Source organism: Phocoena phocoena, chromosome 21, assembly GCF_963924675.1.
Source record: "Phocoena phocoena chromosome 21, mPhoPho1.1, whole genome shotgun sequence".
Taxonomy (NCBI): Eukaryota; Metazoa; Chordata; class Mammalia; order Artiodactyla; family Phocoenidae; genus Phocoena; species Phocoena phocoena.
The window spans coordinates 3,267,443-3,339,531 of NC_089239.1; the positions used below are offsets into that span (position 1 = coordinate 3,267,443).

Here is a 72,089-nt window from a genome sequence, read left to right on the forward strand (position 1 = left end):
ATATCCTTTCACACTCATTGAATTTTGAATCATCTGAATTGACCTATTTTTAAATGAATTAAATTTAAGAAACAAACGGAAACAATCAAAAGGGTGTGTATAGAAGTGAGAGAGTGGCATGGACATATATACACTACCAAATGTAAAATAGATAGCTAGTCGGAAGCAGCCGCATAGCACAGGGAGATCAGCTCAGTGCTTTGTGACCACCTAGAGGGGTGGGATAGGGAGGGTGGGAGGGGGATGCAAGAGGGAGGGGATATGGGGATATATGTATATGTATAGCTGATTCACCTTGCTATACAGCAGAAACTAACACACAATTGTAAAGCAATCATACTCCAATAAAGATGTTTTTTTAAAAAAGGGTGTGTATAGAATATCCAATATGTACCTGGCACGGTGCTAGGTAATATCAGGGCCACAAGGATAACTCAGACCTGGAGCATCTCCTGCCCTGAAGGACCTAAGAATCCTCCTGGGTTTTAAATGTCAGTGTCCTGCCAGGTTCTGGGGACCACTTCTTTTCTCACTCTGGGGTAATCCCAGCCACTCTAGTAGATTTAACTATCATCTGTATGCTGAATTGTCCCAAACACATGTCTCTAACCTTGGGGTCACCCTCAGTTTTAGACACGTGTGTCTATTTCTAGTTCATTTTGACAGAGCGGTTCCCGCAAATACCAACACTCCCCAAATCAAATCAATCATCTTCCCCACTCCCAAAGACGGCCTCTGGAAGCCATAAACCTGATCTTCCTCCCAAATTCCCTATCTTAATTGATTTTTCATTCTGTGCTTTATTGTTATTAAAACAGAAGAGTTAGGCTTCCCTGGTGGTGCAGTGGTTGAGAGTCCGCCTGCCAATGCAGGGGACACAGGTTCGTGCCCCGGTCCGGGAAGATCCCACCTGCCGCGGAGCGGCTGGGCCTGTGAGCCATGGCCGCTGAGCCTGCGCATCTGGAGCCTGTGCTCCGCAACGGGAGAGGCCACAACAGTGAGAGGCCCGCGTACCGCAAAAACGAAAGGCGTTTCCTATTCCCAAATCAGATAAAAATGCATCCATATTTTCTTCTATTTCTTTTATGGCTTAATTACACCTTTTTTCTTTCTGAAATGTATTTTGGTGTGAAGTAGGGATCTAACATCCCAACACCACTCATTGAATTAAAAACTTCATCCTTACTATTATTTGCTTGAATAAGTTTTCAGCTGATTCTCTGGGGGTAGTTAATGTAACTAGTGAAAATTTTTCTCTCCTTTCTAATATTTACACCACCTGTATTAGTCAGAATGTTTTGGTTACCCACAAGAGAAATCCTCCTGAAACTTTCTTAAGCAAGAAATGAAAGTACCAGGATGGACAGAAGTTGCTTCCATCATGGTTCAATCTGGGGATACGCATGATGTCTTAATTTGTCTCTCTGGCCCTCCGCTCTTCTTTCTGTGTGGTTCTCATCTTCAGATGGGTGCACTAGAGCAGAGACAGGGTGCTCAGTCACCCATGGGCCCTCACTTAACAGACTTTTCTTGGCCTGGTGACATAACTACACGGAGTCTTAGTAGGCTGCCTGACAATGTTATTTTTAATTGCTTGACTTGCCAAAACCCAATACAGAGGTTAGCATCTTGTCGTGTTGGGCCAGGCAGTTCTATGAATAACACCAGTCAGCTAAACAGCTGGAGCTGGACCACACCTTCTTGTCTCATTTTAAATGTCTTAGTCTCGGCTAATGGAGAGGAAAAATGAACTGGGGAGGTTTCCATGGCATCAGCATCCACTGATGCTGCATTTCAAGCCTGTCATCCAGAATGGCTGCTAAGGGAGACCTGTCCACCCTGGCGCAGCGGCGGTGCCTGGAGGGAAGCGCCCAGCGCAGCCCAGGAGTTTGGGTTTCCTCCCAGTTCAGGATCCTCCCACACACCCCACTGCAATCACCTGACTCCAACTCAATGGGCTTAACCCTCAGCACTAGAGGTGAGAACAAAGTACAGAACTCAGTTGTTGCAATTCAGCGTGATTATTAGACTGGATTTCAGTATTTTCAAATGTTTGGCTTTGTTTGTTTTGTTTCCAGCCAAGCCACATTGGTCTGGAATTTGTCACTTTTCTGGTACATTTTACGCAAGACTTTGAGTCTGATTTAAGCCTTGACTTCAGGGAGCCTGAGACCCAAGGGCCTCCTTCCCTGACTACGTAGATGACCAGCTTCCCTGCCTGGGATGGGGTAACCCTCAGGATCTCCAACTCCACATTTTCCCTGAGGGTCTTTTACTTACAGACCAGCTCTCTAAACCAATTTCTACCCTGATAAAGCCTTTTTGTATTTGAAAACCTACTGTTCCAGGACTTCTCTGGTGGTCCAGTTGTTACAATTCGGAACTTCCACTGCAGGGGACACGGGTTCGATCCCTGGTCAGGGGAACTAAGATCCTGCATGCCGTGCAGCCAAAACATAAGTATAAGTATAAGTATAAATGTAAATAAACTTTAAAAGCACTTTAAAAAAAGAAAACCTACTTTTCCTCCCCCAAATTCCCCTCGGGCTTAGCCCTCTGCCCCTTGCCCATCCCACTCCCCTGCCCTCCTTGGGAGGGGTCCCCACCCTCACTGCCTCACAGGGCTTCCAAGTCACCTTTGGTTTTATGGTTGCTGGGAGGCGGGTGAGGGAATATTCCAGAAGCTGTCACAGTGGAGCCAGGGGGCAGCAGAGCACACCTGTGGCAGGGGCAGGGCACCTCTACCCCTGTGGTCGCAGGTGAGAGCGTCTGTGGCAGAGTCAGGTTTCCACTGGTGTGAACTGGTGTGAACTGGTGTGGATGCTCAGCACTTCACTGGCACTGGCTCTGGGTGTAGGTGGCTTGGATTTTCTAACCACATGGAAAATGAGAGACCGTGGGGAAAAAACTAACAGCAGGATCAGATTGGGAGAAGATATTTGCAGAATATAAGCCAAACATGGTCTCTTATCTAGAGGATACAGGGAAAGAAAGAAAACAAAAAATGGAAGTCCAATTGGAGAAAAAGAGAGAAGCAAATCCAAACAACAGTAACAACAAAAAACAGGCAATTCAAGCAGAAGAACCCAGAAGGCTAACCAGCATATGAAGATACATACAATGTCAGTGGTATTGAGAAGTGAGGCAAAACGAGAATATATCCCTTTATACTGGCTCGAAGAGCAGAAAGCAGAAAGTTGATGATGCTGGGAGCCCGTGGGGATATGGGAACAGCAATGGAAGTGTGGATTGCTGCAGTGATTCTAGAGAACCATCTGGTGGTACTTGGTGGAGTCAGGTGGTCGCTCAGCCTGTACCCAGTCCCCTCCAGAAGAGCAGTTCTCACGCCCGCCCACAAGCGGGCAGGTACAAAGATGTTCACTGAAGCACTGGTTGGAGGGGGGATTTGGAGATAACCTAGGTGTCCATAGCAGAGGAAGTGGATAAGAAAAATGTGGTAGATTGCACTAGGGGCTTCTCTGCAGCAGGGAGAAGCAATGAACCAGGTGTGCATGCAGCAGCATGGATGCCTTACAAAAATGGTAAGAAACAGAATACCCTTATGTAAATTAATTGATGTATACATGCACAGTAGTGGTGATGCTTACACAACACAGTGACTGCCAAAAACCACTGAACTGTACATGCTAAAATGGTGAATTATATGACATGTGAATTATATCTCAAAATACACATGCACATAAAACAACAGCAAATGTTTTTATACGAGCAAATAAAAAAATACTTAGCATCTCCAACACATTAGGATGCTTGCCTATGCAGGTTAGGAAAGAGGGAGTAAAAACGGGGGCAAAAGTGAATAAAAGAGTAAAGCTCGGGGCTTCCCTGTGGTCCAGTGGTGAAGAATCCGCCTGCCAATGCAGGGGACCCAGGTTCCAGCCCTGGTCGGGGAATTGAGACCCCACATGCCGCGGGGCAACTAAGCCCGCGCGCCACAACTATTGAACTCGCGTGCCTCAATGAGAAAGCCCGTACGCCACAACTAGAGAGAGAAAACCCGAATGCCGAAACTAGAGAGAAGCCCAAGCTCCACAATAAAAAGATGCCGCGCGCCTCCACGAAGATCCCACGTGCCACAACTAAGATCCGACGCAGCCAAAAGAATAAGGAAAATTAAAAATAAAATGAATATATGTTTTTAAATCCTATGTACAGCCTAGTTTGCTTTTTTTTAAAAAAAAATAATTTATTTATTTATTTATTTATTTATTTTTGTCTGTGTTGGGTCTTCGTTTCTGTGCGAGGGCTTTCTCCAGTTGCGGCGAGTGGGGGCCACTCTTCATCGCGGTGCGCGGGCCTCTCACTGTCGCGGCCTCTCCCGTTGCAGAGCACAGGCTCCAGACACGCAGGCTCAGTAGTTGTGGCTCACGGGCTTAGTTGCTCCGTGGTATGTGGGGTCTTCCCAGACCAGGACTCGAACCCGTGTCCCCTGCATCGGCAGGCAGATTCCCAACCACTGCGCCACCAGGGAAGCCCCAAAATGAATATTTTTTAAAAATTTTTTTAAAAGAATAAAGCTTTGTGCAGTCAATGGTTAAAAAGCCGGGTGAGGACTCTGGCCCAGCACAGCTGGGGAACTCCAAGGCCAGCCTCCACAGAGGGCCTCCTCTTGCCCACTCACCTGGCACCTCCTGGAAAACAGCCCGTTTTCAGAATGCACATCCACTTCTTTCCCAGCCTCCTCTAGTGTTGAGGCCAAGCTCCTTTCCACACCAAAAAAGCCCGGTCTCTCCTTTTCTTTCATAAGAGCTCTTGATTCTAGATTAGGAAAAGCCCTGATTGTCAAGAAAGGTTGAGCAGTTTTCCTTCCTCGTGGACAAAGAAGAGTGACTCAGCATTGAGATATCACAATTCCCTGGTCTCCCTTGCCTGGAAGGGAAGCGAATGTTTACTTCTTTGTGGGACAAAACGTTTCCAAGGGAACAGAGACACTGAACTCAGTTCTCCATCCAAGCATCCTTCATACCTGCTTACGCAGGGAATAGAGATCCACTCAAACTGCCCTAGGCCAAGAAAAGGAGTTTACTCTAGTGTACGGGAGCATCTCTTGGAATTCAGAGGTTGAAATGTAGTCACACTTCAAGAAGAAAATACAACAGGAAGCTGGAGAGTTGCCGGGAGCCAAGGATTCAGTCTTCTGCCCCTCCCCCATACCTCTCCCTCCCCCCTCCTTCCCTCTCTTTCTCCCCACTTTACTTTTTCATGCACAAGTTAGCATATAGGTATCCCCACAGTTGGAACAACCAGCGGAGAGCAGAGCTCCATATGTCACTGAGCCTCAGTACCCAGTTCCTGGGAGAAAAAACTTGTTTGGCCCAACTTGGATCGTGTTCATTTAGCTCTTGGGGAGGTGGGAGCAGGTGTGGCATGGGAGTGGAAAGCAAAGTCACATACTACGAAAACCCACCCAGAGGGGGAGATGACAATTCTCAAAGAAGGGGTTTAAGGTGGCCAGACAGCTCCAGAAGGAGTCTACTGAAATGTTTACAAAAACCTATCATGTATTAATCAGAAATAAAAACTCCATTTAATTTAAAAAATTTTATTGGAGTCTAATTGATTTTCAATATTGTGTTAGTTTCAGGTGTACAGAAAAGTGATTCAGTTATGCATATACATATACTCAGTCCTTTTCAGATTATTTTCCCATATAGGTTGTTACAGAATATGGAGTAGGGTTCACTGTGCTATACAGTAGGTCCTTGTCAGTTATCTATTTTACATATAGTAGTGTGTATATGTCAATCCCAAACTCCTAATTTATCCCTCCCCCTCACATTTTCCCCTTGGTAACCATAAGTTTGTTTCTGAAATCTGTGAGTCTATTTCTGTTTTGTAAATAAGTTCATTTATATATATATATTTTTTTTAATATAAATTTATTTATTTATTTTTGGCTGTGTTGGGTCTTCATTGCTGTGTGCGGGCTTTCTCTAGTTGTGGCGAGCAGGGGCTACTCTTCATTGCGGTGTGTGGGCTTCTCATCACCACGGCTTCTTTTGTTGTGGAGCATGGGCTCTAGGCGCGTGGGCTTCAGTAGTTGTAGCACGTGGGCTCAGTAGTTGTAGCTCGTGGGCTCTAGGGTGCAGGCTCAGTAGTTACAGCGTACGGGCTTAGTTGCTCCCCACAAGCGGGATCTTCCCGGACCAGGGCTCGAACCTGTGGCTCCTCCATTGGCACCGGATTCTTAACCACTGCGCCACCAGGGAAGCCCTCACTTATATTAATTTTTTTATTAGATTCCACATATGAAAACTCCATTAATTTTCAAAAGCCAAAATCATATAGGCCACTTTCTGTTGTCACAATACAATAATTTTAAAAATTAAAATAGAAGTTTCAATGAAAAACAGTCAAAAATCATTTAAAACACTCCAATTATGGAATCAGGCCAAAAACAGTATTTAAGAAAATTCATTACTTGAAATGACTTTGTTATTAATTAGGAAAAAGTTAAAATAAATACATCAAGAATTCTCCTCAAGAAATTAGTAAAGAAATAGCAAAAAATATATATGTCTTTTTTAAATCTAAGGAAAGCAGAAGGAAGAAATTGAGAAAGATAAGAACTAAAATAATGAATTTTAAAATGCAAAAATGATAGAATTAAATTCAAGAGCCATTTCTCTGAAAACAACAAACAACAATAAAATAGACATACCTCTAGCAAGTACAGTTCTGAAAAATAAACATATAACATTAAATATTAGAAATAAGACATGTAGAAGAGATTTGATAAGAGAAGGCCTTCTACAAATTAATATTAATATATTTGAAAAGTTGAAGAAAATAAATGATTTTTACATAAATGACCAAAATTAATGCAAAAAGGAGTAGCAGAACTGAACAGAGCAGTAACTTTGAAAGAGATGAAATTGTCATTTAAGAAAACTGCCAGGGATTAAGAATCCACCTGCCAATGCAGGGGACATGGGTTCGAGCCCTGGTCTGGGAATATCCCACATGCCGCGGAGCAACAGAGCCCATGCACCACAACTACTGAGCCCGTGCACCACAATTACTGAAGTCCGCATGTCTAGAGCCCGTGCTCCACAACAAGAGAAGCCTCTGCAATGAGAAGCCCGCACACCGCAACGAAGAGTAACCCCCGCTCGCTGCAACTAGAGAGAGCCCACATGCAGCAACGTAGACCCAACACAGTCAAAAGTAAAATCAATAAAATAAATAACTATTTTAAAAACTGCCAGGGACTTCACTGGGGGCGCAGTGGATAAGACTCCATGCTCCCAACGCAGGAGGCCCAGGTTCGACCTCTGGTCAGGGAACTAGATCCCACATGCATGCCGCAACTAAGACCCGGTGAAGCCAAATAAATAAAAAAACAAGTAAAAATTTAAAAACTGTCAGTAAAACAGGTACATACTCCAGCCAGCCCAACAGCTGAGTCTCTTCAAACTTTCTAGGAGTAGATAGAGTAAATATTACTTAAAATCATGGAGAACACAGAAAAAGATTAATGACCTCCCATTCACTGGGACCATGTTCAACTTCATACAGTTAGAAAATGAAGCCCAGTGTGAGTGTTTCACACTTCGAGACAGCCCCCTTTTTTGGCATGTGTGCTGGGAGGTGGGTAAGTCGAGAATTTAGTCCACATGGGGTTGGTTCCCTCCTTCAGGATGGGGGCTGACTACAGTTGTGGTTGTACCAAGAATTTAGTGTTCTGTAAACTTTTTAGACAAGTATATTTTTTTATATAAAACAGAAGCTGAAAATCTCAAAACAACACCTAACCTTTCAGGTAAAGATATACTGATATTTTCTGTTATTCTATTTCATTTTTTCAAGTGCCAAACAACACACTAAATTAATCTTCTACCATTAATAGGTGAAAACCCACAATTTGAAAAACACCTGAGAAACTGGGATCCCCTTAGGAAGTGCCATCCTTGGAAGAATGAGCATTTGCATACGTGCATGTCTGTGTTTGTGTGTGTGACACACACTTGTTCTCCAAAGGCTGTCGTGTCACAGATATGTTTTGAGTATCTGCTCAACTCACAATCCCCTCTCGGATAATGCCTTTTTCCATCATGGGGGTGAGACCTGTTCCCTTGGTCATGGCCACTTGGACTAGGGCTGGAACCTGAAGCCAGCTGGATTATGGCTCCTTAGATGCTCATCATGGCTCCTTCACCACGTTAAGCTAATTCGAGAGAGTTTCTGAACTTGCAACCAAAGCAGCTCTCATTGTACAAGTGTAGAAAACATCTCTAAGGTACAAAGTTTGATGTATACTTTAAAAATTCATTATGAATTGCCTTATTAAATATATTATTTGAATTTTCCATTTCAGGGGTTGGCCCACTATGGTCTACAAGTTAAATCCAGCCTGTGGCTTGTTTTTGAATAGCCTACAAACTAAGAAGGATTTTTACATTTTTAAAGGGTTGTAAAAAAAAAAAAAAGAGTAGAATCTGTGACAGAGACAGTATGTGACCCACAATACCTAAAATATTTATTATGTGGCCCTTTGCAGAAAAAGTTTGCCATCCCCTGCTCCCTACCCTTCATATTTCTCATCTATTTGGTCTGTCAAATATTCAGAGGTTTATTAAACAGTCACACTTCTATTAAGCTTTCGTCAGTTCACACATTGTGCTGCTCTACTGGTCAACACATAAAAGTTTATGATGAGCATATTTTCTCAGTCCCATTAAATGCTTGGATTCAATTTTGTAAAATAACTTACTGTAATCCTTGCTATATTTTTGTTTGTATTAGCCTGCTATGTTTGCCTATCCTTTATCTGAAAAATTCTTTGGTCACATTGTTTTAAGCTGTCTCTAATTTAAAATATTTATTTATTTATTTATTATTTTTGGCTGTGTTGGCTCTTCGTTTCTGTGCGAGGGCTTTCTCTAGTTGCGGTGAGTGGGGGCCACTTTTCATCGCGGTGCGCTTGCCTCTCACTGTCGCGGCCTCTCTTGTTGCGGAGCACAAGCTCCAGACACACAGGCTCAGGAGTTGTGGCTCACGGGCCTAGTTGCTCCGTGGCATGTGGGATCTTCCCAGACCAGGGCTCGAACCCGTGTCCCCTGCATTGGCAGGCAGATTCTCAACCACTGCGCCACAAGGGAAGCCCTGTCTCTAATTTTTAAAAATATAGACTGACCTTATTTTTTGTTCAATCTGGAAATCTTTCACTTACAAGAAAGAATATAATGACAGCTTAAAGTATATGCATTTCTTGTTGTAATTTGTTTGGGGCCACTTCTCACACCTTATTTTTGCTTTTAGTCAGTTAAGAGTGAAATGGTATCTCAGACACGTTGCTTTTACCTGCAAGTAATAACCTATTCTTTCTTTTTAAAATATTTTTTATAACCTATTCTTTCTTAAACAACCTTATCTTATCAATATATACCATATTCTGGCCATAAAACAAATTTTAGCACATTTTTAAAATTTGAAATCATATTAAACATGTTCCTTGACCATAACAAAATAAAACAAAAGTCAATAATAGGTACCTGAAAAATCTCAAAATGTTAAACAACACATATATGGGTCAAACCATGGGTCAAAGAAGAAGTCTAAAAGGTAATTAGAAAATATTTTGAAATGCATGAAAATAAAAAGTTAACATACAAAAATCTGTAGAATGCACCTAAAACAGCTTGGGAAATTTATAGCACTAAATGCTTATATTAGGGGGAAAAAAAAAGGTTTCCCACAGTCTCAGTCAGGTGGCCTATAACAAATACCCATAGACTGGATGGCTTCAACAACATTTATTTCTCACAGTTCTGGAGGCAGGAAGTCTGAGATCAGGGGGCCAGCATGGTCAGGTTCTTGGCAATGGCTCTCAGAAAGGGATCCCATGTCTCCCTTTCTTTTTATAAGGGCCTCACCCTCATGATCTCATCTAACCCTACTCACTAACTGCAAATCCCATCACACTGGGGCTTAGCGTTTCAACACACGAATTTGGTGTGGAGACATGTTCAGTCCATGGCACACAATAATCTAAGCTTCCACCCTATGAAACTAGAAAAAGAAGATCAAATTAAACCCAAAGCAATCAGGAAGACGGGAATAACAAAGAAAGTCCTGAGTGCAATAAAATCAGAAACAAAAACAATCGAGAAATCAATGAAACCAAAAGCTGGTTCTTTGATATGATTAAAAAAAGAAAGAAAGAAAGAAAGAGAAAGAAAAAACTTGAAAAACCTTTAGCCACACTGACCAAGGGTGGGGGGGGAAAGAAGTCACAAATTACCATTATCACTGCAGAACCTACAGATATTAAAAGGATAATAAGGAAACACTATGAAAACTTCTAAGATCATATATATGACAATTTAGATAAAATCAACCAATTCCTTGAAAGATAAAAACAAAAAATCACTCAAGAAGAAAATAGATGACCTGAAATAGTCCTATATCTATTGAATACATTGTAAAATAAAATAAAATAAAAACTTTCTCATAAATACAACTTCAGACCCAAATGATTTCACTGGCAAATTCTACCAAATGCTTGAGAAAGAAATAATACAAACTCTACACATTCTCTTCCAGAAAACAGAAGAGGAATACTTCCCAACTTGTTTTATGAGGCCAGCATTACTCTAATACCAAAACTAGACAAAGATATTACAAGAAAACTACAGACCCGTATCTCTCATGAACAAAAATTCTGGGCAAAATATTAGCAAATTGAGCTTGGAAATATATAAAAATGGTAACACATCACAACCAAATGGGGTTTATCCAGGAATGCAAAGGTATTTTAACATTTGAAAATCAATCAATGTAATTTATCATATTAATAGACTACAGAAGAAAATGTTCATGTAATTCAGAATGTGCTAGATGATGTCTTGGTATAAGCCTTTAAAAATAAATTTTGTCTTAAACTTGATGAACACTTTTAATCTGACTACATAGGATTTCTTCAGCCCAGGAAATTTTTTTTTTTTTTTTTTTTACTTTGCTTTTGATAATTCCTTCTGTTTGACTTATTCGGATGTCTTTTGCAGGAATACCAGTTATCCATGTATTGGATGTCCTCTATTGTCTAAACACACATTCTCTGTTTCTTTGTTATTTCCCCTAAATTCTGGGATACCTTCTCAAGCTTGTGTTATTTACTGCTATATGACAAACCACCTCAAAACAAAATGGCTTAAAACAATAACCATGTATTATTATTTCTCAAGAATCTATAGGTCAGTTGGGTGGTTCTGCCCATCTGAGCTGGACTCTGCTAATAGCTTGGTTTGCTCATGTGTCTGTGGTCGGCGGGAGGGATGATAGCCATTGGGTGAGGCTATCTTTAGTGGGAATGGCTTGGTTCTGCCCCATGTGGTCACTCATCCTCCAACAGGCTAGCCTAGGCACACACTCAGGGCAAAGGCAGAGGACAGGGTGAGGATCCAGAATGCTCAAGCACTTTTCTAACTTCTATATGGGTCAAGTTTGCTGCTGTCTCTTTGTCAAGTCACGCGGCTGAGCCCAAAGTCAAAGTGGAAGGAACTCCAAAGTTTTAGGGTAAAGGGCACAGGCAGAGGGAGACTCTAACTTAGGGTCATTAACGTGATCAGTCTACCATATGCTGCGTTCATATTACCTATTCAATTTTCTACACAATCAATTCTGGTCTATAGATTATATTTTGTTTTTAGTTTCCATGTTTTCCCTTTTTATCTCATCCCTGACCCTTTTAATTCATTCTGATGCCTTTTCATCTTCCTCTATTTACTCTTTATGATTTTTCTGTTGTATTTCATATTGACCATATCTTCCTGTATTCTGTTAAGGACAGCACAGTTTCTGAAAGTTTCTTCTGGTGTTTGGAATTCTTGAAGTCTTCAGTATGCTGCTCCCTTCTCTTTGTTGTGATATATGTTTATAGGCCTCATTTGATATCTTTGGAATGAATTCCAGGGCAACATTTATCAATATTTAGAGTATATGGGTTGCCTCTGGCCTCACTCTGTCTATTTGAGTGATGATAAAAAAATCCCATCACATGGACCTAGAGATGATCATACTAAATGAAGTAAGCCAGACAGACAAAGACAAATATCACATGATATCACTTATATGTGGAATCTAAAAAAAATAATGATACAAATGAACTTACTTACAAAACAAAAACAGACACACAGACATAGAAAATAAACTTATGGTTACCAAAGTGGAAAGGGGGTAGGGATAAATCAGGAGTTTGGAATTAACATATACACACTACTATATATAACATAGATAAAGGACAAGGACCTACTGTATGGCACAGGGAATTATATTCAATATCTTGTAATAACCTATAATGGATAAGAATCTGAAAAAGAATAGATATATAGGTATGTATAACTGAATCACTTTGCTGTACACCTGAAACTAACACAACATTGTAAATCAACTATATTCTAATAAAAAAATCGTAGGAGCAAAAAAACCCCAAAACAAACAAAAAAGTCCCATCACAGATCCACCTCTGGAGACGAGGTGGTGAGTCCAGCTCTCAGTCCAAATCTAAGTTTGAGGCCAGTACTCACAAGTGTACTTAGTCTCCCTCTGCCTGATTCTGTAATATTCTAAACAAAGGAAATACAACTGGGGCTGCCCAGCTACCAGGATTCTTCCCAGCTACCCATGACAGAAATTCTGTACTTGTGAGGAATATTCTGCACCCCTTCCAGCTGCCACCCGAGAGTTCCTGTCTCTTAATGTGTGTAGACAGATGACAAAGGGGTGTGGGTGGGCTGGAGGGGGGCAAGGTGATGGCAGCTGTGCTCTGGTGGTCTCAACCCCCCCCCAAAAAAAACAAAAACAGTCCCAGCGTTATGGAGACAGCTTTCCCAGTTTTCTGGCCAGGTTACAAATGTAGCACGGCCATGCCCGTGACTGTCTTGCCTTTGGGTTTAGCCCCAGTACAAGGACAGCATGTCACACAATACTTAGGGACTTAGTCTGTAATGTTTGTCATAAGGATGAACCAATAAATGGACCCAAACCTCTGAGCTGTGAGTGGGGTGTAGGTTTTAAAGCATTTCCCACTGTTTTAAGGTAGTGTCTTTTGTAAATTAAGAGTGGCATGCCATGAGAGAGTTTGGGTACATGTTTTCAACTCGCCTTTATTTGACTTATAATTAATTAGGAGTAAGTCCTTTGAGAATTCATTGATATCCATCAGTCTTAGTTTCTGGTGAGGGTATGAACTTTTACCTTTATGGATATTTTAAAAAAAGCTTGGGAGGTGATGCTTTCAAGAGGTACTTGTCAAATGTTACTTTAAACCAGATTTGGATGAGTAGAATTTTATTTTCAATAAGTAAAAAAAAGAAAAAAAATGCACATAATACAAAATTCAAGAAATAAAAAGGGTATACATACCATGAAACATATTAATCATATCCCAGACCTCCAACTACCTGGTTTCCCTTCCCAGAGTCAGGGAACTGACTTCTGTGAAATTATTTTACGTGTTTCCACAGATATTCTATACATATGTGAGCATTGTATATACATATTTATACACACACATAGCCACGTACTAACCACTTTTTTCCTTTGTGATTTTCGTCTCTTAACAAATCCTAGAGATATTTCCATATATCAGTACATGTATAGATTTATTTATCTTTCAGCCTTTCTACTGAGATTTTTAAAGTAGATTTAAAATTTTCATCAAATAAATAGTTATACTTCATTTAAAAAGTCAAGTACCACAAAGGGGTTATTACAGATTACAATAGCTCTCCTTGTCACTAATTCCTAATCTTCCTAGAGAAAACCACGTTCAACTCTTTTCGTTATTTCTTCATGGATCTATTTCTCATATTTCTAAATATTATATAAAATATTCAAAATCTTGGATTGTGTTTTCCATTTTAAACATTATCTATTATCTTTTCACCACTCCCACATTTAGATGAGATAAAAGGAGCTAGCGAATGAGTTGGAGGTCAGACCAGTAGAAGGAAGGAGAATCAAGAAAGTAATATTAGAAAAGCCGAGAGAAGTGTGGATTTCAGGACCAGAGGGCTCAATGGTGTCAAGGGCCCTAAAGCTGATAAGGAGGTGAGGACCAAGTAATGTCCACTCTATTTGGCTATCAAGTTGTTGACTTACACTTCCAGCTGTAACAGCTTCAAGAGGGCTAGTGATTGTTGTGAAATGAACAGAACTGTTTGAAAGTGGCAAAGGGAACTCATTCTGGGTTGTCTGGACAATGACCTGGGATGCGGAGAGAGGAGGGCACAGGTGAGGACTGAGAGCTCAAATCCCTGAACCCAAGCTCAGCTTCTCACCGGATGTGTAGCTTCCTGGATATTTTATGAACCCCAGTCTCCCCAGGCTGGGCGTCCGGAGTTCCCAGATAACTCCTTAAACAGCAGGCACCCATACTGTCCTTAAGCAACACAATTTTCCCTCACTTGTCCTCAAAAGAAAGACAGATGGAGGGAGAGTGCCTCACCTCTCTATGAGATGACGGAAGGATCAGGAAATCCATGTCTAACCTTCTCTTAATTATCCGTGGCCTACGTAAGTTTTCCCAACAACGTGTATTTTTTAAATTTCTGCCATGTGATGTAACAGACGTCATCCTTAGCTCTGGTGCATGACCGAAAGAGACCCCGCGAGGACCCTGCCCAGCAGGACAGGACTTCTGGGGAAAGGACAGGAAGTCGGATTTCAGGAGGTTGAGCAGGAATAGGAAAGTAAGAATGTAGAGACAGGAAGTGAAGACTAATCATTCAGGAAGTCGGTGGATAATAGGATGGAGAGAATGGGAAAAACGGAAAGAGTAAGGATCTGAAGGATTCAGGAGAAAGTGAAATAAAAACCACGGGTTCCTTTATCAAATTGCCTGTATGTCTGTTGAAGAAAATGCTTTGTGCGCTTGCTTTACAGTTCAGACCATCAGAACTCAAACCCGTTCAGATTTAAGAATGGACTCTAGGGCCAGCATCAGGAGTGAGGACCTGGACCACCCGGATCCCAAATATGATTTGAAAAATCAGTTATTTAAGTGAGAGATAATGGGACTTCCCTGGTGGCGCAGTGGTTAAGAATCTGCCTGCCAATGCAGGGGACACGGGTTCGAACCCTGGTCCGGGAAGATCCCACATGCCGCAGAGCAACCCGTGTGCCATAGCTACTGAAGCCTGCGCACCTAGAACCCGTGCTCCGCAGCAAAGAGAAGCCACCGCAACAAAGAGTAGTCCCCGCTTGCTGCAACTAGAAAAGCCCGCGTGCAGCAACAAAGACCCAACGCAGCCAAAAATAAATAAATTAAATAAATAAATTTTTTTTAAAAGAGAGAATAAGAGCTCCTGTCACCTGGGCTGGCATTTGGGTGCTGCTCTTAGGAGCTGTGCATCAAGGGATGTATTCAGCATCTCTAAGCCTCAGTGTCCCTTCTGTAAAATGGGACAGAAGTATGTAAAAAGTGTCAACATAATATGAAATGCGTACTAGACTTTAATTAAGCTGAAAAAAAAATTAGAACTTTTATCAGACTAAAAAAACATACTGTAGGGACTTCCCTGGCGGTCCAGTGGTTAAGACCCCGGGCTTCCACTGCAGGGGGCACGGGTTCGATCCCTGGTCGGGGAACTAAGATCTCACATGCTCCGCGGTGTGGGCAAAAAAAAAAAAAAACAACTAAAAATCACGTTGTAAAGGGGCTACAAGGAAAGCAAACTGCCCCCCGCCCTCACTCCTCTGTACTTCCTGTCCTCCTACCACAGCCGTCACTTTTAGCCTCGTTCTATTGTTATTTATTCTAGGAGTTTACTCCCTATCAGTAAATTACACATATACACCATTGTGTATCTATACCGCTACTGATTCATCAGCTTTAAATGTTATCTGTTCAATTCCTGCTATAACAGTTAAGGATTTGGTGCCCTGACACCTTTGCAGCTCTCACAGGACACTTCAACCTCCATTTCTGGCTCCATCGAGATGGACTCTTTCTCCCCAACTCCCCATGTTGTGTTATGAATGTTAGTGACCAAGCTTTTCCTCTCCATCTCAACTTTGGGGGCTGAACCTTTATTTTAAAATATCAAAGGTGGTTACAAGCATAGCCTGCATTGTAATCCTAACGCTCTTTTCTGCTGTTTGTCTATAAATCGATTCTAAATGTTAAAGATAATTAGCAGCACTGACATTATCATGACTGTCAAATAGTGTCTTTAAACAAAATGCTTTCTCCCAAGCACCTGTGTCTCTCGGATACGAAGGTTCTAACATGGGATTCAAACAGGCCACATTGCAGTTTGCCTTGTATTTGGAAAATGTCTTTCTTATACTTTTTCTTATGAGTTTCTAATTACTCTTTCATTGTAAGAAGGAACAGATGCGTTAACATGATATGTCTTCTTGACCAGATCCCCACTCTTCCAGGTTCTTACATGTTATCCATTGCTTGGAAACTATTCCATTTTTCTTTTTGAAACTCCAGTTTTTTTGTGTGTAGACTGTGGTTTTCTCATACAGCTTTTTGCTTTTCCTGGTGTCTCTGGTTACTTTCTTGAATCCAATGCTTTTATTATATTGGGTTAGCCAAAAAGTTCGTTCGGGTTTTCCGTAAGATGTTACAGAAAAACCCGAACGAACTTTTGGCCAACCCAATATCTTCGTTTATATTTTCTGAGTGAGTCATTCTATTTGGTCTAAATAAATGGTTGCACCATCTTTCTCCCTGGGTCCTCCCCTCCAGGACCCCCATGCTCTGATCTGGACCTGGTCGATTTCTGGGCCCACTACATGGCAACCATCAGTACTCCCCTGGCTCATAGGCACCGTAGCCTAGACCCTACTCCTCGTTTTACAAAAAAACTGGGTGGGAAGTAAATTTTCTCCAGCCTTGCCCATCTGAAAGGGCCATTATCCTGCCATCACTCTGGTGGGACGAGTGTCTTATAAACCTCTTCCTTCCTGTTTGCTGTTTGGAGGCTTTTCGAATTTTTTAAATCTCTGGAGTTCTCAAACTTCACAGTGAGATTTCTAGGTATGGCTCTTTTTCCACTTATCCTTCTGGACATCCTGTAGTCTCCTTCCCTACAACCTCTAGAACTTATGATAGTTTTTCGGATAAACTCATTCCTTCTGTTTTCTTTGTTCTCTGCTTCTGGAAAACTTACTAGTTATAAGTCAGGCCTCCCAGATTAAGGCTCTATGCCTCTTAGTTTTTGGTTACATTTTCTGTATGTTTGTCATTTTGGTTTACTTTCTGAGGGATTTTGGTTGAATTTGTAATTTCACAAATCTTTTTCTTTCTAAGAGCTCTTTCTAATTTTCTGCTTATTTTGCACAGATTCCTTTCCTTGTTTCATGAATATATTGTTTTACTCATATCTCTGTTGGTACTAATTACAGTATTTAAAGTGTTATCTTCTGTTTCATTAATGAGTTCTATGCCTTCTAGGGTAATGAGTTCTATGTCTTCTAGGGACAGTTTTTCTTTTTGTGTACTTGTTCTTTCTCTTCCACTTTGCAGGTCTGACTCAAATGTCTGATTAGCTTTGGGTATCTGCTTATATTTGGCAATGTGGAAATTCAAAGACTGACTGCGAGTACTGGGTACAGAGGTGGGAGTTTTACTCTGGACACACTTTGCTTTAGACTTAGGCAGACAGGCGGGTGGAGGCCGTGCTCTGCAGAGAACCGGGAAGAGGGGAGTTTTACTTGGGTCACCATCAGTGTAGCCTCTTTAGTTCTCCCCAGAGAATTCTTCTGGTGTTTTTAGAAAAGCTGTTTTTTCTTTGCTTGGGGTTTAAACGCCTGGCTATAAGGCATCATGCATAGAGAAATAGGGGAGAATTATGGGGGAGGAGTGATTGTCATGTGTAAGTCTCTAACCAGTCCCTGTGTTCACCCTCACTTCGTGCCCACCATGGGATCTGAAGGCTCTTCAGGGCTGTCTACAGGTCCACTGTCACCCCAGTGCCTGAAACGCAATCCCATAATCTGGGCTCCAGAGGGTCTGCTTCATCACTCAGCACGATACACACTTTTTGTTTTACAGAAGTTTGTTAAACTCCCTTGTTTGTTGATGACACGCCTTCCTAGCCTCTTTATTGTTAAAGTTTTCAAGATATTATTTATTAGCATCTTAATACAGAGTTTATAATTTTATGTACTTAGTCTACCATCTGAGACTGAAAACCTTCCATTTCCTTTAGTAATCAAGAAATAATTCCATTGTTAATACTACTCAGCCATAAAAAAGAACAAAATAATGCCACTTGCAGCAACATGGATGCAACTAGAGATTATCACACTAAGAGAAGTAAGTCAGAAAGAGAAGGACAAATATCATATGATATCGCTTGTATGTGGAATCTAAAATATGACACAAATGAACCTATCTAAGAAACGGAATCACAGACATAGAGAACAGACTGGTGGTTGCCAAGGGGGAGGGGGCTGGGGGAGGGATGGAGGGGGAGGTTGGGCTTAGCAGATGTAATCTATAATAGAGAGAATGGATAAACAACAAGGTCCGACTGTTATAGCACAGAGAGCTATATTCAATGTTCTGTGATAAACCATAATGGAAAAGAATATTAAAAAAAGAATGTAGACATGTGTGTAACTGAATCACTTTGCTGTACAGCAGTAATTAACACAACATTGTAAATCAACTATACTTCTATAAAAAAAAAAAAGTAAAAGAATTCCATTGTTGCTTCTCAGGATATTCTGAATTGCAGGCAATTTCAATGGCTAGAATGACTGCATGGAGGAAATTCATGGAAGATGAGAATGTTTCTCTTCTCCCGGTCCCCAAGCAGCCCTGTAGGAGAGCAGGGCAGGCAGAACTACTGCCTTTCCACATGCCATTTTAGGCATACTGGGTTTCTTTTCTCCCATACCTTTGTGGGACTGAATTTGGTACTAATATGTGCCTTAACGAATGCTTTTTATGTACTGTGTGTAAGATGTACATCATTTTATTTAATCTTAGCCACCTTACAAATTATATATTATTATCTTTATTTTATAGTTGACTAAAGGGAGACTCAGTGAGATTACCTATTATATCCAGGTTGACACAGCTAATAAGAGGTAGACCTAGAATTTCAGCCACTACTGGTTCCCATACCTGCCCACCCTCCACTGTAGCAGGGAAAGCATATCAATGTGTAACAACTCATCTCCCCTTTCCCTCCACTTCCCCTCCCTACTCCTAAAGTCTGAGGCAGTGTAGTATAGTGCAAAGTCCTGACTCAGGAGCCAAAAAAGTTGGATTTGGGTTCTTGCCTCTGCCACCTTTGAAGAGATGTTACCTTAGGTCAATCCCTAGACTTTCCTGACCCTTACTTTCCTCATCTGTATAGAAAAGTATAATAAAATCCGCTCTGTCACCACCACCAGATGCAGGAGGATCACACAAGAACCTGTATATTAAAAGGCTGTGCGGTAATCATAGCAACAGCTCACACCTGTATAGTCCTTTATAATTTGCGAAGTGCAACAATATTGTGAAATAATCCCTACCTGTTTCACAGAGGAAAACTGTGGCTGAGAGCATTTGGGTATCATACAGCTCATACTCTGCAGAATCAGAACTGAAACCCAGGTTTTATTACTCCAGATTCTATTATTTTCCCACACTCTAATGCTGCCACCTTATTTGCAAGAAGATTCTTTAATTATTGGGCAATTAACAACAGAATTTCTTCACAGAGCTCAGTCATTTCAAATTCTATTCTTTCTATTCTTAATTTTATTTATATACTACTTTTCAGGAGCTCGCCTATTGCATTAAGTAGATAATAATAAGTAAATCATGTCAATTATTTATTATTCATTTATTACTTTAATATAGTAAATCATACCACAAAGGCCAAAAAATATGAAGCAATTCTTTTTTAAAAAATAAATTTATTTATTTATTTTTGGCTGCGTTGGGTCTTCGTTGCTCTGAGCGGGCTTTCTCTAGTTGCGGTGAGAGGGGGCTACTCTTTGTTGTGGTGTGCGGGCTTCTCATTGCGGTGGCTTCTCTTGTGCACAGGCTCTAGGTGCACAGGCGTCAGTAGTTGTGGCACACGGGCTCAGTAGTTGTGGCTCGCAGGCTCTAGAGTGCAGGCTTAGTAGTTGTGGTGCGCGGGCTTAGTTGCTCCGCGGCATGTGGGATCTTCCCAGACCAGGGTCTGAACCCGTGTCCCCTGCATTGGCAGGAAGATTCTTTACCACTGCGCCAGCAGGGAAACCCTGAAGCAATTCTTTAAAGGTGTTTAAGTTAAAACCAATAAGGAAATTGGGCCTGACATATCATAATCCCTGGTGCCACTGAATATCATTTCTAGTAGTTGGATGATATTTTCAATAAAATGAAGAGCTTGCCTGCATCCTAAGTATTTACTTTTTAAAAAAACATTCCAGCAGGTAACATAATGTTTACATGGCTCTTTGGCCTTAGAATATATCACTGCAGAAGGGGCATAAATCCTCCAACCAGCTCTCTGTGCAGTCCTGTTGCAGAAGACCACACAGACATTCTACCCAGAGGGCCCACTGGTCTAGATCGTGTCCAGGCCTCAATGCAGTCTCCTTGTGGATTAATAAGGAAAACAGCCAGCAAGCCTAGGACACAGGGTACAAAAGGAAAGACAGCAGATTGGGGCTGAGAGAAAGCAGGGAGAGAGGCAGAGGGAGAAAGCAAAGTCAGAAAACTAGACGCAAAGAAGAAAAAAGACTTTGGGTATCCTCGACATTTGCATTGCCCTGAGATGGTTAGGTGCACAGAAAGAGAAAAGGGTGCTAATTAATATTCAGGTAGCAGAAGCCAAAATGGACAGTTTCTAAGAGTAGAGGCAATTAACTGTCTGCACACACAAAAAAGAAGCTAACCAGCCCTTCCTGACCGCCTACAGGTTGCACTGGTGAGTGGCATGGACTCTGTAGGTCTCATCACTGAAGAGAACCTGCTGGTGGCCAGGCCTGACTTTCCCACATGCCCTGGGGCCTGGGTTGCTTCGCCCACTGGCTGAGGCCACAGTGACATCAGTGACGAGCTGGACCACTCAGCTCATTTCACAAGAGGAACTAGGTTCAGCGTCAAGGTTTACGATTCCACTGCACCTCTATATAAAACAAATCCCACATTCATCTACCTTAAAAATCAGAATTTAGTTTGGAAAAATAGTAGATTAAGGAGGTACAACCTCATTGTAAAAAATGGTAAAAAATGTAAAACATATTTTGAAAAAAATTCACAATCCCATAAATTCAGAGTAGTTACATTCTTTAAAGAGTAATTTATATATAACTAGGTTCTAAATTTTCATGATAGACTTATAAAAAGTAACTGTCTGAAACTGCCCCAAGGCTGCCAAGACCTCACCTTCCAGACAGGATTGGAGGATAATGACTGTTCTTAAATCTCTATGTACTTTTTTTTAAAGTAATGCTTTTAATTTAGACTACAGAATTCTAAACAATATTCTGTACAATTAAAAAAATCATAGGGCTTCCCTGGTGGCGCAGTGGTTGAGAGTCCGCCTGCTGATGCAGGGGACGAGGGTTCGTGCCCCGGTCCAGGAAGATCCCACATGCCACGGACCGGCTGGGCCCGTGAGCCATCGCCGCTGAGCCTGCGCGTCTGGAGCCTGTGCTCCGCAACGGGAGAGGCCACAACAGTGAGAGGCCCGCGTTCGGCAAAAAAAAAAAAAAAAATTTAGAAAAAATCATAAACAAGCTGTTGCATGGGAAAAGAGAAACCTACGAATGTTAAATATGACACGCTCGATTCCAGATTCACTCCTGATTTTTAGTAAATGTACTCTGCATTCTTATGTAGTACTATTTCGTATTCTGCTTTACACACTGTGTCATTTTACGTATCCATGCCCCTAACTCATTTTCTAAGCTGCCATTCCCCCACCCCACTCCGTTTTTAACTTCACACTCCATCAGGTTTGTCTGGCCATGTCCCTGGACTGCTTAGAATCTTCTTTTGGTTCTCCATTGTCTTTAAAATCAAAGCCAAACTCACAGAACACCTTCTGAGCTGGCCTCTCTGCTTTGTCCCCCTCCCCCTGCACTGGATGCGGAGTATTAATGCAGACTTGACAAGCACTGCTGAGTTCTCTCCAGGATGGATACCCTGATTAGTACTCCCACGCCAGAGCTGACAGCCCACAGCCCCTGCCCACACCAGGCACTATCCAGCTTGCTGATTTTGCTGGTCTAACTGGTATAAAATGTTTAGGGATGAGTGATGCTTAATGCTTATGGTTTCCTCCTCTGGTCATTGCTGGCTTACAAACGTTACCATCTTCACTTGGAGCACCCATCATTTTCTTCCTGAGTTGCCTTAGATCCTTTCAGTTTTAGATCTTTCAAAAATCTTCTCAAGGGATTAATCTCCAAAAGATATAAACAGCTCATGCAGCTCAATATCAAAAACACAAACAAGCCAATCAAAAAATGGGCAGAAGAACTAAATAGATGTTTATCCAAAGAAGACATACAGATGGCCAACAAACACATGAAAAAATGCTCAACATCACTATTTATTAGAGAGATGCAAATCAAAACCACAATGAGGTATCACCTCACACCAGTCAGAATGGCCATCATCAAAAAGTCTACAAATAAATGCCGGAGAGGATGTGGAGAAAAGGGAACCCACACTGTTGGTGGGAATGTAAATCAATACAGCCACTATGGAGAACAGTATGGAGGTTCCTTAGAAGACTAAAAATAGAACTACCATGTGACCCAAAAATCCCACTCCTGGGCATATACCCAGAGAAAACCATAATTCAAAAAGATACAAGCACCCCAATGTTCATTGCAACACTATTTACAATAACCAGGACATGGAAGCAACCTAAATGTCCATTGACAGATGAATGGATAAAGGAGATGTGGTACATATATACAATGGAATATTACTCAGCCATATAAAAGAACGAAGTTGTGCCATTTGCAGACACATAGATGACCTAGAGACTGTTATACAGAGTGAAGTGTAAGTCAGAAAGAGAAAAACATATATTAATGCACATATGTGGAATCTAGGAAAATGGTATAGATGAACTTATTTGCAAAGCAGAAATAGAGAACAAACGTATGGATACCAAGTGGGGGAAGGGGGGGTGGGATGGATTGGGAGATTGGGATTGACATATATACACTACTATGTATAAAATAGATAACTAATGAGAATAGACTGTATAGCACAGGGAACGCTACCCAATGCTCTGTGGTGACTTAAATGGGAAGGAAATCCAAGGAAGAGGGGATATACGTATACGTGTGGCTGATTCACTTTGCTGTACAGCAGAAACTAACATTGTAAAGCAAGTATACACCAATTTTTTTAAAAAAAATCTCCTCTTGGACCCAAAAAGACTTAATCCATAGTGTCCTTCACTGAAGAGATATTCCCAATTTTGATGAAAGTAAATTAACATTATCTTTTGCTGGAGTCTGTTGTGAGTTTTAATACTCATTCTTCAAGATTATTCTACTATAATCTGCTCCATGAAATTAGTCATCACCTCCTCTAGGATCTTGAAAGACTTTAGTTATACTTCCTTTATTTTATCTGCTTTAAGGAATTTCTCGTGATGTTCTGTTTTGCTTTCTGAAGTCTGACCTCCTCAAGGGTAAGGACTGAGTGTTGCTCATCTCTGAATTCCCAGTGCATTCTGACTCATGGTAGTTCCATGTTGGTGGAATGAATAAATGACTCATGGTAGTGGCCGTGTCGTTATCTATGTGGAATTCCAGTAAGTCATTTCCTCTCGCCCCTACAATGCATTAGCAGAGAACCTTCCGCTCCCATGGTCTCTTTTGTCCACAGTTACTTGGAATTGGAACTCAGACAGAGTGAGTAAAAGACAGCATCAGATGCTGGCCCCAAGAGATCTTGAAGAAGGGCAGCCCCTCGGGGCATGTGTGCTGCTCTTCAAGGAGGGGAGGTTGTCTGCAGGGAGAAGAGAGCAAAAGTCCAAGGGGCCAAGGGAGGGAGATCAGGTTTTCCTTATTTTTTGCCAGGTTTTCTGCTTCTGATCCCTCATGAAGCTTTGGTCATAAGGTACCTCTCTATCCCTTTACTTCCAGAAAGTTCCAGTAAGTATCCCAAAGATACCTAGTCACATGTTTTCTACTTAGTAACAGAATAATTGCAACTTTCACATTGTCATTAGAGGTAATAGTAACTTACTCACTATTATGGCTAAGACATCTTTTTTATTTCAGTATCTTTATTGGAGTATAATTGCTTTACAATGGTTAGTTTCTGCCGTATAACAAAGTGAATCAGCTATACGTATACATATATCCCCATATCTCCTCCCTCTTGCGTCTCCCTCCCACCGTCCCTATCCACCCGAAGTGAGAGAGTGGTAAGGCATCTTTTTATTCTTTTAATAGCCATACAAAAGTGAACTCACATTCAACCTGTCTTCCACTGATCTCTTTTTAACTGGTTACACTTTTTGGTCTTTAGTTGGGCACACCATGCTTATTGCATCCAAAATTTTTCACATGAAAGTGGAAAACTCAGATAGCAATTTGGTGTGTTGGTGGAAGGACCCAGTAAAAAGGTAGGAATCAATATCACTCATTTATTTGTGTGTTAATTCTATTTTATATGTTTTTAAAACATAATTAAACCTGAATCAGTCTTCTATGAGTTCACGTTTGTAATAGTTCATACAGTAACCAGGTTGAGTGATTTTTTTTTTTTTTTTGGCCACGACTTGTGGCTTGTGGGGTCTTAGTTCCCCAACCAGGGGTTGAACCTGCACCCTCAGAAGTGAAAGCGCAGAGTCTTAACCATTGGACCGCCAGGGATTTCCCAGGCTGAGTGAATTAAAAAAAATTTTTTTAATTGAAATATAGTTGATTTACAATGTTTCTTGGTTTTTGTTTTTTTATAAATGTATTTAGTTTATTTATTTTTGGCTGCATTGGGTCTTCGTTGCTGCGCGGGCTTTCTGTAGTCGCGGCGAGTGGGGGCTACTCTTTGTTGCGGTGCGCGGTATCTCATTGCAGTGGCTGTTACTCCTTGTTGCAGAGCACAGGCTTTAGGCGCACGGGCTTCAGTAGCTGTGGCTCACGGGCTCTAGAGCACAGGCTCAGTAGCTGTGGCACATGGGCTTAGTTGCTCCGCGGCATGTGGGATCTTCCCGGACGAGGGATTGAACCCGTGTCCCCCTGCACTGGCAGGCAGATTCTTAACCACTGCATCACCAGGGAAGCCCCATTTACAATGTTTTGTTAGTTTCAGGTGTACAGCAAAGTGATATATATGTATATATGTATATTCTCTTCCATTATAGGTTATTACAAGGTATTGAATTTAGTTCCCTGTGCTATACAGTCAGTCCTTGTTGTCTATCTTATATATAGTAGTGTGTATATGTTGATCCCCAACTCCTAATTTAGCTCTCCCCCCTGCCCCCTTTGGTGACATAAGATTGTTTTCTATGTCTTTGAGTCTGTTTCTGTTTTGTAAATACATTCATTTGGATCATCTTTTTAGATTCCACAAATAAGTGATATCATATGATACTTGTCTTTCTCTGTCACTTGTCTTTGTACTTCTCTTAGTATGATCATCTCTAGGTCCATTGATGTTGCTAAAAATGGCATTTTTTCATTCTTTTTTATGGCTGAGTAATATTCCATTGGGGGAATGAAAAAATATATATATATACACATATACATATATATATATCTTCTTTATTCCTCTGTTGATGGACACTTAGTTTGCTTACATGTCTTGGCTATTGTACTGAGTGAATTTTTTATTTAAAAAAAATGTTATTGTATAATACAACACAGACACCAAAACCCACACTAAACAAATGTATAGCTTAATTAGTAATGATAAGGCAGATACACCCTTGTTATTACCACTCAGTTCAAGAAATAGAAACTCGCTCCCCCCACCCCATGTGCCCATCACAGTCACAACTCCCTTCAGGTTAAGTTTTAATTATAAAAATGACAAAAGGATTAGGTAAGCAATTATGCAAATAATTTTGCAAAGAGAATGTTTACATATATCATATTAATTTTTAGTACTTAATTTAAAAATCTTACTTGCAGTAAAAAAATTTATCATAATATTGGAATAATCACTACTCTATATAGTTTATTGTGTGGTCTCTCTCCCTCTCTAGATAGGTAGGCAGATAGATAGATGGATAGATATGTATATAGCTTTAATACATTATCTTAGACCGAAGGACAGACATATATTTTGTTTTAATATCTTATCCTCACTACACCCCTTCCAGGGGTTTATTTAACAAACAATGAAGCTAAAGATCAAAGATAAAGAAATTTGCTCAAAGAATAAAGGTAGAATTGAAATCAAGCAGATCTAACCCCCTTTCCATGATATCCTGCTATGATAATTCTAAGTGGTTCTTATTTGTTCATTAAACAGGTTTGCCATAATCTATGCATGTTCTGTTACTGTATGTTACTGAAAGTAAGAAACTCCATTATTTTAAAAATTATATCATACAAATATTTCACTCCTGAGAATGGTCTTTTTTCTTGATTCATCCTAGCAACGCTTTGCTTTATTTTTAGCATAAAATAAATAGGCTGGCTCAAAGCGAGTATACAACAATTCTTACGGAACACATATTGTCGGACACGACGCTGAGCAGTTAACATTGGGAATTTCATTTAACCCTGAAAATAGTTCTTTGAGGTGGGAGTTATTATCCCCATTTTATAGGTAAGGACACAGAGCGAAGCCAGGAGAAAAAGAGCTGGGATGGAAATCAGGTCTTTCTCAGGCCACAGCTCTCGCTGCTAGCCCCTCGGATGCACTTCCGCCACACACACCTACTGACTTTGTGTCCACTGGGTCACTGATGGTACCTGCGCTGTAGGAGTCTTCTTCTTTGTTTAACTTGCATATTCTTGAGTAACTGAACCGAAACTGTAGCAGAAAGAGGTATTAGAAAGAAGCAAATGAACCAACCCCACATCCTATATGTGCCCCTAAGCCTATGTCTCTTGGTTGTTTTCCTGATTTACAGCGTGTCAGGACAAGTGCTTTGGAGGAAAAGCAAGACTTCATCCAGTCATCAGTAGAAAGCCTTGGTGGCTGCAGTTTCTGTGACTTACAAAAAGGATACATAGGAGAAGAGGTAGGGAAAGCTTTGTGTCATACTGATTAATTACTGTGGATATTTTAAAAAATATCGAAGAGTGTTATGACAGAGTGGCAATGAAAGAATAACTTTTTCAATATGAACTAGAGTTATTTTGAATTTAGTTTGTGCAGCAGCTTATGTAAACCTGCCTGTCACTGTGAAAGCCCTTGTCTTCTTTTGTTTTCAAAGTCATAACTTAAATGACAAACAAATATGTTAAGTGGCTTTTGTGAACTGGCTACAAGCTTTGCATGCCCGGACTTGTCTGGTACAAAGTGTACAAAACAGACGTGTGATTTATAAACTATGGGGTAATCAAATGAATACAAAGAAAAGGAAAGAATCCTCTATATTTGAGTATTTGGGAATGATACTCTAAAAATACTGTAAGGAAAACTTGCTGCAATTTGCATGACTTTTCTTTGATCTCCAACGGAGTTGAATAAGGTTGATAAATTAGGTGTGCTAATTCATTCCCCAGCAGTAACATCTGCATTATTTTCTACTGGAAACAATGCTTGAACCTCCAAACCATTCTGTTTCTATGAGAATCATAAGAAGCACAGAGTGACAAGGATCTCGAGACAACATAATTCTGGGGGGGGGTTTTTGGGTTTTATTTTGCGGTACACGGGCCTCTCACTGTTGTGGCCTCTCCCGTTGCGGAGCACAGGCTCCCGACGCGCAGGCTCAGCGGCCATGGCTCACGGGCCTAGACGCTCCGCAGCATGTGGGATCTTCCTGGACCGGGGCACGAACCCATGTCCCCTGCATCGGCAGGCGGACTCTCAACCACTGCGCCACCAGGGAAGCCCTGGTTTTTAACATTGGGCCTCTCCCCTGATTTCTCTGTGCCCATATTTCCATCTGGAAAAAATGAAGATATTTTCATTACTTGAAGGATGACACAGAGACCAAAGGGTTTTAGATGTCGTGAGATACCTAGCTGCGTGTTCACACGTGGCAGTTTTGTTTGATGCTTGATTCCTGTGCTTTATACATTTTCATGAGCTGCCTGCTTTTCCTGGGACTGCAGAGAAAGCTGAGGAATACACGCTGTAGTGGCCACAGGAGGCTTTAGGGACTCCATCCTTGTCTGATTCTGCTCTTTCAAGCTCTTAAATATAGACATTGATTACACAGTAAAAAAATATTTAACATCACCAAGGATCATTCCATTGCCTTCCCAGGGGATCAGGTGGTATATCATTTAGGATGTGAACATCCCTGGGCTAAAGGCAGTCTTATTTCCATCTAACAGGTGAACAAATTGAGGCCTGGTGAAGTTAGTGAGCTACGCTCAAATTCAAATACATACCACACAGATAGAAATAGGCTGGAACTCAGGTTTCAAATTCTGTGTTCTATTAACGAAACCATTACCTAGTTCATTTTGTATCTCTATTGGTGCTTTCAAAATTGTCCTGAAACATACAGAAATGAAGAATTGTCTTTGATTGTATTAAATGTGGCTTGATACAAACTAAATCAAAATCAAATTATATTTTAAATTCTTAGGAGAAAGGGCTTCCCTGGTGGCGCAGTGGTTAAGAGTCCGCCTGCCGATGCAGGGGACACGGGTTCGTGCCCCGGTCCGGGAAGATCCCACATGCCACAGAGTGGCTAAGACCGTGAGCCATGGCCACTGAGCCTGCGCGTCCGGAGACTGTGCTCCGCAACGGGAGAGGCCACAACAGTGAGAGGCCCGCGTACCGCAAAAAAAAAAAAAAAAAAAAATTCTTAGGAGAAAGATGAACTAGATCCTTCTGATTGGCCAAAAACCACAAGTTATAATAGAGTTCAAAAGGAAATGGATTGTTTGGACCATGAAGTGGCTTCCCTGTATTCAGAACTGTTTCAAGCTAAATTTACCCTCAAATAGCTTGAAAAAGCAAACGTCAAGCGTCAGTCAAAGCTGTCAGCTAGCAGAACAGTAAGTGTATGGTTAATACTTCAGCTCGAAGTTCTCCACAACAGTAATTAAGGACTCGTGTTTTTAAAAATCTTGTAACTCTTTTGCAGCATACTTGATTTGCCGGCGTCTTTTTTCCTTTTAATAAACAAACAAAGCATATATTCCACATATAAGTGACATCATATATTTGTCTTTGCCTGACTTACTTCACTTAGTATGATAATCTCTAGATCCATTAGATTTTGCTTAAGAATTATAAATTGTGGGAGATGGTGACTTAAGTAAATTCAAAATGTGATGCTGTGGTAATCTACTAAACCTGAATGTAACAACAGAGAAATTAATTTGTAAAAACCTGCACCTGACTACTCTTTCAAAAGATGGAATTGGTCCACTGAAGATTGTCTGAAACCAACTGGCGCCTCTGTAGATTCCCTGCAATCCCTTCACAGCCCCAGGCCAGCTTTGTTCCCTTTGGAATTCAAAGAGCTTTGCATTTGCTGGCCTTTACCTATAGGGTGAAGGAGTTTAAGAAATCACAAACCAATTAAAATACTGGTGTAGCAAAAGGAATTTGGAAAGGCAAATGTGTAACTACACACACAAAAAAGGTTAATGTTTTGGGATTGTTTGCTTTTTTTGAGTTTCCATGCGACCATTTTCATTGGTATGATGAAATGAAATTTAACTACCAATGTTTTTTGAAGAATAATTATATATATATTTAAAATTGTAACACCTTAAAAATATATAGTATATTTACTGTGCTCTGGGATATTTTAAGGAAAATAAATCCATCCTTTTTTTTTTTTTGCTTTTGGGAGGGTATTAACATGATACAGCTCACATGGTGAAGAAGTGAGGAAGAAGTGAGGTCTCCTGCCGTCAGCATGTGAGGGAGCCACCTTGGAAGCAGCCCTTCCAGCCCTCGGCTGGAGGTGACCCCACCTGAAGGCTGACATACTCACTGCTGCCTCGAGAGACCCTGAGCCACCCAGAGACCCTGTTCTCAAATTCTTCAACTGTGACAAAATAAATGTTTGTTATTGTAAGGCACTAAAAAAATAAAATAAAATAAACTATATGTTGTTGGAGTTTAATCACTGTCACAAAGTGTACAGGACTTCTAGCAAGGGCTGCAAGGATGGTAGAAACACTATTACCCTCTTGCACTGGGAAAAAATAGAAAACTATTAAGACAGCTTTATTCCATAGGCCTGGCTGCCTTCTTGGATGATTTAATTAAGTGATTATTTGTTAAACACCTAGAATTTTTAAAGTATCCACTGTAGTGGATAAAGAAAAAACTTGACAGCAAGCTATATGTTTGTCAGAAACTGCCTTTTTATACACCTGCCTTCGTACCTCTCTCTGTTTGCCCCTGGAGACATTTCTTCCCATTTAATCTTATATTTCTCAGTATTGCAGAAGTTCAGGACTGGAAGAGTCAATCCCGTTGTTCTCTTCTCCTCACTTGTAAAATGGTAACCAAAAGCTCATCTCTCTTCCTACCTCACTGGGATGAGACACAGCTGACTGTTTTAACAGATACAAAACTGTAGAATCACTCTCTTTATCTAGGGATTCCAATGCATTTAATCATTTTGGTGGGGAAGAGGTGACATTCTCATTGCTAGAGTTTGAACTAAGATGATGGAGAAGGGCAGAATTGGATGTGGTAGCCAAATGAATAGGTGGAGTTTAGTTAATTGCTTACATAATGATTTCAGAGGCCCTAAAGGCTCTCTTATGCCTAAAAATTAAACTTCTCTGTAATGTCTGAAAACTTCATTCCTTTCCAGCTGAAGGCTCTCTCTGTTAAAATGCAGAACAAACACCCTGTTTTATCAGTCATTTATACTTTGGTGGAAGTGTGTTTTAGATTCTTTCTTGGAATAGATTTTGATAGACAGAAGGATATTGGAAACGGTGTGAAGAAGTAAAGAAGAAAGAAGTATAATGTCGTCCAAGACACCTTCAGACACACTGCCTGTTTTTCAGTTTTGCCAATGATTGGTGTGATACAAAAAATAGATTCTGGTCGACTAAGAAATTGACTGACAAATACTTTTTCTATAACTTAAAAAAGGAATTTCAAGCTTATAGAAGGTTAAAATAGTACAAAAAGTCCTATATACTCTTTATTCCCACTTGATAAGAGCCCCTACTTGCTCATCATTGTCCTTCCCCAACTGGTCATTCATTATGCCTAGACTTTGCTTAGATTTGAGTTTCCAGCTGCTATCACTTCTCTTTTTTTTTTTTTCCCCCAAAGAACTTCCTTTAGTATTTATTTTACAGCAGATCTGCTGATGATAGAGCCTTTCAATTATCATTTACCTGAAAGTATTTCATTTATCTAAACATATTTGTAACAGCTACTTTGAAGTCCTTGTCTGATAATTCAACATCTGGGTCATCTTGGAGTCAGTTTACATTGACTGTTCTTTCTCTTGATGCACCACGTTGTCCCATTTCTTCTCTTGACTGTGGATCACATTTTCCTGCTCTTCTCATTCCTGTAATTTTTGATTGTATGTTGGGCATTGTGGATGATACAGTGTTAGAGACTCTAGATTCTTTTATCTTCCTCTGAAAAGTGTTGAGTTTTGTTCTAGCAGGTAATTAATTTGGCAGGATTCAAATTGTATCTCCAATGGTAGGCAACAGCTGAATACCCTGCTTAGTTCTTTCAGCCTTTCAGCTGTTTGTTTTCTGCCAGTCTCCTTAGGGTCTCTCATGTAGATTCGTAATTCAGGGATCAGCCAAGGACTTGGCAGAATTTACATATATATTTTGGGGTGCCCCCTTCTGGGGTTCACTTCTTTCTGTGATGTCCCCCTTCACTTTTCAGTCTAGAAGCTCTGAATACTGCCCTGTTCCTCAAACCAATTTCACTGTAGCTTTCTCCTTGAGTTCTAGCTATTCTCAACTGGTGGACCAAGAAACACCTTCAGGCAAGAAACCCATATAAACACAAATCTCAGCCAGTGCCATTCCTTCTTTCAAGCGTCATCTTCTTCCTGGTTTGTCTGCTTATGGTTTCCTTCAGATAGTTGTTTTTATGTTTTGTTCTGAACTCATTATCTGTAAGAGAGTTAGTCTGACACAATTATTCCTCCATTACCAGAGACAGAACCTACAAACACTTTTTTAAAATATAAAAAATAAACATCAATTCTGTAAATTGTTGCCAATAAATTAATTATTTCAGCAACTACCTACAAGTATTTACTTTGGGCTAGTTACTGTTCTAGTACTGGGCGCTAGAAGGCATTTCAGATATAAGATTTATGTTAGCTTGTAGTCAACTTAAATGGGCCATTTTTTAAAACCTCAAGATAAAGTGTTATTCAGAGACACTTGCAATCCCTTCCCCCAAAATGAATAAAATAAACATACACTAACTTGTAATGTCATAAATACTTTACATTTATGTGGTGCATTTTTTTTTTCAGATTTCTGAGGCCAAAGGCATTTGCAGTTGAGTTTAATAACATCAGTATTGGTTGCAGTTAAAAAGCCCCAACTTTCTTCAGCTAGCTTGCAATTTGTCAAAATATTTTTTTCATACAAATCCCTGGGATGGAGCCACTCTCTTGCAACAGTGACACCTCTGTCATTTCTTGATTTGGAAAAGAAGAAACTTTGGAACTAGAGACATCAAAAATAAAAGACGTGAAAAGCACAGTGGTCCTTCAGTATCAAATCTGGTGCTGAACGGCTACCAAGAACCCCAGACAGTGATTGGCTTCCCCTTTGACTTATCACCTTGCTACCTCAGGTGTGGAATGCTGCATAAATGGCTTTAGCTTTTCACTATATCTAAATAAAATAAAGGTCAGCATAGACTCCAGTGCTAAAGGTCACTCATTTATTTTGGGGCGAGAGGTCCAGGATAGAAGAAAGACGACCGGCTGCTGGAAGTTTCCATGTTCTTCCACCTCCTTAGTTCTTGGCTTAATTCATCATCCCCACTCTTAAATCCTCAGTCAAGACCTGTCTCGCCCAAAGAGACTGATAGGAGGCTGAAGAGGGACAAAAAGATGCGTGGGAAATGTTTCTTGCTTTGTAGTTTTGTGTGAGTCTGGCTCTGGATTTATTAGGGTGTCAAGTGGGAAACAGTTTAAGACTAAGCTCCAGTCCCTCTTCTATGAGCCTCACTATTTTGCACACAGGTTGGATATAAGCCAGGTGTCCTTTTTAATTCCAGTTCTCCAGCACCTATTCCTATTCTGTCATTAGAATCAAATAGCCTATAGAGGATGACATATGGCTAGCCCAGTTTGTCCTCTGTAACTGTGTGTTGAACGAATCACCTGGCTCCCTGTAATATGCTTTGGTCCCTTCTCTCTCTTTTATTAAAAAATAAAATTTATTTATTTATTTATTTATTTATTGGCTGTGTTGGGTCTTCGTTGCTGTGCGCAGGCTTTCTCGAGTTGTGGCGAGCGGGGGCTACTCTTCGTGGTGATGCGTGGGCTTCTCATTGCGGTGGCTTCTCTTGTTGCAGAGCACAGCTCTAGGCGCGTGGGCTTCAGTAGTTGTGGCACGCGGGCTCAGTTGTGGCTCACGGGCTCTAGAGCGCAGGCTCAGTAGTTGTGGCGCGTGGGCTTAGTTGCTCCGCAGCATGTGGGATCTTTCCGGACCAGGTCTCGAACCCGTGTCCCCTGCAGTGGCAGGCGTATTCTCAATCACTGTGCCATCAGGGAATCCCCCTTCTCCCTTTAATTATATTTTCTAAGATACATTTATTCTTTTTAAAAAGTTTTTATTTTATATTGGAGTATAGTTGATTTACTATGTTGTATTAGTTTCAGGTGTACAGCAAAGTGGTCCAGTTTTACATATACATATATCCATTCTTTTTCAGATTCTTTTCCCACATAAGTTATTACAGAATATTGAGTAGAGTTCCCTGTGCGATACAGTAGGTCCTTGTTGGTTATCTATTTCATATATAGTAGTGTGTATATGTTAAACCCAAACTCCTAACTTATCCTTCCCCCACCCCTTTCCCCTTTGGTAACCGTAAGTTTGTTTTGTAAATAAGTTCACTTGTATCATTTTTTTAGATTCCACATATAAGTGATATATGAAATTTGTTGATTATTTTATATATAGTACTAAGATACATTTATTCTTAATATCTGAAATTATTTTTATTACCATTCTCGCTCTTATTTTTACTCAATACTTAAATATATTTCCGACATTACAGCAATTTCACCCTAAACTCTGCATCTCGTTTTCTGCTGAATCCTATCAGGAGCTCCACCTGAAACGGTGTGGGGTCATTAGCAAGCATCTGTGCCCCTTGGAGCAGTGGGCTGGGCCCAGCTGTGCGCCCAGGGAGGCTGCCCCTCCATGCTTACCGCGGAGCATCTTATGCAGTTAGAGAGAGAAATGAGGAAACAGAGAACACAAGTGTTACTGACCTGTTTATTAGTCATGCCTTTTTTCTTCCAAAGAAAATAGTTCCATCAAACCCTTGGTGGATTCAGGGGCAGAGGCAGGACAATAACTGGTGTCCCTTTGAAGTGTGGCTGCAGGGCATCCCCTGCTTTCCCAGCTCAGCTGTGGAAGCAGAGAAGAAACTTCAAAGGCGGACTTGCTGTTGATCCTGCTGGTGGAGGCGTGACTCCCATCAGCGGGCTTTAGAGAAGAAATGAGGAATCTTCCTCTCTCACTTGCCAGAGTTCCACTCTCACCAAATGATCTGTGAGGTTTTAGTCGTGACTGTCTCTGTCTAGTGGATGCAAATAAAAAACCATCACAGTCTATTTCGTTGTGATTGATGCTTATTTAGGTACACTGTACAAATCAGCTGAGATAGCCAGTTTTCGTAATTTGTCTAGATTTGTGCCACACGTCAGGGACAGCAGGTAAACCGCCCCCGTTCCTGATTACATGAGAGCAAAGCAAAGTTTAAGAAGACTGTACCCTTGCTGCTCTGCTATCCCCAGGCCATAACTGTAACTGTTTACAATCCTTCAGTCCGAGTATTCATTCTACGTACAGGCGGTGCGTTCAAACTCATCTGTGAGTTAAGAAATAATTATTCCATTTGGTCAACAATTCACCTTGTACAATATATATATATATTTGAAAAGATTTAAATTTTAAAAGTAAATGCAATTTCCCTGAAATGATTTTATTTGGACTAAACCTTTTCATTTTTATTCTTTACTTCATAATTATAAAGGAAAAGGCAATAATGCTTGAAATATTAACTCTAACTCTTAAAATTATAGTTTTGATTCAAAAACGAATTTATGGACAGTTACATGGACAGTTGAACTTCCCTGCCACTATCCCCAACCGGCTTTTATTTAAATAAATCTGAAAAACTGGGTGAAAACATTTCAATGTACAGTACAAAAATGGTACAAGATATGAGAGTCTGCAGGGAAGCTTATTATGCTAAAAAAGCCTGAGAAACCATACAGTTACATTAAAGACTGATGGTCACATGACCCCAAAGCAAGCCGCTGACACCAGTCAGAGGTGCCCATGTATTCCGCAGTATAGCCCCAGCACGGCCGAAAGAAGACTCTTCTGGTGGAAGAAACTCCTGGGAATACAATTAAGGGGAACAAACTCCAGTCACAGAAAACTTCTACAGTTAGCAGGGGGGTGCGCATCACAATTTCACAACGCAGAAAAGACAGTTTACTGTGCAAATTCTGACGTAGCAAAAACGGTTAGTTCGGTTAGAGGTAACGACAGCCATGAGAACATACGTTAGTCCGTTATCCCTATTATATTTATCTCAGAACACAGTCGGAGAGGAAGTTATTCCAATGATTAGATTTTTATTTTTTAAGCTGGCAAGAAAGTTCCAAAGTGGCATCAGCTCCAGACTCTCGCTTCCAAAGATGTGTTTTTATTTCCTGATTGTATCCTGAAGGGAATCAAAGTCTTCACAAGGTACAGTCACCATCTCTGGTGATAGTCTATCTTCCTAGGTACGTGCAGACTCTCTGTGTTCAGGCCTTTTGAGGAATTTCTGATTTGTGGAACAAATGATTTGGAGATGAGGTTTAAAAAAGTGAAACAAAACACACCAAAAAATTGGGGAAAAGTCACAAATAAAATGATTTTATGGAGACAGAAGTTTAAAAAAAATGCTGCTCATGATTTGGCAGCGCAAGGAGACTGCACTCTTGAACAACGATCATTCCTGCTGCTCATTTTCTGAGATTTCATTCCAATGAGAGCTGCACGCTGTCAGCCTGGCTCTGTGGCTGCTGATAATCATACTTTCTGGCTATTGAAAAACAAACAAAACAATAAGCAAGAAAAAAGGAGATACGATTAATAAAATCGCAAAATAATTATGAGCTCACATCATTAAATCACAGTCATGATTCTCAGTAAAGCATTAGCTTGGAATTAAACAATTTTTATTCATTAGAGGAAATTTATTATACTTCATGATCCTCTAATTTCTCAGCAGTGCTGATATCCATTTTCAGATGTTTATTATTATTGTCTTGTACATCAGGATTATTCAGAGCATTGAAATATAGGGTAAACACTAATTAAGCTACTAAACTTAAACTAACATTTTGTAATGTCCTTTCTTATTTCCCATCTCCACCTCAAGATAAGTTAATAATAATGCTTTTGTCCACATCATAAGGAATTTGACTATATTTTAAATGAGAAGCCTAAGAGATTTACTGAACATTGTCATTAATATAAACTAGAAGAAAAAACAGACTTGCAATTCTGTGTTCTTTTTGTGCTTCTGAGAAATATTTATTGAAGGTCTTAAACGGAAACTAGAGAGAGTGCAGGGCTAAAGTCTTTGCAAATGTCATTCACTGGTTGGCTTTCAAACTTTCAGTCTCTTCATTAAGTTTTTACCAGCCAAGGAAGAAATACTGTTTGTTTATATACTCAGGGTGGATCCAGATTATTGTGGCCGAAAGCTTTACAATTTTGGGAGTCCTCTTTAAAGGAAAAGAATTTTGTTTGCTATTTCCTCTTGAACTTCCAGACTAAGTCAGGACTAGACATGCCATCATCAGCACTAAGAATGATGCAATGTGATGGGACTCTTTATTTTTTAAATAAATTTATTTATTTATTTATTTATTTACTTATGGCTGCATTGGGTCTTCGTTGTTGGGTCTTAGTTGCTGGGCACGGGCTTTCTCTAGTTGCGGCGAGTGGGGGCTACTCTTCTTTGCAATGCGCCGTCTTTTCACTGCGGTAGCTTCTCTTGTTGCAGAGCTTGGGCTCTAGGCACACGGCTTCAGAAGTTGTAGCACGCGGACTCAGTAGCTGTGGCTCACGGGCTCTAGAGCACAGGCTCAGTAGTTGTGGTGCACGGGCTTAGTTGCTCTGTGGCATGTGGGATCTTCCCGGACCAGGGCTCGAACCCGTGTCCCCTGCATTGGCAGGCGGATTCTTTGTTTTTGTTTTTTAATTAATTAATTAATTTATTTATTTTTGGCTGCGTTGGGTCTTCGTTGCTGCACAGGCTTTCTCTAGTTGCAGCGAGCGGGGGCTACTCTTTGTTGCGGTGTGCAGGCTTCTCATTGCAGTGACATCTCTTCTTGTGGAGCACAGGCTCTAGGCACGCGGGCTTCAGTAGTTGTGGCACGTGGGCTCAGTAGTTGTGGCTCACGGGCTCCAGAGCGCAGGCTCGGTAGCTGTGGCACACGGGGTTAGTTGCTCCACGGCATGTGGGATCTTCCCGGACCAGGGCTCAAACCCATGTCCCCTGCATTGGCAAGCAGATTCTTAACCACTGCGCCACCAGGGAAGCCCCCCACCCCCACTGCAGGCGGATTCTTTTTTTTTTTTATATAATTTTTTTTTTAACATCTTTATTGGGGTATAATTGCTTCACAATGGTGTGTTAGTTTCTGCTTTATAACAAAGTGAATCAGCTATACATATACATATGCTCCCATGTGTCTTCCCTCTTGCGTCTCCCTCCCTCCCACTCTCCCCATCCCACCCCTCCAGGCTGTCCCAAAGCCCCGAGCTAATATCCCTGTGCCTTGCGGCTGCTTCCCCCTAGCTATCTACCTTACTACGTTTGTTAGTGTGTATATGTCCATGACTCTCGGATTCTTAACCACTGTGTCACGAGGGAAGTCCCTGTGATGGGCCTCTTTAAATGTGCATACACTCACTATTTACAAGAACAATGGCTTCCAAAGATGTCCACATCCTAATCCCCATAATCTGTGAATATGTTACCTTCTGGGGCAGAAGGGACTTTAAAGATGTGTTTAAGGTAAGGACCTCGAGAAGGGGGATTACCCTGGATTATCTGGCCCAACCTGATCACAGGGGCCCTGAAAATCAGAGAACCTTTCCTGGCAGAGTTGAGAGAGAGAAGGAACTATAAAAATGGAAGAACGGTCAGAAAGATGCAGTGCTACTGGCTTTGAGGATGGGCGAATGAAGCCACAAAGCAAGCAACATGGGTGGTTTCTAGAAGCTGGAAAAGGCAAAGAAACAGCTTCTCCTTTAGAGCATCCAGGAAGAAACAGCAGAACTCTGCCAACACCTTGATTTTAGTCAGTGAATCCGCTGTAGGACTTTTAATCTCTAATTGTAAGATCTGTGTTGTGTTAAGCCACTGAATTTGTGATAATACAGCAGCAACAGAAAACTACCATGCCTTACAAACACAGGTGTCCTGATAAATTTCATTTTATGCCATTCTCATCAAAGAAGAAAAAGAGCTGTACACTGGCTTTATAATTGTATATGCTATACTACTGAATATTTTTTGATAGGATCTAACTTCTGATTTTTGTTTGTTTGTTTTTTGTGTTTGGCGGTGCCGCCAGCCATGTGGGATTTTAGTTCCCTGACCAGGGATCGAACCTGGGCCTCTGCAGTGAAAACACCGAATCCTAACCGCTAGGCCACCAGGGAGCTCCCACAAACTTCTGTTTTGACTAGGCATCAATGAAAACCTAACTCTTTACTTATAATTTTCTATACAGAGCTTCTGGTTCCCTGTTTTGTTTTTTAAATACTTAAATTTCCTTAAGGATATATTTTTTTGAGGTGAAATACAAAAACATAAACTTGCCATTTTAACCATTTTAATTTATTTTATTTTATTTTTTTTTTTGCGGTACGCGGGCCTCTCACCGCTGTGGCCTCTGCCGTCGCGAAGCACAGGCTCCAGACGCGCAGGCTCAGCAGCCATGGCTCACGGGCCCAGCCGCTCCGCGGCACGTGGGATCTCCCCCGACCGGGGCACGAACCCGTGTCCCCTGCATCGGCAGGCGGACTCTCAACCACTGCGCCACCAGGGAAGCCCCATTTTAACCATTTTTAAGAGTACAGTTCAGGGACGTGAACTGCATTCACTCTGTTGTGCTGCCACCACCAGCACCCTTCTTTTGATCACCCCACACTGACCTTTGTCCTCATTACACAGTAACTCCCCACTCCCTCCCCCACTCCCAGTGACGATTCTGCTGTCTGTCTCTGTGAATTTGCTACACAGAAGAGAAATCACACAATATTTGTTCTTTTGTGACTGGCTTCTTTCACTTCACAACAAAAATAATTATGAAGCATAATGTCTTCAAGGTGCATCCATGTTGTAGCATGTGTCAGAATTTCCTTCCTCTTGGGACTTCCCTGATGGCGCAGTGGTTAAGAATCCGCCTGCCAATGCAGGGGACATGGGCTCGAGCTCTGGTCCGGGAAGATCCCACATGCCGCAGAGCAACTAAGCCCGTGTGCCGCAACTACTGAGCCTGCGCTCTAGAGCCTGCGAGCCACAACTACTGAGCCCATGTGCTGCAACTACTGAGCCCGTGCTCCACGACAAGAGAAGCCATTGCAACGAGAAGCCTGCAGACCACAACGAAGAGTAGCCCCCGCTCGCCGCAACTAGAGAAAGCCCATGTGCAGTAAAGAAAACTCAATGCAACCAAAAAAAAAAAGAATTTCCTTCCTCTTCAGGGTTGAATAACATCCTATTCATGTATAGACCACATTCTGTGGATCCATCAGTCAAGGACACGGGTTGTTTCCATCTTTTGGCTACTGTGAATAATGCTGCTCTGTAACATTCAGTTTTACTTCTTATTCTGAACTAGTAAAACATGAATGCAAAAGGGACAAAAGAGGAAACAGGGAAGGTGTACCTTCCTCCCACCTGATTGGTCCTGCAGCTCCTTTCCCCAAAGGAACTGCTGTTACTACTTCTCAGGATAAAATTTATGCTGAAGAAATTTCTAGAGGTTCTACTTGTGTAAAATAAATATATATGGTTTTTCTACTTTTCACCTGAAATTCCAGCCCACCCGAGACACATACCAGTAACATCTTGTTGATCACTCTTCCTTGCTTCTTTCTATGTGAGCCCGCAAACACACAGACATCTATCTTTCTTTTAAAAATATCCAATCTTTTCCCTCGAGTCGCACAGTGTTCCCATCAAGGTAATGAATGTTAATAATCTGATGTGTATCTTTCCAAGCCTTCCTCCAGGCTTGTGTAATTATACAGAACATTTTTAGAAACAACCCAATCAAAAAATGGGCAGATGATCTAAATAGACATTTCTCCAATGAAGACATACAGGCACGTGAAAACATGCTCAACATTTTTATTAGAGAAATGCAAATCAAAACTACAATTAGGTATCATCTCACACCAGTCAGAATGGCCATCATCAAAAAGTCTATAAATAATAAATGCTGGAGAGGGTGTGGAGAAAAAGGAACCCTCCTACACTGTTGGTGGGAAGGTAAATTGATACAGCCACTATGGAAAACAGTATGGAGGTTCCTTAAAAAATTAAAAATAGAGTTACCATGTGATCCAGCAATCACACCCCTGGGCATATATCCAGAGAAAACTAAAATTTGAAAAGATACATGCACCCCAATGTTCATTACAGTGCTGTTTACAATAGCCAAGACATGGAAGCACCCTAAGTGTCCTTATACAGATGACTGGATAAAGAAGAGGAGGTACGTATATATTTATATATGTATTTATGTATTTATATATATATATACACACACACAATGAAATATTACTCAGCCATAAGAAAGAATGAAATAATGCCATTTGCAGCAACATGGATGGACCTAGAGATCATTGTACTAAGTGAAGTAAGTCAGACAGAGAAAGACAAATACCATATATCACTTACATGTGGAATGTTAAAAAAAAAGATACAAATGAACTTACTTACAAAACGGAAATAGACCCACAGACATAGAGGACAGACTTGTGGCTGCCAACGGGCAAAGGAGTTGGGGAGGAATGAATCGGGAGGTTGGGATTAACATATGTGTACTACTGTAGATAAAGTGTATAGCACGGGGAACCATACTCAATATTTTGTCATAACCTATAGGGAAAAGAATCTGAAAAATAACATATATCTATATCTCTCTCTATACATCTGAATCACTGTGTTGTATACCTGAAACTAATACCACATTGTAAATCAACTATACTTCAATAAAAAAAATTCTATACAACATTTTTATTACACGTAGATAGGGATGTTTTGGTCATTTGATTTTAAAGGAGCAGTACCCTAGCATGTATATAATCACATCTTGCCTTTTCTCATTTAATGATACACCATGGAAACCACACCTCATTTTTTTAAATGGTGGCATCAAAGGCTGTGGCTTGGATGTACAATTCATCCTGGCTCCTTGCCCTTTAACCTTTGTTTCTTCTCCACCACTTACTCACAGGGTTTAGTACCACAGGACATGTTAATAACCTCTGGCCTGGAAGCCATTCCTATACTGCTATGGCTGCAGCACATAGTAATTTAATTGTCAAGAAGTGACTGCAAACTCTATAAACACAAAATTTCAAACCTGAACTACAGTAGGTTCAACTCAACGTCCCCTCAGCCAGATCCCCCAAATGCTCTTGGCCACCTCAACGCCATTGCACACGAGGGAAGTGCAAAGGAGGGAAATTAGAGAAGGATGAGACAGGAGCCTCACCGACTGTTAAGGCATCTAAGTTCTGCCAAATTTTCAAAATGTGAAACACGTTGCTAGGGCTCTTCTCAGGGTCTTGGAAGGGCTCCAAATAAGTGAAGTGTCCTGAAACACTAACTTCATGCAAACCGGGTTTGCTGATACTCTGTTGAGCATCTAAGAAAGGCCCTACGTTTTCATTACCAGCTATTTCTTTCTTAAAAAAAATTTTTTTTTAATTGAAGTATAGTTGATTTACAATGTTGTGTTAGTTTCTGGTGTACAGCAAAGTGATTCAGATATACATACATATATTCTTTTTCATATTCTTTTCCATTATGGTTTATTACAGGATATTGAATATAGTTCCCTGTGTCATTATCAGCTATTTCTGATAACCTTTGCCAACGAGACTCAACCCCAAAGAGTCTATTTTAAATATGCTTACGTACATAATTCAGCACAGAATATACTTACGAATGGAGTACATTTCCAGTTGCTGTCTTAACCGAATTTTGCTTATTGTGTCATAAAATTTGGGCTCTGACAGAGTGTCTGTTGGAGGTGGCACACTGAATATCCTCATAATTCTCCTTTTATTTCTAAAACACAAAACCAATGCAGAAAAGAGATTTGTATTCATAGCTGTAGGACTGTAACATTCACACGATTGTAGTAACCAGAAGCTGCATTTAAAGGACGTAAGTGGCCCTGAGTCCATCTTCTATTTTTGTCCCCGTGAGATGCTTCCTGGGCTCAAGTATTTTTTCTTTCACAAGAAGTATGAAGCTGTACGTGTACAGTCACAGGGTTATAAGAAAGAAAAGGCAGTAGCTGAACGTGCCCACTTCATACAACAAAGCGTCTCCCCTCAATCCCCACAAAAAAGCCCTGTTGTATGGAAAAATGCTCAGACAAAAAAAGTATGATTATTTTTCCCCTCCCTCTCATGTCATGCAAATAAAACTAAGTTATTGCGGGCAGAGAATAAACAGAATGTGAGCAGACCTTAATTTTGAAAAACAATGAATAAACGATTTCTTAAATAGAGTAGCATGGCCTTAGTGGGGTCATCTAGTTAAAATTAACAACAGCCTGTCTCTGCCTTTAAAACATTGGGGTGGGGAGGAGACGGTGGCTATTTTTAGGGGAAGGCTGTTACCTGCCAGCGGCTCCCCCATGCTCTGTGGAGGCCTCCTCTCGCCTGCACCCCCTCGGCCCCGCTCCCCCGGGAGTCCAGGCGGCCAGCTGGCCAGCAGCTCAGGGGTCTCAGGGTCGGGAAGGGCGAGCCTGCAGGTCCCGTGGCAAGTGTGGGTCTGAACTGTTCCCCGGGCCGAGCGTCAATTATTCTTGGTTGACTAATTATCCTGAACTGTCTAATGCCTTTGACCTTGGTAGAGGACGCCACCGAGCACGTGGCTACGGTCAGCAGCTCAATCCAACTCCTGCTGTTCTTCCTCTTCAAAGCACGCCCCTCACCGTGCATTTGTTCTTAACTGCTCTTGAAGGAAAGGAGCCAGGGAGTGTGGAAAAGAACAGCTGAATTACGCTACAGCATCTGGAATCACAGCAAGAAGTATTTATTGAGGATTTACACCATGTGGCACATCAGGGACACAAAGGTTAAGTAAAAGTCCTTGTTCTCAGGGGACTGAGTTTCGGGGGACGGACAGACAAGTAACTGGATCATACCAATATTATGCACAAGAAACAGAAGGGAAGGCTTGAAATTTGCAAAGACAGAATTACTGAACACATAGGAGTTAGGGTTTGTGCATTTCAGGGACATTGGCCCAAAATATGTGCTCGTGCAAGGGTGACAGTGAAGCTGCTGAATGAGAAAACTGAGCTATATCAGAAATGATAGAATAGGAGTATAGAGCATCTGGTCTGGGTGCCAAGAGCTGCACTTAAATCCCCATCTCTCAGAGCAACTGGGTTTTCCAAGCCAAATCCTGGTGTCCGGTAATGTGAGGGCTGACCCGACTAGACAGTGATTTCATAGCAGGAACAAAAATGCTGATGAAATTATTTTTGTGCATTTAACTTAGATCAAACAAACAAACCTACAAAACTTATAAATGCCTGGGTTCTTATCAACCCTGAGAATCTAAAGCCTTTACCTCTTGGCATACATGAAGAGTCCAAAGCTGACAAGGATCACTACCAGGTACACGTTGGTGGCTTCGTTCCAGGCCTCATGAACGCTGTAATCGATAGAGTCCTCGTCACCCATCACTCCGTAACCGCCAGGCATGGGACTGTAAGGCAGCAAAGAGGGCAGGGTTTCTTTCAGTTAGTGATGGTGTGACGGCTGGACAAGGGCTGGCAAACAGAGGGCCTGCTGGCCAGTTCCAGCCCCCTGCCTGCCTTTGTATGGCCCAGGAGCCAAGAATGGTTTTACATTTCTAAACGGATACATTTTAAGCAGAGCATCTTCCATTTTTGCCTCACAGCCCTCAAAGCCTAAAATGTTTACCATCTGGCCCGTTAAGAAAATGTTGGCCAACCCTGGTCTAGATCACTAAGGCATGGAACACATTTTCGCCTATTTCTGACTTTGAAACATCACAGCTCCTACATAAAGGTTCAAACTTGGGATTTAAAAATCATATTTCTAAAAGGATATGGGTTGAAATGTCACTGCACAGTTTCCAAACTGTAACTATCATCCAGATGAAAGCAACTGAATACTTAAAACAGAGGTCCACACAACTGGCTGGGATGCTAAGAGAGAAGGACAGCGTTAGACTCGTGACAGCAGTCTGGATGAGATGCACCAGCCAGGACCGTGCTCTTCCACAAGCCCCTGACACACCTGGAAAACGAAAATGTCTGGAGCTTTATCTAGTTTTGACGTCCTGGCCCACTGTGGAAGCTATGGGATAAAAAGTTATTTTGCTATTTACACAGCTGTGACTTCTATTCAAGGAAATGCATTCTTTGGACATTCCCACAGAAAATGAATGGTAACAGCAAGTATATCAAGTAGCAAGGGAAAGAGTACTGGTTTCTTATTTGCATTTGGGAAGTTCACTGAATTTTTCCTTAAAGAGAAAGTTCTGCTCTTGTGTTAAATCTAAACTAGGTAAGTCTAAGTAAAATGACCTAATATGTGAAAGAAATTCAGAAGTGTTGTTTTAGATACTCTATCAACAGGAGAAAAACTGGGCTTCCCTGGTGGCGCAGTGGTTGAGAGTCCGCCTGCCGATGCAGGGGACACTGGTTCGTGCCCCGGTCCGGGAAGATCCCACATGCCGCGGAGCGGCTGGGCCCGTGAGCCATGGCCGCTGAGCCTGCGCATCCGGAGCCTGTGCTCCGCAGCGGGAGAGGCCACAACAGTGAGAGGCCCGCGTACCGCAAAAAAAAAAAGGAGAAAAACTGAACAAATGACAGGTGACAACTGTACTGTAGTTTCTACTAAGATAGCCATTTTCTAATACCAAGAAAAAAGGTATCTGGAATGTCCAAGAAATTGTTTTGCAATTTTTTCTAGACACCCTACAACAGTGAAGGCATTGCAGAAATTCCTCCACTGAAATATCTTGCAATCTGTCCTGTGAGCCTCCAAAAAAAAATTTTTTTTTTTTAAGGTAAGTGGGCTCCTTAGTTGCCTCTCCAGGGCTCCTTAGTTACGGCTCACTGGCCCCTTAGCTGTGGCATGCCAACTCTTAGTTGCAGCATGCATGTGGGATCTAGTTCTCTGACCAGGGATCGAACCCAGGCCCCCTGCACTGGGAGCGCAGAGTCTTATCCACTGTGCCACCAGGGAAGTCCCCAAAATGTTCTTTAGTGTTGATTTGGCTCAGTAACTTAATAAGTGTATATTAAGGGCAGAGTCTGTTTTCTTTCTTACAGTTTGCCTCTGCATAAAATGAATGAAATTTCCTTGGGGTCTGCTCCCAGGCCAGGTGGCATGTTGGCCCCATTCTGGCACCTGAAGTCTCTGTCAGACGTTCGCGGACAGACTGTATTAAAGTGAGTATCGTGAATGGCCATTTAACTTACATTCTAGACACTGAGGGCAAGAGTCATTCCTCTGAAACATCTGTTGGTGTCTGATGAGCATAAGGATCGGTCTTTTAAAAATTAGACAGAGAATAATAAAAACAGAACTTAAAACTTTATAGATGCAAGATCTAAATAGTAAATCATTAAACATACCCAATTCCTACATATTAGAGATTGGCTATGGATTTTTGTTATTTTTTTAAGAGAGTGGGAGGCGCAGGGGGATTTGGCATTATTCACAGTTTCAATTCTTATTCCTTAAAATTGAACTCCAGAGTTTCTCTGTTTGTAACATTATTCATAGTAAGTAATCAGCCTACTTTAGGAATGGAAACTTTTGGAACATCAGAAACTATAATTGTCTTTACAATTTATGGAATCTAGCATTTTTTCCCAGATTTTCGTTGGTGCCAAAACATAAAATAACGATGACTGTTTTTGGCCATAAGAGATGACTTCAGAGGTCTGGTTTGAGGTGCTGCGGAAGGGCCGGCACGGCCATGCAGTGAGGGTGGCAGGTTTCAGGATTGGGAGTTACTAACAAATTGGAGAAGAAAAGGGGAGCAGACTTAACAATGGCTACTGAAACATTTTGCAGGTGCCCTTTATCTGACACACTATTAAAGTATTTCCTACGTGTTTTCTACCACCTGACTGGATCTGAGCCAGATGAATTTCTTGCTTTAATGTTCCACAAAATTCTGTTCATGTACCACTCAATAAATGGTGTATTCCTACAGAGCTGTCTTCCTTCTCCTACAAATATGCCAGTTTTTCATTATATTTAGAGAAGGACTCTAAAATTCTGCTGACCAAGAATGGTGAAATTTTACCGTGAATTATACAACTTGATTGGTACGCAATGACACTACTGTTCTGGGGACACGCACTTGAGTTACTTTTAGTAGTATGGTTGTGAAAGACTTGCACAGGGGGTAGGCCTTTTGTGCCTGGTCCTCCATCATGACCAATGGCATGCCTTTGTAAGACTGCCAGGAATAAGGAGTGGTCCTGTACAAAGTCACAGTACAGACCACAGCTCCCATGTGGCCTGAACTATGACTGGTCCCCACCCAGCTCGCCACAGTCTAACCAAGTGTACACACACACACCTGCTGAGCGGCTACTGCACACCTCACAGCCTCCCTCTAAGTCTAAAGCACAATGCCCAGGGGCGTTACAGTGGTTTGTTCCTGGCAAGTTAATGGATGTTTCAGCAAGACCACCGTGTGCTTGGATTGTCATTCAGGGCTTTTCTGAGAAAACTGCACCTTTTTCACATATTTTTCCTGTAAATTAATGCTTGAGCTATTTCAGTAAGGAGTTGCTAGGATGAGCTGAACATAACTATCCAGAGATAAAGTTGGCAAAATGTGACAACTGGGGCTTGATTTCAGTTTGACAAACTTTTAAGTAGAGAAGTAGTATTCTTCTTGGAATCAAGCGACTGTATCATTTTAAAATTATTTTCCGTATTTGGGGTTCCCGATGCCGTGTCTAGGTGGTTCAGTTTTGAGGATCACTTGTCATCATGTCCTGAATGGTATCCATTTCGTCTCTCACTTAGAGCTTTGCTATTTTGAAACAAGTTCAGATTGGAGTCACTCACACAGTTCTACGAGCTCCATACAACACAACCCATCGCATCAATGTGGTTTTCCCTCAGTCCTCTGAAACGCTAGAGGCTTGGGTTGCTGAAGCGGGAGGGTACAAGGTCACAGGCCTTCAACCAGCACGACGAAGGCAATTAACATCTGAGGGGCCTGTGCTGGGCAGTCCACATATGCATTTAATTGTTACCATCACCCTGCTGGGAGGCACGAAAGCTCCACCTGGCAGACGACGCGCGGTGGGGCGCTGGGTACACAACTCGCCCAAAACCACCCAGGCTAGCGAGTCGCACGCTGGACTCCCAAACGTGGGCGCTTCCGGCCCTGCCCAGACTCGTGAGACTTGCCAGTCCCGGAGAGAGGGGCAGTCTAGCGGGCAGACAATGTAACCTCCACCCCGGCAGATGGCAGGGGCCGGAGCCGCCAGGGCTCGGCCGCCGCGGGCTGCGTGCGGTGCGATCCTGAAGCGCGCCCGCTCCACACCCCCATCCCCCCATCCTCCCATCCCGGGTGCCCTGCGCTGCGCAGGCGGCGGCCTCCGCCTTTCGATCCGCGATTCTGGAGCTGCGGGCCTCACTGTTCCCTCCAGCCTGGGGCGCGGCGGCAGAGGAGCTGGAACGGCCGGGCGCGGGGCTAGGGGCGCCTTTGGGCTCCCTTCCCTCCCTCTCACCCTCCCCCCGCATGGAGGGGCGGGGCGGGGCGGGGCGACTCACGCCGCTCGCTCTGCAGGCGGCACGCGGCCCGGCGGCTCTGCTCCGCGCTCTTTCCTCGGCAGTCGCAGCCGGACGCGCGGAGACGGTTACCGCACGGACCGGACGACCTCTGCTTCGTCATTTCCTGCCGGCCCGGCGGCTTCCGGATGGAACGAGGAGCCAGGTCTTTCCCCCCCTGCCCCCCCCGCCCCCCTCTCAGTGTGCGAACCGGAGGGGCGCCGCGACGGCCCCGGTGCCGCCCCCCGGGCGCGTGAGTGCAGCCCGGCTCCCTTTCCCGGCCTCGCGGCGGGGCGCTGGCCCCGCCCCCGGCCCCTCCCCGCGACCCCGGGCGGCGACCCCGGCGGTGGGTCCGGCTGCCGTCGCCTGGAGTCCACGTGGGTCTGGCCGCGCTGCGTCCGAGCGCGCGGGGAGAGGGGACGGGTCCTCCCGAGAGCGCGAGCAGCCTCCAGCCCCACCTCGGCGCGCCCGGGCGGCGTCTCGGCGTGGGAGGTGGGAGTGTGCATTGGCCCCGGGTCGAGATTAAGCTGGAAACACGAAGATTTTCCTCTTTCGGAATGAGGGCATAGGGTTATTTTTAATATTTGCTTAGGAAAGCACGTGCTGTCACTGGCTTTGCATTTTCCCTGTCATAGTAAATGATGCGTGGCCGAGGCTATTGAAGTGTTCTAAAAACTGGATGTGCCCAGGATGCTGTAGTCTTGTCAGTTTAAGTGACTTTTGGATATTTAAAATTTTTGTAAGGACTTGCAAAATTCTAGCATGAGACAAGTAATGAATTTATGTAGGATTTCAGCATGAGTATTGACGTAATCAGATTTCAGTGGTTGGCACAGCCTTGCAAACAAATGGCCACTTGTCCACGTGCTTGAGGTCTTAACTATTCATTTTGAGCGAGTTCTCTATGATCAGCTGACTGCTGATTATAATTCATACTAGGCCATGTAGAGGTTGTATCCTTAATTGATAAGCAGAGATTAGAGGTAACGTTTAACATCCTACCCCTTAGCCAGCTTTCTCTGCTTCTTTGTGGATCATTCTGTTAAAATTAAACTCACCTCTGTCAGGATGAAGAGCATTGCTTGGTACATAACATAAAAGCTTTATTTCTAGTAGTAACACATATTCGTTTATATATATTATATATATTATATATACATAATCACGTGCATAAATTTGTAACTGTTTAGTATGATTACAGAGTTGGAAAATTAGGAACGATAATAATGTGCAGTGTTGAGTACTGATTGCTTGCCAGGCCTTTGCCAAATGGTCTACATGCTTTATCTCATTTAATCTTCCGGATAACTTTTTGCATACACATAGTTTGCTTAGAAATACTTGAGTACACGAGTTTGATTTGAACGTGTCCAAATGCGGAATATGTACATTAATTGCTTCTGTTTCTGTTTTTTGTAAAATAAGGGTGTGGGCAATATAAAATGACTCATAGAGTAATTTAATGTGTTTTTCAAGTTGGAAGAAGGCTTTGCATTTGCACAGAACTGCAATTAGTCCCTTTATTGGGGTATTCAATAGTTTCCAAAGCCCTGTGTCTCTTTATCAGAGTTCCCATTACATGTCATTGTCACCCAATGAACAGGCTATGCTTGGATGTTGGGAAAAAGTAAATGTTGGGAAAGCCTTAATGGTCCCTTCTGAAAGGTGCCCTTTTTCCATATATAGTTTCTAAGCAACATTCCTAATTAAGGGTTAACGAATGACAGTCAAACAGGAACGTGATTTTCCAGTACCAAACCAAGGAAATAAAAAACTGAGTTGGCTGTTACTTTGTTGATGAGTCTAACTTTCATGGGTATGTAGATGTTGAGAATGTTAACTAATCTACGTTGTAGGGGTTCTACCTTACTTTTCAGTTTGCCTTTACATGTCTTAAACATATTTGAGTCCAGTACTTTGTGCATGAAGAAGTTAAGTTTTTGACTGGATTTAATTGAGTAGCTTTGACTTCCTTAATCAAGAAATTTATTCTGTGTTTCCAAAGGTACAATGTAATAATTTATGTAGGCGTAACAATGACGAGAATGATGGTGGGATCCAGCAGTTTGCATCTTGGGAGAGTAGGATCGGGTGAGAGGCCTGCAGAGGATGAGCGAAGCGCTTGGAAATGTGTCATATTTGTGATTAGAGCGTATTAGACTTAACGCATCTTCAGATAGTGGTCCATCATCGCAGAAGAAAGGAGTGAGAATGCTTTGCCAGTTGGTATTTATAAGAGGGTTCCTTTACCTGAAGGCGTTCTCTTCTGGGAGGAGATGAGGGGACGGATGTAGGAAGAAAAAGACGCATGTGTTAACACTTCCACCCATCGTGACTAACTGATTCCTGCCAACACATGCATCTTCAGGCACTTTTCTAGTAGATATTTGATATCTGTGGGCAGCCACTAGTAGAAGAAGAAGGGAAAAGGGCGGGAGGAGACAAAGCACAGGGCTTTAATGAATAGGCTTTCATTTGGGCAAGATTGAGCAGCTGAGCCTCCGCAGCCTCTATTACGAAAACTGTTCCAGTAATACTGTGTGTGTCTGTAAATCTCTTATATGTTATTTGTATCCAGAAATATGGAGAATATCTCTTTAATGTGCTTCATAAGCAATGGAAGATATTTAGAATACAGTACATTAAAAGTTATTAATTTCTGTATGTTTGCCATTGTTGGAAGCGGAGTGACTGTAATGCCAGCATTGGCTCCTGTTCACGAGACATTTAAGGGATGTTGTGTTTCATCGGGTTGGAGGACAGGCCCTTCTTCCTTACTTCAGAACTTGGCTCTCTCGTGGAGTGAGTGCCCTTTTAGGTCCCAGGGTGCAGGGGCCGTTTCTGGGTCCCTTATGGCCGTATTCCAAGAGCCAAGGACAGAGGCCGGCCTACAGAAGGTGTGCAGTAAATATATGTGGAATGAGCAGATATGCTGGAATCCTCTCTCTGTTCCCACCTGTTGTGGAAATCCAAGTCACCTCTAGGGGCAGGGCCACTGCAGGCTTGCCCTCTCCAGAGTCCCAGCTCACAGTGAGCCCTTTGAATGGTAGCTGTTTAAACCACATACTTTGGCATTTAATCTTTTATGCCTTTATATTGTTGCATGACCGTTTCCTGTGTTTCGTTTCCCCACCCAAAATACAGGCTACTCGAGGGCAGGGAATACATGTTTACACAGGTCTGTGTTTGAGAACTTCCTTGTTCATCCAGTATAATAATTTGTACCAAGTAGGTTTATTTTTACCTATTGAGTGAATATTAGGTGCCATGGGGGAACATCAGAAATATTCAAAATGTGGTCCCAGTCCTCGAGTAGGTAGTATTTCAGTTGGGCAAACATCGTGTACACACGTGGAACAATAAGAGAATTTGGAGTTACATAAAGCAAATAATGATAGCTAACATTGATGTACTGCTTACAATGTGCTTTTACATGTAAACGTATTCGACTCTCACAACAGTCCTTTGACGTAGGTACAGTTATAATCCCACTTTTCACATGAGGAAGCTGAGGCACAGGGAGATAATTAAGTCACCTGCCCGAGACCACAAAGTGAGTAGTAAGCAGGGAGGTGGCATATGAACCCAGGCAGCCTGGCTCTTGAATCAGTGTGGGTTCTCTGGGGAGTTTTACTTTATCAAAGACAGAAAAGAGAGCTAAAAGTTGACCCTAGTTTCTCAGCTGTAAAGGAAGCTCTTTAAAAATTTCAAAGTAGCATACATGGTGGCAATGACTTTGAGCTGCAGAAACAATGCTGGATTTTCCAGGCAGAAGAGGTTGAAAACAAAATGGTTGAGGGGACTGTATTGTGAAATGACTGAAAGCAAGAGGAGAAAAACCAAATTTTGAACCTCAAAGCCGAGGGAGACTAGGACTCTTGGTAGGTGTTGAATTCTAGGACAGTGATTCACCAGGACAAAGGGCAGTGACTGTTGAAGGTACTCATTCAGTGTCAAATACCTCATGTGAAAGAACCCCTAGTGAATGTAATTTACCAGGATGGGAGCATTACTAAAGGCTTCCGGTGCCCATCTGTCCGTTTGCCTTGTCCTTTTGTGAAATCCTGACCCACTTTTTCAGCTTGTCTTGGACAGTAGAACACACTCTTGGGGCCCGGAGGCTTCTTCCAACCAAGTAATATTCATTTGGTGGAAAAAAACTTAACGGCACTGTTGGTTTGGTGACAAACCTGGAGTGAGGTCACTTTGAAGCCATGTGGACTTGGATGAGGGCCTGCAAACAAAATCCAGCAAGATGAAGGAAAGTGGTTTACTCTGAAAGCCCAGTTTTGTATCCCTTTAGTCGGGAGCTGACAATATTATTCTGGGGGTGTTGGGCACCAACAGAGCCCACTGAATCCACATGACTCGGCCGATAGGGGAGCACACACGTCACCATACCCGCTGTCCAGGAATCAGAGGAGGAGGTGCCCTGGAGTGAAGCCTGGGCCACAGCCCCGGTTAGCAGCTCTGCAGGTACGGTGTTCTGCGTGACACGTCGCTTCTGCTGGGGAGGGGGGTGTGACCTTTGTCTTGGGGGCAGCTTTATAATTTGAGTGAGGAATGGCATGTTGCTGCTATCATTTTAACATCAGCTCATGTTTTGGGATGGCCTGTCAGAGCAGCAGCTTATGGCTATGAATATCGTCCTGCAGTTGTGTTCTATTTAAATATCTGAGGATATAGTTGGGACAATTTGGGCTAAAAATAATCTCCATTGAAGTGTTTATCCAATTGGCACGCTAGCCTTAATCTTAGTTTTGGCATCTTCTCTGAACGGGGGATTTTTAGGGAAGGAGAAAATGACACAGTGATTTCATTTGTCTTAAACCTGTCAAGCTGGAGTAATGGCATCCCTACTGCCCTGTTTTATGACTCTTAGGGCTGTAGAGCTGCATCCCGAACGTGACCTAGTGTGGTGGTTCTTTAAGTATGAGTGTAGACAGAATGATCCAGGGTTCATTATACAGTAACAGGAGCAGATGCCTTAGCGTAATCCCAGAGGTTAGAGCTCTTTAGAGCTGGAGCTGGGCAGGCATCTGTATTTTAAGCCATCCTCAGGTGACCCTAGTACCCATCTCCTCATGTAAGAAGAACCAGCCCTGTATTTTAGAGTTTTTTTTTTTTTTTTTTTTTTTTTGCGGTACGCGGGCCTCTCACTGTTGTGGCCTCTCCCGTTGCGGAGCACAGGCTCCGGATGCGCAGGCTCAGCGGCCATGGCTCACGGCCCCAGCCGCTCCGCGGCATGTGGGATCTTCCCGGACCGGGGCACGAACCCGTGTCGCCTGCATCGGCAGGCGGACTCTCAACCACTGCGCCACCAGGGAAGCCCCAGCCCTGTATTTTATAGATGAGAAAATCAGGGAAAAGTCAAATGGCTTGCCTACAGCTGGTTCAGTGGTGTCGAGATTTTATCACCAGATAGTATGCAATTTCAGAATTTTATGGCTAGAAGAAATTTTCCAGGTCATCAGTTCTGTAGCTCACTTTATAGCTCAGTATAAATCATGCTTGTTCATTCCATTTCCAAATAAGATATGAACGCAGAGAAATAGTGTTTTCTCAAAGCCCATCTTCTATCCTGGCCATGGTAAACATCAAAACGTCAGTCACCAGAATTTCTTTACAATTTTAATGGCTATTTTTTGTTAATTTCCGGAACAGTCAATTATTTGCAGTATTTTTAGTTGTATAACCTGTGATGCCCTATAAAAATTTTTTGAAAATATATTTAAAGTTGAAGTGAAGGATTGAAATTTTTTATCTGAGTTACTTATTTTTCAGTCTTAGCGAAAATATAACACTGTGTGAGAATTTTCACTACTTTATTAGAGTTTTTTTGTTTTTAAAATCTGATTCATTTTTAGCTTTTTTTTTTTTTCAAGGCATCTTACCTTGGAAACAGCACAGCTTGGCTTCCGTGTCATCGCTGAGTTCAGAGAATCCTAGTTTCACCGTGTCCTCAGTAGAGACCAGAGAACCAGGTTTGTTCCTTCAAGAAGTGTCCCAGTGCCTTGGAATTCAGCAGCTGTTTCCAGAAGTAAATAATCATGTCAGATGCCTGTGAATGGACTGTATGGCCAAGTGACCCGTTACGATATTCATGGAAGAATGGTTTAAAAAAAAAAAAAAAAACTGAAGAAAAGGCAAATTTCAAGAACTGACCCAATGCCATTTAGGATTTTTGAGCAGCTGAAAGAAGATAGTTCTGCAAATATGAGCAACAAGACTGTAGCATATTTCTTTACATGTTTCTTACATTGTCTTTGTTACCCCATTGCTTTTGTGTATAATATTTGAGTTATTTTTCCCCTGCTGCTAAAGCTGGTAACCTGCTTACGATCAGAGTTTCAATCTGTGTGGATAGAGAAACAGTAGATACAATAGGAGGAATGGGAGCTTATAATAGGATGTTGGCCCTCAGAAATTGACTTTCACTGAAGAATTCCTCAAGGCACGGGATGTTGAGAAACTGCTTCTTCTCAGTGATTGTTCAAAGCTTTGCGGTGTTAGGTTCATCTTCCTTTATCTTCCTCTCAGCCTCTGTGTGTGCCTGCTTTTTTCCTTGCACAGTTTTTTGGACTGAAAATCTGATGACTATATTTTTTCAGCTTAAAAATAAGAGTTATACGAATTACAGCTTCATAAATAGACCTTTGGTACGGTAGCTCTTCTACCCTTGGTTATTTCCTAGGATTAAGAGTAGAATAATTTCCCTTCTTTTTCAGAATAGCTCTTCCTTATTGTTTTTATGTTCTTGTTAAGTGTTTTGTTTTCTTCTGTTGTTTCTAGATGGAAATGAAGGATGATCTCTGTGTTCTGTTTTCAGTTATGTAGGAGTCCAGAATAAGGTGGGTCGTAGAAATTTATAGGAAATTTGCATCTTTTCACTGTTTTTGTTTTAACCTTGTGTTAAGCTTCCATCAGACTTTTTTTTTTAAGCAGTATTGATGTAAATGTCACCTTCTTACTCTGCCCTTTCTTTTTTAGGGCAGTAGTAAGAAGCAGGGATTTCTCCAAATACTGATAAGCACAGAGAGAGAAAAAGTGAGAGAGAGAGAAAGCTTTTGTGATTAGTAAATGAAGCAGTTGGTCACTAAGGTCATTGATGTGTATGTGTCAGTGTGAAAAAAAAAAAGTTTGTGGAGCAATAAATGCTGGAGAGGGTGTGGAGAAAAGGCAACCCTCTTGTACTGTTGGTGGAAATGTAAATTGATACAGCCACTATGGAGGTTCCTTAAAAAACTAAAAATAGAACTACCATATGACCCAGCAATCCCACTACTGGGCATATACCCTGAGAAAACCATAATTCAAAAAGAGTCATGTACCACAATGTTCATTGCAGCTCTATTTACAATAGCCAGGACATGGAAGCAACCTAAGTATCCATTGACAGATGAATGGATAAAGAAGATGTGGCACATATATACAATGGAATATTACTCAGCCATAAAAGAAACAAAATTGAGTTATTTGTAGTGAGGTGGATGGACCTAGAGTCTGTCATACAGAGTGAAGTAAGTCAGAAAGAGAAAAACAAATACCGTATGCTAACACATATATATGGAATCTAAAAAAAAAAAAAAATGGTTCTGAAGAACCTAGGCACAGGACGGGAATAAAGACACAGATGTAGAGAATGGACTTGAGGACACGGGGAGGGGGAAGGGTAAGCTGGGATGAAGTGAGAGAGTGGCATGGACATATATACACTACCAAATGTAAAATAGATAGCTAGCAGGAAGCAGCCACATCGCACAGGGAGATCAGCTCGTGCTTTGTGACCACCTAGAGGGGTGGGATAGGGAGGGTGGGAGGGAGACGCAAGAGGGAGGGGATATGGGGATATATGTATATGTATAACTGATTCACTTTGTTATAAAGCAGAAACTAACACACCATTGTAAAGCAATTATACTCCAGTAAAGATGTTAAAAAATAATAATAATACAGGAGGGAGGAAATAGGTATGGATGAAACAAGTTGACAGAAAAAAAAGAAAGAAAGAAAATTAGTTTGTGGGTTAGAGCTAAGATGGTTAACTGACATAAGTAAATTTTATTGTTTTCAGCTCTTAGTTTTGCTACTAAGTCAGTTGACCTCATCAATACTTTTCTCCTCTGGAGATTGTGGAAACCATTGTTCTCAATCAAGTTTTACCCAGCAGCGAGAAACAGAAACAAAAGAACAGGTTTAAAAATTTAATTTAATATAGTGAAATTCCAGAAACCATTTGTCTTTTTTTAATATTTCCTTTCCCAGAGGTTTCTTTTACTTTATCCTTTTTTTTTGCCTTTCTACCCTACCTATTTATCACCTGGTCTCACTTTTACATTTTTCCTCATTTGTCCAGAATTTCTTGTTTGGTATCTTTGCATTTTGCCTCCTTCCTTCCTTTTTCTATGACTCAGTCTCCCATTAAAAATGCTGTCTGTTCCTTGGGCATGCCTCCTTCCGCGCTGGCCCCGCCATTCTTTCTTGTCCCCTCTTGTAATTTAGTTCCTGTCCTCTCACCCCTGCCTGGTTCCTCCTCGCCTCTGCTCACTTCTGTCACCTCCCGTCGGTGACGACCTCTCCTCCACCACCTCCTTCTGCTTCTGTCTGTAGAGCTCACTGATCTGTCACGGCTTTCATCGAGCTCTGATTCCTGCTCAGCCCTGCATTTATGCTGTTTTCTTCCTGTACCTTTTGTGCATTTGCTCCGTGAGCTCTTTTTCTATTTTCCTTGTCCCTGGGTGGCAGGTATTACTAGATGCATTTGTTGTCTGTATTTGCATAGAACACAGGTCCTTGCTGTGTATTTCCTGGGTAGCCAGGATGAATCAATTATTATTAACTTTTCTTGGAACATTGAGCTTCCTGTGTTTTCTGCTTCTAAGAATTAGATTGGTATTCTAGAAGACTAATATTACTTTAAAGAGAGGAGAGTCATATGATTTTAACATTTTTAACTCTTTATTCAAGAGTTCATGCCATTTCACTTCACTGCCTTGTCTTGAAAAATTAAAGAAGACAGACGTCCAAAGCAGGTTTGGGGGTAGGGGCGAGTGGAGGATGAGAAGAGAAAGATAAATACCACAAAAGGGCTTGCAATCAATTTCTATAACTAGACAGAAAACGGAAACCACAAACCGCAGACTCTAAGATTTAGTAGGTAAAAGGTCCCCTAAAAGAATAAAAAGTATCAGTAATTCTGTTAACTAATCTGAGTACTAAGTCATCTGTATTTTTATATGTTCCTTGAAGTTCCAGGACTTTAATAACAAAACAGAAACTTAATCTTGTAAATATTCCTTTTTATTTTGAGAGACTTGATGTCTCCTTAAGTATTAACCTGTGTCATTTTGTAATTATACCGTACCAGTCTCCAAATGTCATGAATAACCAACCCTGTTAGTTTCTTGTGTGGGAAAGCATATGAATTGTGTGGTCTTGCCCCTCTGGACTCTGGAGTCATGTTGTAATGAAAAGGTAGCTTTTTGGCAAAATCTTAACGGTCTGCTGTTGATGGTTTACATTGTATATTTTTCCTTCATCCTTGCATGCACTATGCGTGTCGTGCTGTCCTGTAATTTCGTTTTGTGCAGTGAACTACTGGAGGTGGACTAATGTGAGTGCAGGTGCAGCTTTATTAAACGTGAAAAAGAAAAACCCTATATACCACATAATGTAGTGTCTAAATGCTATGGTAAGAACAGCCCTACAGATTCAGGCTGATCGTGTTGAATCTCCCTTCTGCCTGCGTCTGCCCTCCTTGAGGTAGTGGTTGGCAGGTATCTTGAAGCTGGTTCTGTAATGTTCACCACCCGTGAGCAGCTAGCAGAATCAACATCAGAACCGCTGTTAAGTACTAACAAGAAATGCATGCAGATGTGCTAAATAGAGGACTGTGTTCTGGGATTACAGAGATGAGCAAGGTGTGAGCCGTTCTCTCTGGAAGCTCATCATTGAGTAGGGAATGTTGATAAGTGAACGACTGCAACACAGTAGGGCAGATGCAAAAATATACGTAAGTAGCTGCTGTCATAGGAAGAGATTAATTGGGAGAGTCAGAAGGTAGAGGTCAAAAACCTCAAAAAGTCAGATATGATGTGTAGGTGATGGGGGATGTGCGTGTGTGTGTATTGCGATTATGAAGTAATCGCTGGTCTCTCCTTATTACCTGTGTGAACTGGGCAAGTTACTGAAAGCACTCAGGCTCAGTGTCTTCACTTTGAAATGGTGATAATTGTCTAGTAATGTTACATGGATTCAATGAGGTAATATATACGAGGTGCCAGTATGGTCCATTATTCAGTTATCGTTTAAAAATTGGAGAAGGAAACACCCGGTAGAGAACATGGCAGATGAACATACTCTTATTATGTAGATAATGTTGCTGCCCCACATGTTTGGAATTCCCATTTCAAATTTGGTTTTATAGTTTTTAGGAAAACTTAACCTTAGGAAAAACCTTGTAGTCAATCCCCTCTTTTTTTTTAACCAAAAGGAGTTTATTTCGCTTAGTCTACTTGCCAGGTGTAGTTCTCAGTGACAGTGATTTCTTCCCATACATCACATCCATTCTCAAATTTAAAATTTGCTACAGTTAAGCATATTTGACAGAAATATGCCACAGGTTTTAAAGTGGTTAGCTAGAATGACATCACTGGGCTAGGTCTCCGTAACAACTGCTCTCAGGAAAACTAGAGTAAGATTTATTGGATACAGACACTTTGGAGTGTGTTAGAAAATCAGTCTTTGTAGAGTTGTAATCACAACACTGGGTTGTATATACGAACCTAAATTTAGTTTCTGGATTATATCTATGTTTTTGTTATTTTAAAAGCTGTTTAAATTAACTTCTTTTAACAGAACCAAACTGAACAGTCTGCATTTTCTAGTGTAGTAGAAAAAATTGGCACAGTGACTTAATATTATTTTGCTTATATTATGGTTGATTAATTTCTTTAAAATCTGGGTCTATGTCCTAGACCATAGGATAAACCAGGCCGGGTAAACCTTCCACTTGAAACAAATGATTCTTCTTTTCTGGGTTGTTGAGTCTTGTTATAAAAGTCCACTAATTCATAGCATGATTAGACTTGTCTATTCTGTCGTGATTTTGTGTATTATAAGTGTTGTATTTGGGGTAATTTTTAAATATCAGTATTGGGCTAGAACTGCCAGCCCAGAATTTTGATCAAAATATATGTCTTGTCTAAAGCATCTTTAAAGTTCCTTATTTACAGTCAAGGGATTTAAATCAGTTTAGTTTGTATTTTATGGCTGGTGTTAATTTGTAGTGATGTTACATTCATTTCCATAGCAAGGGAGACGGTGCATTAATATTCCAAAGTTTAGTTTAAGCTGGCTGTGATTAGACAAGTGGCTTTCACTTGTATTCTCTGGAAAATTCTCCACAGCAGTCCTCTGGGCATGTTAACACATTTAATCACCCTAATGAATGTCTAGTTAGCAGAGGGCTTTGGGACATCACAGCAGATGGTGTAGAACGAGCTGAGGTGTTGGTTTTGTCTTTCAGTGCTCCATATTATATATTTTGAGAAATGAAATTTTTTTCTGATAGTGTTTTGTTTTTTCTTGGATTTTTGTATATTATTATTATTGATAACAACAACAGTTACCATTATGGAGCCTCAGTAGGGCCAGGCTCTTGACATACATCGAACTCTTTGCTACTAGTCAGGTAATTTTCTAATAAAATTTGAGGTTATGAAATACATTTATGTATTATGTGCAATATGTGTTTATGTTGATAAATAAATAGGCAGATAAGTGTTAGGGCAGTTCTGCAGATGTACAGGTTTGTGGTGAGTGTTACATCTCCCCACTGTGAAAGTAAGGGTGTCGAGGGAGGTTTTTGAGCTGCCCAAGGTCACACAGACAGCAAATGGTGAAACCAGGATTGTACTCCAGGTCTGATGAAATCCCATGCTTTCAATCACTTTTCTGTTCCGCCTTTAAAATATTTCCCCTTGAAAAAGTAAAGTTTAGCTGTTTTATAAATGCATCTTATTTTGAGCTAAGGTGGCTTCTATTAACTCTATGCTGTACAGCTACTTTTCCCCCAGAAATAAAACAACTGTGTTCTTGACCTGGGAGTAATGAAGCTCAATGTTAAAGGTAACCAATGCTTAGTGGAAAAACAAAACCAAATACTATGGAAAAGTATAAAGGAGGTGGTGAACATCACTAGGTATGTGGTTTGATGTATAGTTGGTCTTCCAGACTTTTTGGTGTATAAATACGTATATTTTTAAAGCAAAAATAGATTTATAACATTCATGTTGTTTAGTAATTCTTCTTTCATTTATTATATATTGGCCATCCTTCCACAGCATTATAAGTTTACATCTTCATGAAAATTTTTCTTTTTCACTTTTTAAAAATAATCCTTTTATTTTAGAACAGTTTGGGGTTTATGGAAAATCGCAGAGCTGGCGCCAAGAGTTGCCTGTTTCCCTGATCATTAACGTCTTACCTTAGTGTGGTGTGTTTGTCAGAACTAATGAGCCAATACTGATACATCGTTATTAACCGAAGTCCATGCTTCCTCAGATTTCCGTAGCTTTTTTACCTCCTGTCTTTTTGTGTTCCAGGATCCCGTCCAGGATTCCATACTTCAGCCCTCAGGTCTCCTTTGGCTCTCCGTGCCTGTGACAGTTTCTTATAGACTTTTCTTGTTTTTTATGACTTGGACAGTTTGGGGGTGTACTAGTCAGGTGTTGTAGGGTGCCCCTCAACTGGGGCTTGGCAGATGTTCTTCTCATGGTTCGACTGGGGTTGTGTGTTTGGGGGAGAGAGAACCCTGGGGCCAAGAGACGTTTTCAGCCCATCGTTTCAAAGGGTGCCTGCTGTCTATGTGACGTTGACCTTGGTATCCTGACTGAGGCGGTGCTTGTCAGGTGTCTGTACTGCGAAGTTACTCTCTCTTTCTCCCCTTCGCATCTGTGCTCTTGGGAAGAAGGCAGCACCCGTGTCAGGAGTCGGGGGCCATGCTCCACCTCTTTGGGGCAGGGCAGGGGACCTACCTACAGTGTTTGGAATTCTGCAGCACAGGAGCTTTGTCTGTTCTCCCCAGGTATTCATTTATCCAGTCTGTTTACTTATATCAGTGTAGACCAGTGGGTATTTATACTTGTGTTACAGTCCGACACAACACTACTGTATGGCTCAGATTGTTCCAGCTTTGGCCATCTGGAGAGCTTTCAGCTGGTTCCTGCCTCCCTTTGCCATGCCCTCTTATTGTGGGTTAATGTCTTCCTTTTTTTACATAGCTCCTTGGTATTCCATTGTAAGAGTACACCATAATATATTTAATCCCTCTTGAATGACAATTTAGGTATCAGATTTCTCACCATTGTAAACAAGCCGGTGATGAACAGTCTTCAAAAACTGTATTTATGAAAATATTCTTTGATCATTCAGGAAAAGTTGCAGTGTTAAAAGGACTGCCCATTTTACATCTTAGGTGTCCCTGACTCTTTCTTAAGGATATTAAAGCAGATTTCTGAGGAGTGAGCGTTTCCACCTGACCTGGGAAAACAGTGGTGTGTTTATCACTGTAGTTGCCTCCCTTCTTTTTGCTTTCTTTCATGTGATCAGGGCTGGTGGCGCAGGTGACACCAGTGGCCCCAAAAGCTGCTTTGAGAATTAATCTCCGTGTCCCTATCACCCAGCTTTATCTGTCAGCTTGTGGCCAATCCTGTTTAAAACTGCCACCCGCTACCCACCCCCCCTTATTATTTGCATTGAATTTATGGATGGAGTGATAAAGGGCAGAAAGTTTCCTTTTGCTTTTTCTAAGCCATACTGAAGCCAACCTTAACTGCATTATTGTATTTAAAACTATTTTATTGCAAATAAATATTCATCCTGCTAGCCCCTGTTGTTCATTGTATGAGGATTCTGGTTTTATTCTAACCTCATTCAGACTATCCTGCCTGGCATTTGACGAGATTGCAAGCTTTCCCTTTTCTTTCCTGAACAGGCTTTGTGACAGTCGATCAGCTTTATTTCCCCCACCTTGAGTGCCTTGTTCGTATTATTTCTAAACTTTGGCTCCCTCTTATCTACCTGTTTCCATTCAGCGAGCACCTTTTAAAGAGGAGAAATCAATGTTACTCTTCTTCTCAATTCTAAGCAAAAGTTTAAAAGATAAAAAATAACCACAGTTTCAAATACATCTCTGGTCAAGTGCATTCAGTTATCCAGGGCTGATGTGGATTTAAGTTCTTGGAAGACACAGTGTTCAGCAGGTATGCTGTGGGTATATTTCAGATTTTACATCTGTAGTATTTCACCTACTCTACCTATATTAAGCTGCTTTTTAAACCCTTCTTGTAGTAATCATCCTCTTTGCTTTGAGATGGTCTTTGACGTCATTGCTACTTGCCAGCTGTGTGGCCTTGATTGAATTTCTTACCTTTCCGTTTACTCATCTGAAAAGTGAGGCTGTTTAGCAGCCACCACCTCACTGGACTGAGTGTTGAGTTGAATGAGATCAGCTGTAGTGCCGGGTGCATGATAAATGCTCAGTAAATACTATTCGTCATCTTTTCCTCTCCAGCCATCTGGTATATCTCCCCTTTCTTGTTTATACCTTCACTTAGATGAAGAAAAACGGATTATTGTAAGTAAGTCACCACCTTCATGTTTCCCTCAAACTTGTTTTAAACTTTTTGTTTTGAAATGGTTACAGATTCACAGGAAGTTGTAAAAATACAGAGAGTTCCCGTGTATCCTTCACCCGGTTTCCCCCAGAGGCAGCTAGTACCAGAGCAAAAGTGGAAAATAGACCTCGGTACAATCCACAGAGCTTATTCAGATTTCTCCAGTTTTACATGCACTGTGTGTGTGTGTATGTGTGTGGGTGTGTGTGTATATGTGGTGTGTGTGTGTGACTGTGGGTGTGTATGTATATGTGGTGTGTGTGTGTGACTGTGGGTGTGTATGTATATGTGGTGTGTGTGTGTGACTGTGTGGGTGTGTATGTATATGTGGTGTGTGTGTGACTATGTGTGGGTGTGTATGTATATGTGGTGTGTGTGTGTGTGACTGGTGTGTATGTGGGGTGTGTGTGTGAGACTATGGGTGTGTATGTATATGTGGTGTGTGGGTATGTGTGACTGTGGGTATGTATGTATATGTGGTGTGTGTGTGTGTATGTGGTGTGTGTGTGTGACTGTGTGGTGTGTATGTGGGGTGTGTGTGTGACTGTGTGGGTGTGTGACTGTGGGTGTGTGTGTATTTGTGGGGGGATGTGTGTGTGACTGTGTGGGTGTATATGTGGTGTGTGTGACTGTGTGTGGGTGTGTATGTATATGTGGTGTGTGTGTGTGACTATGTGGGTGTGTATGTATATGTGGTGTGTGTGTGTGTGACTGTGTATGTATATGTGGTGTGTGGGTGTGTGACTGTGGGTGTGTATGTATATGTGGTGTGTGTGTGTGTGACTGGTGTGTATGTGGGGTGTGTGTGTGTGAGACTATGGGTGTGTATGTATATGTGGGGTGTGTGTGGGTGTGACTGTGGGTGTGTATGTATATGTGGTGTGTGGGTATGTGTGACTGTGGGTATGTATGTATATGTGGTGTGTGTTTGTGTGTGTGTATGTATATGTGGTGTGTGTGTGTGACTGTGTGGTGTGTATGTGGGGTGTGTGTGTGACTGTGGGTGTGTGACTGTGGGTGTGTGTGTATATGTGGGGGTGGGTGTGTGTGTATATGTGGTGTGTGTGTATATGTGGTGTGTGTGACTGTGGGTGTGTATGTATATGTGGGGTGTGGGTGTGACTGTGGGTGTGTATGTATATGTGGTGTGTGGGGGTGTGTGACTGTGTGGGTATGTATGTATATGTGGTGTGTGTGTGTGTGTGTGTGTGTGTGTGTGTGTGTGTGCAGTTCCATCGCGTGTAGATCTGTGTAGCCACCACCACCAGGACACACAACTGACTCATCAACTCAAGGCTTCTGCTTGCTACCTCTTTATAACCTTCCCTCTACCCACCAACCCTTGGTAACCACTAACGTGTTCTCCAGCTTTATAATTTCGTCATTTTGAGACTCTTATATAAATGGAATCATGCAGCCTGTGACCTTTTGAGATTGGCTTTTTTAACTCGGCATAATGCCCTGGAGATCCCTTCATGCTGTTGCATGTATCAATAGTTTGTTCCCTTTTATTGCTGAGTACCGGCATGGTATGGATGTATCACAGTTTAACCTTTTGTCTTTTGGAAGGACATTTGGGTGGTTTCCAGTTTGGGGCTATTGCAGATAAAGCTGTTGTGAGCATTTGTATACAGGTGTTTTGTGTGGATCTGAGTTTTCATTTCACTAGGATAAATGCTTAGGAGTGCAATTCCTGGATCAAAACTCATGTGATGGACCGTTGTAAGCTTCTTTGAAAATATATGCTAATGCCGTCCACACTTGTAGATATACATATATATATATATATATATATATATATATATAAAGGCAATTATTTGTTAATACCAGCCATTATAAATCATATAAATAATATACATTGTCCTTTGTTTTAAACTTTCTGTATAAATTGTGGCATGCGTCCAAAGTATAGAATTCTTTTTTGTACTGTAATGTAATATGTACTAAATAAATATTTCTAAATAAATAAATAAATATTTCATTTTGTTAATAAATCCCCTTTCATACTTTATTAAAAAATTTCTTGGACATATAATTGTTCTCAGATACTGAATTTGAATGGGGAAAATAGTTCATGCAATGGCTTTTCTTTTTATCAATTTTCTATGATGTGGTAGAGCTGAATTTTTAAAAATACTTAGATTAGCGCAAAAAACCAGGAAGTCCATTAATTGACTAATATGTGGCAAAATTTCAGATAATCGGTAGAGTAGTGCTGGCACTTTTGCTTTCCAACATAATGTTTGGCATCCTAAGATGTTTCATAAAATCATTGTCTCCAAAGTTTATAATAAATGATGTTATTATTCAGATGAAGCTACAAATACTCTTCTGACATGTGAAGGGTCCTTAACTGTGGTAGCCACGGATTTACGTAACTTTATTTAATTTGGGCATCAAAAGTCCACATAAGGACGATGTGAATTATAGACGGTGGACAGGGTCAGCTGGTTGATCGGTTTTGGCTTTCCCAAATGTAGCCTTAAAATAACCGATAAAGAAAAAGCTCTTTGTAAAAGATTGGGAGAAAGGAAGGAAGAGGATGAACTGTAGAAAGCAGTGGTTCTTAACTCTGTCTGAATTATCTAGTTAGCTTTAAAAATGAAACAAGTACCTACACCCAGGCCAGTTAACTTAGAATCTCCGGAAGTGGCACCCAGGCACTGGTATTTTTAAAAAATGCTTCCAGGTAATTCTGATGTTTAGCCAAGGTTGAGAACCCCTGAACCAGCAGGAATGGCATCTCTGCTCATATGTCTTCACCTTAGAATTTGCTAGTGTTTGTGCTTCATGCGTCCATCTCCTGCGTATTGGACTAATGTGGATTCCGCATACCTTTTATTTACGGCTCTGCTGAGGTGCGTATTTTCCTAAGGGGGAAAATAATCACACTTGTGAATTGTGGACACATTTAATCTGCAAAACACAGCTTTACTCTGTATTACAGAAGAGTGCCTGTGACATGGAATCAAGTACCCCAAACAGTAAAAAACTCAGAATCACTGAAAAGTCAAAAAGGAAGTTAGATTTCATCCAAGGTATACTGTGGGTGGGAACCTTTGGGAGAAATTAGGCATTTAGAAAACCTGCCTGGGACTTCACTGGCCATCCAGTGGTTAAGACTCCATGCTTCCATTGTGCGGGGCATGGGTTCAATCCGTGGTCCGGCAACTAAAATCCTGCATGCCGTGGGGTGCAACCAAAGAAAAAGAAAACCTGCCTGGAGTGTTGGGGTGAGAGAGCTGAGTCTATTTATAGATCCTATTGTCAGCTTTATTTAGTTTCTTTTCTTTTTAGAATTTATTACTTTGCAAAGGCAGCATTAGCTTGTAACAAGTAAAAGTATACAAGGATGAACAAAGAAAAAAAGAATTCATCCCCCACCCATGTTCACAGATGTGAATTCTTCCACACCTTTTCCTGTATTCAGAAAAGTGTGTCTAAGGATGTAGGGTTTGTCGGGTTTTTTTGCTTTTTAAGTAGGATCATACTCAATATATTATTCCGAACCTTGCTTTTCCTCCTTAATATGTCATGGGTATCTCTCCAAGTCAATAGATCAGCTCTAACTCTTGTTTCCAAAAAATGAATTAAAATTTTCAACACACCATAATTTATTCAACCATTTCCCTGCAGACGGATATTCAGGATGCTTCTCCCCACACACTTTTTTTTTGTCACTACAAACAGTGATGCTACACGTATCTTTGTACGTATAACTTTAGGTGCTTGTGCTTTTGTGTCTAAAGTATTCTTAAAACCTGTGGTTTGGTTTTGGGCAGATTTCTTAGTTTCTGGATATCTTCTCTGATAGAATTAGTGAGTTAAGGTCAGTTGAATTCCAGTTGATTGGCTTCTTCTGGGTATTAAGTTGGGCATTAGATAGGAGAATCAATTATTTTAGAAATGGATCTGAATGAATTCTAGTGACCGTAGGTGTTTTTCATAGGTCCTAGAATTCCTAAGGTTTCACCTTAAACAGGCCAATGGATGGGCTTCATGGGGGTCCAAGAATCATTTGATATTGATTGCAAAACTGTGTACATTTTATGGCTTTCATCAGATTTTCAACAGGGCTGTTGCCTCAAGGAAGGCTGACATCAACCTAGGAGAGATGACTAATACCACACATAGCAGACTGGATTCAGAATAATCTGAATCCAGGTTGTGGTAATGTTCTAAAACCAGCAAGATGAAGTAGCCTCAGGAGGAACCGTCTGCAGGAGTTGAGGACTGCCCCACATGCATCTGAGACAAAAACGAGCTATGAGTTTATTTGGCCACAGGCTCCTGTGAGCCTCTCTGTGATGCGGCTGCTGAAAATAGATGTTAGACCACATCTGGTGAATGTGTTTACTCCTGTGACCCATGCTTAGGTGAGACATCAGCAGGGGAGGGAGACCGGTGGTGGGCTGAGAAAAGAAGTCGCGGGAGGAACCACCGGAGGGGGAGTTGGGTCGTTGGAGCAGAAGGAGAGGGTGTTGAAGAGCGACGTGCATTAGGGACTGGCAGGACCGGAAGGTGGTGTGGAGAGCTTGTGAGTGTGGATGCACAAGTGCTCAGTAAATCCCTGAAGGAGTGGACATCACAAGGCAAAGGATTGTGACCTGCTCTGAGCTCTGGTGAGAGTTCTCCAGTGATGGGGTGGGTGCCCTGGAGAGTAATGACTTCAAGCCTATGATGGGGGGACCAGGACAGGGGCTGTAGAAGGAATTCCTGCTCTAAGTGAAAGGTTGTACCATAGGACTTCAAAACCCTTTTAATTGGATTGTCATATTTCTTCTCTCAGGTGCTTAAATTCCAAAACAGGAGAAAATTCTGGGATAATATTGTAGGCTCTTTTAAAGTACTTTTATAGAGGCGATGGTTTTAACTCAAAGGCTACATGATTGCCAGTACAGGTGTTTGTAAGGTGCTGAAATGTTGAAATATAACAGGTTTTTATCTGAAACTTGCGGCGCATGAGTTATTCCACTGTTAAACCTGAAGTAACTAGTCTAGGCCTGTAGTGTGTGGTTTAAGACTTTATTTTTGTTTCTTCAGAGAGGAGAAAAGCCACATTCTTTTCATGCTGCAAAAAGAGAGTAAAAAAGGAAATTTCACCACTTCCTGGCTTCACTGTGGCCTCCGGAAACATAGGACACTATCTTCATTAGACTAATTGTTCTGAATCCTGACTCAGATGATAATGACACTGCCTGGAATTTGTGTCTTGCTTGTTGTCTGCACAGGCCTGCATCCAAGTCTGCATACTGCCCTGTGTAGATGTAGCTCTGATATTTCACTTGGGTGAGACACAGATATCTCTTATCGCCCCTCAATAACTGAAACCATATAAAAATCCTTTAGGTTGTGGAAATGGATAAATACTGTCAATTTTTTTTTTTTAATTATAAAGCTTTAAAAAAAAAGAGAAAAACCCTGTATCTCACACTAGTGGTCTTAGAACAGCTTGGGGGCTGCTGCCACTTCCGACCATGGGTTCCATTCCTTTTTATGGTGCCAGAGAGGTTTAGGTTAGGGCTTAAGGAGATGGGCTCCACCAATTGCTGGCTTTGGGACCTGATCTCCCAAGTCTGTTTCCTTGTAGAGGGAAGGTAACGATAGCACTTACACCCCGAGAGAAGCACTTAGCACGGTGCCCGGCTCGTGGAGAGGCCTCCCTAAACATTCTGCTGCTGTCTTCTGCTGTCCCCTCTGGAGCTCCTTTCTGTTTTTTTCCTGACGTAGCAGATAGCGCCACTGATATGTCTTATACTGTCTGGAACACAGCATGTCTAAAACTAATTTGTGTGTTCCCTCCCCTCCCCCTTCCTCCTCTCATCCTAAATCTACTTCTGCTCTGTCCTGTCTCCTCTCCACCCTCCAGCGGTGCCGGGGGCACCGCAGGCTCTGGAGGATTGAATTCCTGCTCCACCACTTAATGCCGCATGACCTTGGACAAGCGCCTTAATGTCTCTAAATCTCAGTTTCTTCAGTGATCAACCTGATTGCAATCTGTCTTCTAGAATTGGGAAGATTCCCTGAGAGGAGTACACGTTAAGTGCTTAGTGTCATTCCTGACACTTAAGTAAGTGCACAAATACATGTTGATCACTAACAATTCTAAAGCTAGAAGTGGTGGTGTCAGCCTGAATCCCTCTTCCTTCCCCTCACCTGGGAGTCATCCGAGCTATTGACTCTACCTCAGAAGTCTCTCCTCTTTCTATTCGCTGCTTTTAGGTCAGGGTTTCTTCACTTGAGTCCACTGCTCAAAGAGGTTCATAATCCCCTGAAATTTTGACATAGGTGCATTTTTCTTGAGGAGGAGGCATCTAACCTTTATCATTGACTTTCACACAGGTCAGTGACCCAGGAAAGGTTACTACTAACTGCTGGCTTAGACTCTTACCTCTCGACTGTATTCGGTAACCTGTCCATTGACATTCCTCCCCTGGTGTCTGTGCCTCTGATCTACTCTTCACACTGTTGCCCAGTTACTCATTTATTTTTTTAGTGTTCTTACACCCCCATCCTGTGCACACAGTTGTGTTGACTCCGTGTTGCCTGTAGTGGCTGTTCTCACCCCAGCCACATAACAGAGTCACACGGGAAGACTGTTCCAAAACACCAATGCCCAGTCCCCATCCTGGACCAATTAATTGATACTAACAAATACCAGACATCAATATTTTGTTTTAAAGCTTCCCAGGAGATTTTAATGTGTAGCCAGAGTTGAGAGCCTCAGCGGTACAAGACAGTGGACCACCGAGTCAGCATGGCACATAGGGACCTCAGCAGTCGACTTTTCCAGCCTATCTTCTGCCGCTTCCCCCATTCACATCCTGTCACTTACACTCAGAGCACATAGTTTTTGCTATTCTCAGAACATGCTCCGAGCTTTTGCCTGGACTGATCGCTCTGCCTCAAATGCCTTACGCTCTTTCTCTGCCTGGTCATTTCCGTCGCAGACCCTCCCCAAGTCCCAAAGACAGTTGCAACCTTCCTTTTGTGCAGACTTCTATTATAGGCCTTACACTGTATTACGATTATTTGTGTCTGTCTTCCCCACCACACTGAACTCCTAGAAGGTAAGATCCTTATTTATTTCACCTTTCTCGTGCTTGGCACCAGCTTAACAAGTTCCCTGAAAGGCTGATGAATAAGTAAATGAGAGGGGAAAGCAGCCTACTCTGGGGAATCAGAAAGTCCATGGGGTTGGAGAGTGTAAGTAAATATGCCGCACCAGATGTGGTGAGGAAGGCTCGGCAGAAGTTCATCCTCTACTGTTGCTTTTTTGTACTTTTATAAAAAGGAAAGATCGAAGTATATGAGTTTCTCACCTGGGACTAGGAAAGTCGAGACCAGCTTTGACAATAGCTCCAAACATTGTTGAGCGTACAGTCATGTCATGTTTGGCTCCTGAGACGGTACCGAGGTTTCTGAATGAGAGATGAAGAATCAGCCACTCTGATGATGGCAGCTGTTTATTTTGCCCAGTGGACTGTCCTAACTTAGTTACTGATTTAAAGATACCCTTATATGGACGGTTCTCCAGACATTATATGTTTCTAATTTTGATCTCATCTCTGACCCTTAAGTTTTAGCTGCTGTCTTCTCTTGGCTGTTGTTAATACTCTTTTCCTCAGTGTGTCTCAGAATTGTCCAACACATTCTAAAGAATCATAACTTAAATGTGATCGATTCCTCCTTTTCTTCAGTGCCCAGGATTAAATTTTGAAAGAGATTACTTTAGTGAATGATCTCAGAGAGATTCTTTTGGATATCGTTTGGGGTTTTATCTTAATTAATTTTCCTGTACACTGGCCTACCTCTACACTCTTAGGAGAAGATATGGCTTATTTAACACTTTTACACAAAGAACAGTAAGTACTAGTCTGACATCATGATTTGCATGTTTTTCTGATAGGCTGTGTATGAACAACTAGAATACCCTTTGTCTAACTGGCTCTTTATTATCCTATAATCCAATATCATATCTTAGAGTTGAATAATAACAAGAATTTTCTTAGTCAAAATCAAAGTGTTAGTTGGAATTTATTAATATGCTACTCTTTTACATGTCCATCATCTTATTTAAAAAGAGGGTTTTTTTTTTTACTTTTTAAAATTGAAGTATAGTTGTACAGTGTTTTATAAGTTACAGGTCTACAATGTGGTGTTTCACAATTTTTAAAGGTTATGCTTCATTTATAGTTATTATAAAATATTGGCTGTATTCCCCACGTTAAGCCTTAAAGAAATCTGGATTTATCAAGAACTCTTCCTTTCAGTGTAGTTGACATGAAAGGATCTTAATTAGTGAAACTAAAAAGAATAATTTTTAGTTATTTTTTAGGAACACTTTTTTAAAAACAGATCTGACTCAAAGAACTGGGAAGTGCACCCTTTCCTGACAATTAGAGAGACAGGAAGAGAATGTCAAGAAAAAGAAGAAACCGAGTCTTACAGTGTGAGCACTAAGGTCTAAAATGGATAATTGTTTCCTGTTTCACAGTCTACAATCAACCCCAATACCCCGGTACCGTTTGTCCACGCTTCTTTTTGTGAACCAGGGTCTGTGTAAAGGAGCTGGTCTCTGTGTTTCTGAGAATGGCCTCTTGGATTATTATAATTTCTGGCCTATTACAGTTTTAAGAGCTGAGTTGTTAATCCTTCTGTTTTTTTGTTTAATGCTGATATTCTGAAAAATGAGCCCTCATTGGAGCACTTTTTAAAATGAAATATACAGTACTTAAGAGATAGAATCATGTACATTTATCTCAAGAGACTAGGCTCTGTCCCCCCATTGAAACCAGCCACCTACCAGATTCTTGTAGCCAAGTGAAGTTAGAATCTCTTATGAATATTTCAGCTCTTCTAATTTGAGGTTGATTTTGAACTGCTTACCCCCGAAGTGACCACTTCTCAGTGTGTCTGGTTGAGAACAGACCACATCCATTTACAAAAAACCTGTTAAAAGTTAGAAAGCAAATCCTTGATTTCCCAACTGTTTTGGTAAACTGGTACCAAGTGTCGTGTTTTCCCACACACTTAGGCATCTTACGAATGCTCCGCGACTTGAGAATG

The 72,089-nt window shown here is 41.5% G+C and overlaps 1 protein-coding gene across 1 annotated transcript; it reads right to left on the reverse strand.

The window, feature by feature from the left end:
• Positions 1–36,266: 36,266 nt before the first annotated feature.
• SMIM19 (small integral membrane protein 19) lies at positions 36,267–44,268 on the reverse strand. The gene is made up of 3 exons (XM_065899984.1): positions 44,135–44,268; positions 42,489–42,613; positions 36,267–36,331 (listed from the first exon to the last, which is right to left on the reverse strand). The coding sequence occupies exons 1-3, from the start codon at positions 44,266–44,268 to the stop codon at positions 36,267–36,269; spliced, it is 324 nt and encodes a 107-aa protein (XP_065756056.1).
• Positions 44,269–72,089: the final 27,821 nt, after the last annotated feature.

Excerpts from the sequence above, each read along its gene's own strand:
- SMIM19 (XM_065899984.1), bottom strand. The coding sequence starts at position 44,268 with ATGCCTGGCGGTTACGGAGTGATGGGTGACGAGGACTCTATCGATTAC. Across the intron at positions 42,614-44,134 it reads CTCTTCATGTATGCCAAGAG|AAATAAAAGGAGAATTATGA; the intron begins GTAAAGGCTTTA and ends TTTGTGTTTTAG. Across the intron at positions 36,332-42,488 it reads ACTGGAAATGTACTCCATTC|CCAGAAAGTATGATTATCAG; the intron begins GTAAGTATATTC and ends GTTTTTCAATAG.